This window comes from Gigantopelta aegis, chromosome 6 (genome assembly GCF_016097555.1).
Source record: "Gigantopelta aegis isolate Gae_Host chromosome 6, Gae_host_genome, whole genome shotgun sequence".
In the NCBI taxonomy this organism is placed as follows: domain Eukaryota; kingdom Metazoa; phylum Mollusca; class Gastropoda; order Neomphalida; family Peltospiridae; genus Gigantopelta; species Gigantopelta aegis.
In genome coordinates this window covers 53,521,338-53,576,337 of record NC_054704.1, presented here as the reverse complement: position 1 = coordinate 53,576,337, position 55,000 = coordinate 53,521,338, and the positions used below count along the sequence as shown (strand labels likewise).

Sequence of the window (55,000 nt, the reverse complement as noted above, 5' to 3'; positions counted from 1 at the left end):
TTCAGGTGGAATGCGATGCTGTTTCCGGCGTCCTTCCACGATACGGTGAAGGAACACCTTCCGTTGAAGCAGTCGTGGAAGCAGCTGTGTTCTTTACCACACTGTTCATCCTTCTTCAGAAAAGTATCCTGGGGACCCATCTAATATCGAACAAATTGCATGGTTACATTGGGTTGTCATGGCTTGTCGAAAGATCCATCTAATATTGTATAAATTGCATGATTACATTGGGATATCAAAGTTTGTCACGAGACCTATCTAATAGTGTATACATTACATGATTACACTGGCTTATCAAAGTTTGTCTTTCCTACATTAGTGATCCTCGTTTTATCCTGGGGACCCATCTAATATTGAATAAATTACATGATTACATTGGCGCGGTCGGTCCAGGATCGTTCTAGCCAGTGCTCCACAACTGGTGTAACAAAGGCTGTAGTATGTACTATCCTGTCTGTGGGACGGTGTATATAAAAGATCCCTTGCCGCTAGTCGAAAAGAGTAGCCCATGCAGTTTATAAACATTGTAAATACAAACGATACGTCTATCGTAATGCCAAAGGAGTGGTTTGTGTATTGTTTAAATGTATGTGTTTGTCTGTTCGTATGTCCGTTGTTTGTCTCCTTTGTAGACATTTCCTTCCTTCCTTTGTCCTAGTGACGGCAGAGCCAATGAACATAAAGAGAATGGGCGGCTGGATTTTGATCGGACACTTGATTTGTCATGGTGTTTTGTTTTATGTTTGTGTTTGTTGTGGGGTTTGGTTTTGTGGGCTTTTTTTTTTTGCGGGGGGGGGGGGGGGTGTATTTGGTTCGTTGGTTGTGGGTTTTTTGTGAGGGTTGGGTGGTGATAGGAGGGTTGTTGTATTGGATTTTTATGTTTTGGTAACTTCCAGTGTGTGGGGGGGTGGGGGGGGGGGGGTGGAAGGTTTTTTTTGTTTTGTTTGGTTTTTTTTTTTTGGGGGGGGTGGGGGTTGGGGGGTTTGCTGTTTTTTGTGTGTTTAATAGAGTTTCGTCTTCTTTGTTTCTTCTTCTTTTCTTTCTCTCTCTCTATTTCTCTCTATCTGTCTGTCTATCTATCTATCTATCTATCTATCTATCTCTATATATATATATATATATATATATATATATATATATATATATATATATATATATATATATATATATATATATATATATATATCTATCTGTCTGTCTGTCTGTCTGTCTATCTATCTATCTTTCTACCTACCTACCTACCTACCTACCTACCTATCTATCTGTCTATCTATCTATCTATCTATCTATCTATCTATCTATCTATCTATATATATATATATATCTGTCTATCTGTCTGTCTGTCTATCTATCTATCTATCTATCTTTCTACCTACCTACCTACCTACCTACCTACCTACCTATCTATCTATCTATCTACCTATCTATTTAATTTTGAGATGTCCATGAATGTTTGCCCCAAACAAACTCCATCCAAAACGTATACTGTGTACTTATAGCCCCCTACCTTCACTCATCCCGACTACCAGCTCCAGGGAGCTTCACCATTCATACTATAGGAAGATTTACGAGTATCTAATTTAATACGATTGTCAAAAGCGGACGTGTCCAATCTATCTCACTTCATCCAACAATAAATATTGTGACTTCCTCAATCAAACCTCCGGTAATTTCCGGTGTTGCAGGCTTCTATTAAAATCGACTTCACCTTGGAAGTTCATAAATATGTGCTACTGAATCTCGGGTGATACGTTTTTGTTAAAACGGATTTTATTTCTTTAAAAGAAGAAGAAGAAGCCGAATGCTACATTAGCCACTCGTCTGATTGGATTTAGACCTTAATGTTCTCTCAGTATCGTCTCCATTAGCCAAAGATCGTTCGTGTTTAGGTGACCTTTCTTTCGGGAAAATACTCATTTAGAATGCATCAAGCTGCCGGTAGATTGGTGGCAGTGGTGTTTTGATTGGTTGAAAGAAGGGTCACCTCTGATTACGGAATATCGTTGACTTTCGTCAGATCTTCTAAAAGAAAACAAAAATGATGGAGTGCGATGACAGTAAGATATGTATCATTTTCGGGAGTGAGGGCATTCACGAATGTTCGCTGTCGATTCAAATTACATTACGTTAAATCGATCGCTAGCGAACATAAACATTTACGATTTAAAAATATTGTGTTGTAGATTGCCGAAGGATTTCTAGATGATTATATACTTATACATAATCGCACGTCATTTTCGTTTAAAATACAACACGACTGGTATATCAAAGGCCGTGATATGTGCTGTCCTGTCTGTGGGATGGTGCATATAAAACATCCCTTGCTACTAATGTAAAAACATGTACCGGGTTTCCTCTCTAAGACTTATATGTCACAATTACCAAATTTCGACATCCAATAGCCGATGATTAATAAATCAATGTGTTCTAGTGGTGTCGTTAAACAAAACAAACTTTTTTTTTAAATTTCAGTGAAAACCCCCCAGCTTCAAACAGAAATATCACACACTATCTTAGGGATGGCCAAGCACCTTTAAAAGTATTCAAATTCTTTTAAACTTTTAAATGCCAAGTGACACTCGATTTTACTTGAAAGGGTATTAAATGCACTGCCTCTCTGGGTTTATTACAACACATTAAACCTTACCACCAACGGGAATCGATTTGCTGTGAGACAGCCTGGATCCGATTCGTGTTAGTGAGCGCACATCTGTTTTTCCGTGTTAATGGGACTGCGTAAAACATTAAAACTGTATCTAATCGAAGTGCTTAAAAATGAAAATACATATGTTGATAACACAGATTAAGATATTGCAGGTTCTGAGTTAGATACATGTGTGATAAAGTACTTTACGACAACCATCAAACGGTAGTCAAGGGCGTAACCAAGTTTTATCAGCAATTGCTTACTCGTAAAAGAACGTGCAAACGTAAGTTTTTCTCATATATGCTTATAGTAACAATATTATCATCGTATATTTTGGTTGGGTCGGTGGTGTTTTTGTTGGTTGGTTTGGTTGTTGGTTGGTTGGTTGGTTGGTCGATCGATATTTCGATCCATCGATTAGTCGATAGATCGATGGATCGATTTATTGATTGATTAATGTGTATTTTACTTAACAGCCTTTTATGTTTCCATATAGTGTTTGACTCCCAGTAGATTCGATTGTTTTCGTACTGAGGTGATGTTAAACATTTTATATTTACCTTTCCAGTCATCATTTCATTATCATAGAACGTAGGTGTAAAGGTATTCTGGGGCATTTTTAATCAGGAAATCTAAAATTATATACAAGTCATGGAGGTCTATAAAAGCATTTTTTGCAGGCTCGTAGGAACTGGCGAAGGGAGGGGGAAGATGAGGGCGAAAATATATTATCTCTATATAAATAAAGATAAAACATTTGTGCATCCCCCCCCCCCCCCCACCCCTGCAAGAGACTGGACACTCCTCCACTAAAGATTGTGCCCTTATTCCTAATATTGTTGGTTTGATGTGTGTCTGTGTGTGTGAGAGAGAGAGAGAGAGAGAGAGAGAGAGAGAGAGAGAGAGAGAGAGAGAGAGAGAGAGAGAGAGAGAGAGAGAGAGAGAGAGAGAGAGAGATGCAAAAAGTGTGTTTTTGTGCGTGCGCGCGTGTGTATGTGCGTATGTGCGTGCGTGTGTGTGTTGTTTGTGTGCATAGTCCAAAAACATAAAATACTAGTCTGAAGATCTAATGATCTAAGTTCAGTGACAAAGGTGATAGAGTGATTGTTTAATGATACCGCAGCATTAAAACAAAACCCCAAAATTCATAGATCACCGAATGTCAACGATCTTCATTTAAATATGAATATGCATTTATCATATTATCATATTATCAAAGAGTATCCCTTAGAAAAATGACAAGACAGTCGTCTAGCTGACAGAAGGTATTGTAACAACATGATTGCGTTTACCATGAGCACGTCCTGGGAGAACCCAACCGCGATCCAGCGTTCCCTGATGGCGACTGGCATCATCTTCAGGTGGAATGCGATGCTGTTTCCGGCGTCCTTCCACGATACGGTGAAGGAACACCTTCCGTTGAAGCAGTCGTGGAAGCAGCTGTGTTATTTACCACACTGTTCATCCTCCTTCAGAAAAGTATCCTGGGGACCCATCTAATATCGAACAAATTGCATGGTTACATTGGGTTGTCATGGCTTGTCGAAAGATCCATCTAATATTGTATAAATTGCATGATTACATTGGGATATCAAAGTTTGTCACGAGACCTATCTAATAGTGTATACATTACATGATTACACTGGCTTATCAAAGTTTGTCTTTCCTACATTAGTGATCCTCGTTTTATCCTGGGGACCCATCTAATATTGAATAAATTACATGATTACATTGGCGCGGTCGGTCCAGGATCGTTCTAGCCAGTGCTCCACAACTGGTGTAACAAAGGCTGTAGTATGTACTATCCTGTCTGTGGGATGGTGTATATAAAAGATCCCTTGCCGCTAATCGAAAAGAGTAGCCCATGCAGTGGTGACAGCGGCTTTCCTCTCTCAATATCTGTGTGGTCCTTAACCATATGTCTGACGCCATATAACCGTAAATAAAATGTGTTGAGTGCGTCGTTAAACAAAACATTTCTTTGATTACATTGAGTTGTCGAGATAATCATCTAATAGTGAATAAATTGCATGATTACACTGGGTTATCAAAGTTTGTCGAGATATTCATCTAATATGTATAAAGTGCATGATTACACTGGGTTATCAAAGTTTGTCGAGATATTCATCTAATAGTGTATAACTTGCATGATTACACTGGGTTATCAAAGTTTGTCGAGATATTCATCTAATAGTATAAAAATTGTATGATTACATTGGGATATCTAAGTTTGTAGAGAGATTCATCTAATAGTGAATAAAGTACATGATTACACTGGGATGTCAAAGTTTGTCGAGAGATTCATCTACTAGTGTATACATTGTATTATTACATTGGGTTATCAAAGTTTGTCTTTACCACATTGTTGATCCTCTTTTAGAGTAGTATCCTGGGGACCCATCTAATAAATTATATGCTTACATTGTGTTATCAAAGTTTGTTAAGAGACCCATCTAGTATTGAACAAATTGCATGATTACATAGTTTATCACAGTTTGTCAGAGGACCCATCTAATGTTGAACAAATTGAATTATTGCATTGGGCTATCAGAGAGAGAGAGAGAGAGAGAGAGAGAGAGAGAGAGAGAGAGAGAGAGAGAGAGAGAGAGAGAGAGAGAGAGAGAGAGAGAGAGAGAGAGAGAGAGAGAGAGAGAGAGAGAGAGAGAGAGAGAGAGAGATTAAACTTAGATATTAAATATATTTTCTTATTTAGAATATCAGTGTTTGCATATTCAATGTGTTTTTGATCGTCTTAATATTTGTAAGAAGCCCAAACTGGATTTTGTCTTCAAATATTTTAGGGAATAAAATGAAATTTAACCTAGCACAGATATTAGAACGATCAGAAACACGTTTAATATACAGCCACAAATGTAATTACAATCGTTAAAAAGTCTCTGTTAGTCAATAACATCTTAAAAATTGCAGCAAACTCAGGAATGTCCCTTTAACTAGCTGTTTCATAACCATAAAACATAAACAGTTAATCCAAATGTAAGATTAGTCCTTTGAACTCTACTTTTACAAGCAGACAACTGAAATCAAGGACAGATTTACTGCAAGCACAGCACACTCAAGAGTTAGTCCGAACAATTTCCACCTTCTTCTTTTTTTTAAACTGTTTTCAAATTCTTTAACTCATAACAACTATAGGCCTGTATACATCCTTTGGCTGTGCTCCACGTTTCGTGCAAAAGGCTTAAGAAAAGCTTAAACTGTGATCTAAAAAAGCGTAATGAACGTTGAAAGGTGCGGAAACGGCGTGCGAGCGGTACCAATCTGGCAGCGTCAACCAACCATCTCTGCGAAGTGAGATTCAAGAATTCACATCTGCCATTTTACCAGAATATAGTGTTCAAAATGTTAATCGCCTGGAACTGTTGGAATATCGTGACATAGTGTAAAACCATTTTTTCTGCAAGTAGTTTTTCTTTCTTAAGTATATGCTTTTATTTCTTCTTCTTCTTCTTCTTCTTCTTTTTTTTTTTTTTTCCTCTTTTTTTTTTGTGTTTTCTTCTTCTGTTTTTTTTATTGGGGCGGGACGTATAGCCCAGTGGTAAAGCGCTTGCCTGATGTGCGGTCGGTCTGAGATCGATCCCCGCCGGTGGGCTCATTGAGTTATCGTTCCAGTCAGTGTACCACGACTGGTATATCAAAGGCCGTGGTATGTGTTATCCTGTCTATGGGGTGTCTATGGGATGGTGCATGTAAAAGATCCCTTGCTGCTAATAGAAAAATGGAGCGGGTTTCATTTTTAAGACCATATGTAGAAATTACCAAATGTTTGACATCCAATAGCCGATGATTAATAAATCAGTTTGCTCTAGTGGTGCTGTTAAACAAAACAAACTTTATTTTATTTTATTATTGTTGTTATTGTTAATATTATTATTATTATTATTATTATTATTATTATTATTATTATTATTATATTATCATAGAACACTGAATACTGATATTCCTGTCATTTGTAATATATGTATCAGGACGTTTTGTCATAAAGTGGGCCAATATGTCGTGTAATTTGATTCAAACTACCAGAAGTATGACAGATATAAGCTACTCTGTGTTCGATTAAAAAGTAGTTTGGTCTTGTTTACGTCACATTCGATCTTCACATAAACACAGGGGAGATAACTCGACGAGTTTTTATGCATTCGACGTTTATCACTTTGCGAATTTTCGATACAAACGAATACATTCGAGATCTTTAAAAAAATGTCGAAAACCAAGGCATTTATCTATTTTTGTCCACAAATGTTTTTTAATTATTAGAGCATAGGCTTCGGAAGCTACCCCCTAACTCTGAAGATAATGCATTCCCGTCAGTTAAAGTCGCACGCCTTAGTTTCAGCCCGCGAAAATTAATTCTAAGTTTGGTTAATCTACAAAATTGTAACACACTTAGACCACGTTTTTATAAAATAGAGTGAAAAAGCAGGTTTTATATTGATAACTACCATGGGAATCCTCGTGACCCAATTACTTGAAATAATTTTGAAAGTTAGTATTCTGATGTCACCGGTAGATATCGCTCGAAGCACAGAAATGCCTATGTCACGACAAATTTCCCAGAGTGCACACAGATTTGGGGTGCGTTCCTTTCACCTCTCCTGGGCATGTTCCAACAGTTCTGTCCTCTCCAGATATCGTAAGACGTATTGGTTTTAAGGGTTTGTAACGTTTTGTATTGAGATACTTACTTGTCTGAACTTTATTGTTAATGAAAATGTTCACGAACTGTGAAGAAAAACCTCACAAATGAACGACAAGCAAATAACAACAAATCGATGTTGATTGCGCGAACCGTGCACGAGAAAACAAACCGAACCAAAATGATAACGGGCACGTGGTATACCAACGTCTGTGACGTTGAAACGGGAAGATCCCCTCTAAAAATAGATTAGACCTTGTCTGCTCAACGGTTTTTTCTCAGACGCGCGTGCGTTTTTAAGAAATACGAAAAATGCATTTTGTGGTATTACAAACACCAGGATTACCAGGATTACCAAAAAACATTTCAGGTGAATGGAAATGTATATTCTAAATAATAAAATGTAAGTAAAGTGCAATTTTATTTGTGAGAAAATTAGTTTAATAGCGAAAAACAACGGCGTAATGGTTAACAACTAGGGCGTGTCCCTTTAAAATCAAATTAATATATAGCTGGGGCCCATTTCACTAAACATCGTAAACTTACGTCTGCTACTAGCAGTTATACCGGTCGCGCGTTTGCACGTGTCTGGCGTCTATTTCACGTAGAAAATTACATCATCGGCTCTGATAAGCAAATCCTCAAATCTAGGCCAAAATTATAGAGATATTCGGGCAAAATGTGCTGCTAACCTGAGGACTTTTTATATTATATTTCTATCATTCTACCCGAAAACTTACTTGCAATCCATGTAAAAGTGCGCAGTGATTCGTTTGCAAACCTATATAGCTATTTGGCAGTAATGTTAATATGAATAAACGTTGTTTTCCAGATTCGGGCATTTTCGTTTAATTTGGACAAAAACCAGCCTACCCTCCTACAAAAATGTCCGACGCCTAAATTAGAGAGATACTAACGACTACCCTCGTGTAGCTTTGTGAAATGGTCAGCCGTATCACTGACCCAAGGGCAGATGCAGGAGTTAACGACACCACAACAGCACACTGATTTATTAATCATCGGCTGTTGGATGTCAAACATATGGTCATTTTGACAGTCACAGAGAGAGGAAACCCGCTACATTGTTCCATTAGTGGCACCATCTCACAAACAGAATAGCACATACCACGGCCTTTGATATACCAGTCGTGGTACGAGAAATGGCTCAATGGGCCCACCGACGGAGATCGATCCTAGACCGACCGCGTATCAGGCGTGCACTTTACCACTGAGCTACGTCTCGAACCTTCAGGGACGGGGTACAACGTTTAAAAGGGGCACCTACTGTATTTATGGAGGGATGATACGTTTAGAAAGGGCACCTACAATATTCAAAAGAACTCTATTTGATAACATACACTATATATGGCAATACTCCCCCCCCCCCCCCCCCCCCGAAAAAAAAAAAGCGGAAAAAAAAAGCGCACCAAGATGCTACATGTCCCCACTCCCAGCTAAACACAAATAAATCCCATTATATTCGTTCGTTACACACTGGATTTAGGGAGGGACTTTGAGAGAGAAGGGTGTTCTTACTCCCAGCACCCCTCACCCCGGGCATGGATCCTTAAGGCGCCACCATTTATCGTGCCGTTACTTGCTGTATCAGCTTAATATAGGCTGTTTTAGGAAATAGTTCCTCATTTAAAAAACAAAAACATACTACAACATTTATTTATGCTATTTGAAATCTTTCTTTGATGATTACACGTAGGTTGACCTCTGTAGTACTTAAATAACCCATTGGTTTGAAGTAACTTGTTATATGTAGTACTAACTCATAACTGTACAGGTGCTATGGTTCCACTTGTATAACAGCAACACGAGGCGGTGGTCGGGCAAGAGAGGCCGTTAATTGAAAACGTTCGTGGTAGACCTATGTTGATTTTTTACACGGTACTTGTCAGTTGAGAGCACTCCCTATAATTAGTAGTCACATGACCCTCTCAACAGTCTTGTATTTTTCACAGAATATATTCTGACATAGCAATTGTATTGAACTGCATGGAGTAATTAATGGTGGTGTGTAACCTTAAATGGCATTTGCGTACGGATTCGATATTACACATAGTGGCTGGGTGGGAGCCGGTACCAGACTGTGAACCTAGCCTTATGTCCGATGACTTAACCACAACACAACCGAGGCCGGTTTCCCCCTTGATCTCCCTAAAAACTTCCAGGTAACGAAAGAAAGAAAGAAATGTTTTATTTAACGACGCACTCAACACATTTTATTTACGGTTATATGGCATCAGACATATGGTTAAGGACCACACAGATTTTGAGGAAACCTGCTGTCGCCACATAGGCTACTCTTTTACGACAGGCAGCAAGGGATCTTTTATTTGCGCTTCCCACAGGCAGGATAGCACAAACCATGGCCTTTGTTGAACCAGTTATGGATCACTGGTCTGTGCAAGTGGTTTACACCTACCCATTTAGCCTTGCGGAGCACTCACTCAGGATTTGGAGTCGGTATCTGGATTAAAAACCCCATACCTCGACTGGGATCCGAACCCAGTACCTATTAGCCTGTAGACCGATGGCTAATCACGACGCCACCGAGGCCGTCCAGGTAACAAGCCTCTACTGAATGACGTCATCGGCCGGCAGGCAGGCAGCTATGGTTATCCGGGTTGTTGGAGGAAGCAATTGATTACGTGTTGGCGTTCCGACCATTGACGGTCCACTGTGAGTGATTACCAGGTGGAAAGACAATCAATTCACAGAGCCAGGAAAAAAAACAGGCGAGAAAACTCGTATTGCGTTTCCGGGATAAAGAATTTGAGACATCAATGGGATATCAATACCCGATGTAATTAATTGAAAAACAATCATGGTGTAATAAAAATGTTATATAGCGCTAGTTTTATTGTAAGTTGCTTTGAATGTAACATTGTCATCGGCATACATAACTTAATTATATTCGTTGAAGCGAATATTCTTCTAGGTTAAATTAGTTTCAAGTCCCCCCCCCCCCCCCCCCCCACCTTCAGCCCCTCAACCCGCCGACTGGTTTTGTTTATAATTCTGTCTTTCTCCCTTTACTTATGAACGGATCATCTCATGCATAAAAAAGGATAATAATAATAATAATAATGATGATGATGATGATGATGATGATGATGATTTGAACATTTTCTAATCCTACTATCTCCCAAATTTTGATGAGTTTGGGTGTTTTTGTTTTTTTTTCTTTTTCGTTTTTTTTTCGTTTTTTTTTTGTGTTTTTTTTTGGGGGGGGGGGGGTCGGGGGTGTTATTTATTTAATTTTTTTTGTTAGAGTTTTTTTGCTGGGAGGGCGGGGATTGAAGATTAGTAGATGATTTAGTATGAGGACCTTGATAAAATGGCATTATATTCAAACTGTCTTTACTGTAACCATTTATACATTCACTAATTCATACATTAGTTTCACTAGATGTTTTTAACTAAGTTTATCATCATTGTTATTCATTCGTTCGATCGTTCATTTTTTTTTTTTTTTTTTTTTTTTTTTTTTTTTTTTTTTTTTTTTTTTTTTTTTTTTTTTTTTTTTTTTGCTAACATACCGTTAACTGTATTTGACCCGTTATATTTCTCAATATTGGTTGTGGGTTTTTTCAACACTTTCATATCATAAAAATACATGTTGAAGAAGATATCCTAAAAGGGGAAACCACTCTGTTTCATTTGATACATCCGAAAACATTTCATCATTTGGGAAGTGTTTTAAAGGTGCAATCTTATGGTGCGACTTGTAGTAACAATATAGGAAACGCCAAAATTGTAATAATTTTATTTTAACATCATAGATTGTGAGAGTCGATGTTGAGTAAATGTAACATGTATTTGCTACAAGTAATCGTAAATTCACGACAAATCAAACTGCATGTTACGTGTCGTTACCAGAGACGGATCGGGGGGGGGGGGGGGGGGGGGACCGCCCTCCCCCTTACATTTTGTGACAGTTATAGTTTTATTATATATTAATTTTCTACCTTTTTTACGATCCCTCTCCTACAACCCCAAAGTTCCGATGCCGGTATCTGTGCCCATGACAGGCGTGCGCTAAAACAGTTTGCTCTGAACGTGCACGTTAAACACTATGACCTGACCTGACCTGACCCTGACCTGACCTGACCTGACCTGATGGGAAAAATACGTGTTAGATTACCAAATATTTGACATCCAAGGACCAATGATTTATAAATCAATGTGCTGTAGCGGTGTTGTTAAATACACTTTAACTTTGCTAGTGGGTATTAAAGGGAAGTTTTAAGACTGTTGCCGTTGTTAATGAGATGTTTGTGACTAACGAAGCCTTTTTAATGACTAACATTACATATGAAACAAATATAAAATATGAAGTCTGCATATAATAAAATGTGTTTTAATTATTGTCTTAAAGTGACAGACACTTATTTTTAAACACTAAGGCATATTTTTAACAATTAGAGCCGGGTTTTTTTTTTATAACCGAAATCATACTATACTTAGATTTTATTGTTTAGATTAGTAATTTCCGTACATCCAAAGTGTTTCTGGTCATCTTGGTGCTTTTAATATTATAACATACATTTTTAATATTTTAAAAACCGCACGGACGTCTGAGAAGTAACGTTTATGGAATCATGTTTTAGTCTATTTTAAATGGTATATCACCATTTCAACGTCACAGACCTTGTTTCACTTTATTGTAATTTTATTCAAATGTGTTACAGGTTTGTAGATTAATTGAACTTAGTGTCCATTTTTACCAGTTGAAACTACGGTCTACGACTTTAAATTCTTAATATTTGTAGTAGCTGAAATTAATGTACTTTGTTTTCATACGTACACAATATTTTGGAGGTAAACTCCACATTCGGTTACTATTAACATTAGGACGACCAGGAATGCATCGACTATACAGAACCCGGCATTCTAACAAGAAAATGTATTTAATATGTACTTTTAGTTATTAAAAAAGAGTTCTGTACAATGACAAGGGAAATGTTTGTTTTGTTTAACGACACCATTAGAGCACATTGATTTATTAATCATCGGCTATTGCATGTTAAACATTTGGTCATTTTGACAGTCTTAGAGAGGAAATCCGCTACATTTGTTCCATTAGTAGCAAGGGATCTTTTATAAGCGCCATTCCATAGACAGAATATCACATACAACGGCCTTTGATATACCAGTCGTGGTGCACTGGTTGGATCATGAAATATCCCAATGGACCCACTAACGGGGATGGATCCTAAACCGACCGCGCATCAGGGGAACGCTTTACCACTGGGCTACATCTCGCCCCACAATGACAGGAAGACAGTTTCCTCATGTTAGTAGCAATATATAGTCAAAACTCAAAAACCTTTGATTGAGCTGATTTTTATTATCATGTAGGTAACAACAATGATTTCAGAAATTATTTCTAACAAAAACATCATTAGAAAGCAATGTAATCGTAAAAGTAACTAACTAGTTCCATGAATGTGTAAACGTTAGATAGAAAACAAATACTTATGGAAATATATTTGAATTTAATAATGAAGTTTGTAAATAGAAAAGTTGTTTGGTGTTGGATACATAAAGTGTGAACTGTAAATGTACCAATTCATGAAATATACTCTCTTTTTTAATTTAATTTAAACAAAATTGTTTTTGGTGTGCTTTTGTATTGTTTTTATTTCTATATTTCTATGAACAACCATTTTGCCAAAGTGCTTGATATAAAAGAAAAGTTTGAAATCATGACATCAAGAAATCAAAGTGAATTCTGGATATCACGATATCAGAATGAATTCATTTCTTAATATAAATAGTGTACATATCAAGAAACAATGTAACCAGTGTTCACACGGAGAAACCACTTCAAAATCATAGAAATCTGTTTAGTCTGATAACACTATTATGACTCTAGAATCATAGAAATCTGTTTAGTCTGATAACACTATTATGACTCTAGAATCATAGAAATCTGTTTAGTCTGATAACACTATTATGACTCTAGAATCATAGAAATCTGTTTAGTCTGATAACACTATTATGACTCTAGAATCATAGAAACCTGTTTAGTCTGATAACACTATTATGACTCTAGAATCATAGAAACCTGTTTAGTCTGATAACACTATTATGACTCTAGAATCATAGAAATCTGTTTAGTCTGATAACACTATTATGACTCTAGAATCAACAGAAAAGTTAAATATTATTCCATTCGGTGTATTTTCGTTACCACTTACTCGGAAGGATCTAGCCTTTCTAGTGAATAGGGTTCAAAACAAAATAAGTAAAACGCCGTTAGATGTTATTTACTAGGATCTCACAACGAGTTGTTTTAAAATGTATCTAACGAGCGAAAGCGAGTTTGATACTTTTTTAAGCGAGTTGTAAGATAAATGGTATCTAGCGGACACGAATGTATTATTCTAGTTCTTATATATATATCCTTAAAAAAACAGGTTTTAAAGGGACATTCCTGAGTTTACTGCACTGAAAAATGTTTCCGACTAATAAAATATTTCTACGATTAAATTTACATGATAAAATATATTTTCTTGTTTAGAATATCAATGTCTGTATATTCAATGTGTTTCTGGTCGTCTTAATATTTGTAAGAAGCCCAAACTGGATTTTGTTTTCAAATATTTTCGTACGTACGAAAAAATATATTTTAGGAAATAAAATGAAATTTAACCTAATTCAAATATTAGAACGATCAGAAACACGTTTAATATACAGACACTAATATTTTATGCAGAAAATTACAATCGATAAAAAGACTCTGTTAGTCGATCACATCTTTAAAATTGCAGCAAACTCAGGAATGTCCCTTTAAGCAAATTTTAACATATTTTTCGACTAAACGTTATATACAGCCGTTGCACTTTTAGCTAACTTACGCGTCACAGACACATGATTGCCAGGTTAACTATACGTCACAGTGCAATCGATTTCAATCGCGCTGGGTTTTTTATTGGACGTATGACATTGGTGACTTGCTCATCACCTAGGAGCAGCCAGTCGTATGTCTTGAAATTGATAGCACGCGTATATGTGTTAACAAGTACGTGTAATCATAAGAAAAATACTACATTAATATCGGTAAAATGATAGTACATCAAATATATTGTAACGCACAGACTATTGGTTATACTGAGTTAGAAATGCACAATAATATATTTGCATTTCTTTACTTGTGATGTTAAACACGAGACATGAACACGTTTATATTTCTTCTCCGTTGTATATTTATATATATTTAAACACAAATAAACCATTCTTATTGCACGTCGCGTGTGATACTTGAACTAAATTTCGTATTATATACCGTAACTTATGTACATGAATAATGCATAGAAACTATATTATATACATAACAGTATGCATAGAAACTATATTATGTACAAACAATATGCATAGGACAAAATCCTTATTCTATCATTAGCTACCTGTAACAATGAACGATGTGTGTAGCTTAGACTTAATACTCCATAGCAGTAGCATAACTAGTCCGAAATGACGTAGAAAATGTGGTTCTTTCTACGTCCGAATATTGTTACATACCTTTTATACGGCTGGTATTCAAAACTTGTGGCACCATGTTTTAACCGTTTCTCAATCGAAATAGTGCAACAAATGGCCACACAAACCAAAAATGTATAACCTACCGTACTCACTGAATCCCGATTTAAGTACTTGCGTCATTATTGACAAAATAAAGCTTCCAACAACATAAAAAAATTCCCCGCCATTTTAAATTTGCTAAATAGAGGGAAGTAACTCGCCCTGCACATTAAGGAAAGTATTGACTATAGCACAACCAGCCTTCGAAAAAAAAAACCCGGTTAAAAACTATAAGCTAATTATATAAGTAACACATCTGTTATATATTTAAATTGTTTAGGGTTTTTTCAAGACTACAGTATGGTGTTTAGTAGCATCCTTTCTGATGAGATAAAATCTCGCGAGATCTTACTAAAATTAATGCAAAATGGCGTCAACCACCAATTTGGCCTCAGACCACAATTAATTTCGCTATATGTTTCTATATAGCCTTAGTGGCTATAACATTTTTATTAATATCAGCTGGCCCGTGGATTTTTGTATGTACCTTTGCCTGCCTGGGGGACACATACCCTGAAAAGGACAACCCCTGTTGTCCAGCTCTTTGTCCCAGCATATTGGTTTAAACAAACACACCCTCTAAACCAGGCCGGAGTACAGCCATTTTACAGAAAAAGCACTACTTTTGCATGGGCCGGAATTATCACAAACAAGTCTTCAATGTCAACAATGTTTACAAATTACATGCTCTCCCCTGTCACTTCAGTCAAATAGTTGCCACTTCATAGCTGTCTGCCATGAAATAATCACAGTCAAACAGCAGACTACTTGCGCGGTCAAATTTCCGGTTTTTGGACAACCAAATGGGAAGATAACTGTAATCTCAGTCCATTTACGTGTCGGATCAAAACCTAATAATGCGTAACCCATTAGATTTCACTTAACGTTTTTATTAAGGGTTATTCTTATTTCGAAGGCTGTGTAGCCAACTATTTAATGTAACAACGTCTGCATAAAGGGTAATGTTGTTAGTAATACTGTACAACATTTGGTTTTATATACATGAAACACACAGTAGTAAAGTTAAGATTTAATATCAAACTAACACACACCAAATTGCAGAAGTACCGCGAATAGATGTTCTAATCAGACAAAACTTAGGTTTGTATGACAATGTTTAAATGAAACAAGAATCGACAATTGTTAATATATAAGCCACCACCCTCAACCCTGCTGTACATACATACGCTGTGTGGTTCTTGAAAACTATTTCCACTGTTTCAAACAGACAATAATCTAAATAATAGGTTTTAATCTACATACAAGAATCTTAGTAATGTTTTCCAATTAACTCAAGCATATGAGCATCCTAATAATACGTTTCCACCAATTCAAGTGTACAGTTTTAAATACTTTAAAAAAAAAATTCAAATAAACAAGAATCTTAATAACAATTTTCCAAAGATTTCAGTACGCAAACATGTTATTACTGCTTATCCATTAACTCCAGTACACACGACTAACAACAATACGTTTCCCTTTGATAATGTACACACGGAATTTACTACACTAAAACCTGCTTAAGTTATCAAATCTTTAAGCAGCCGTCATTCTTAATTAAGTAGCTATCATGTGTATATTGTTCCATCTAGTCCATTGTAGTTTTTCATACTCATTTCGGTAGCGGTTTACCATAAGTTTCACTGTGTGTCTTTTTGCATAAAGGTTTCCTCTTGCCCGGAACATAACCTTTACAAAAAGCAAATGTCTGACGATTGATGAACTAATCTGTAATCTGGCTTCGGAATAATGACTAAATTACACAATATTTGTAACAAGCATTCTGAGAGTACTGCAACAGCAATACATGTCCCCCACCGAGTCCAACATAATTTTTGTACCTCCTAAATTCAAAGGCCATAACTCTGTGATAAATGAGTAAATCGCCATGAACGTAACAGTACATGATAAAGCTATACACAAAATTTCGGCTCAATATCTTGAGGCAATGCGAAAAAAAAATCTGATTTTTTTTTCTTTCGTATTTCCGAAGATCAATGGTCATAATTCTATCAAAATGGATAAATCGCCATATAAGTCAAACTTGATCTGTATATGATAATGCTATAACAAAATTTCAACTCAATATCTTGAGGCATTTTGAAAACAAATTATATGTGAGACAGACGGACAGACATACAGACGGACAAATAGACAGACAGAAGTACGGAGACGAAACCTTTAGTCCCTTCCAGTTGGACCGGCAGGAGACTTAGATAAAGAGAGTGTTCCATACTAAATCGCCGACTCAAGTATGCATTGTATAGGACATTTAATTAGGAGTCAAGGTATCCTGATGATGCTCTTGTCCAATCAATCGACCATTTGACTCGTGTTTACATCAACTGAAGGTTCAAGCACGACTGTCTAGAGTTCATCCTCCGAGATTCCCCGGTGGATGTGTCTGAAGCCAGGGGTTGTTTTGTCCACCGACTCCCTCTACAACTACAAGCCGTCTGCCCGAGGCTCCTCCGCGGCTCCCCACACGAGGTAGGTCAGCCAGTAGAAGGTGTTGAAGCCCATGAACGCGAAGGGAAACATGACCCGAGAGAAGTTGTCCAGACACATCGCCACCTGGATCCCCGTGATGTTCACGTGGCTGAAGCGCCGCTTCTGGTGGGCAGATAGGCGGACGTCGCCGTCCATGTTGACAATTGTCTGTAAAAGAAAAGAAAAAAAAAGAAATTATTAAAGACCTAAACATTGTTTTTTATTAAAGACCTTAAGTGGCATGTATAGACAAATGATTGGCTTGAATGCTAGTATTAAGGTATCACCTGTTGCTGTACCATTAGAGAGAGAGAGAGAGAGAGAGAGAGAGAGAGAGAGAGAGAGAGAGAGAGAGAGAGAGAGAGAGAGAGAGAGAGAGAGAGAGTTCTAGCGAGGGATTTGGGGCCTAATTCACAAAGGTCACTTAGCCTTTGCTAGACAACAAAGCATCCTCTTTGCAAGTCTTTTAGCATTGCACTGTGAGATCGCAAAGTTGCGAGAGTTTAGTGAATTAGGCCCCAGAATCATAACCCCATAAAAGTGGGTCATTGGTAGTTCACATTATTGCATTCCTTCAGAACAAATAATGATTAATCAAGAGTTTAACACAGAAAGTGAACACCAAAGTCGACAACACCGCAATAAGTTGGATTTGTTTTTAAACATGATACAAAATCAGCTAAAAGTTGCCTGTTGACCACTGGCAATGTGAAGAGTAGGGATACTAGTATGTCGAAAAGGGGAATCTACATTCGACGCTATGTAAAGTGAGTTCTTTGTGATTTAAATATTATATTTAATATTTTAATGAGAGCAATATATTTCAAACAGGTAAATGCATATCAAAACTCAATGACAGACTATTGGATGTTATACATTTGGTAATTCTGACATATAGTCTTAGAGAGAAAACCCGCTACATTTTTCCATTAGTAACAAGGGATCTTTTATATGCACTATTCCACAGACAGGATAGCACATACCACGGCCTTTGATATACCAGTCGTGGGACACTGGTTGGAACGAGAAACAGCTCAGTGGGCCCACCGACGGGGATCGATCCTAAACTGAGAGCGGATCATGCGAGCGCTTTACCACTGTCCCGTCCTGCAGCACAAGAAAGAGTCCAAAGGATGTTTTCACAAGATCGTGACTACTCCCAGGAATCAGCTGTAGAGCACTAACAGCATACAGCTACCGTATCTACCGGCCTCGATGGTTAAGTCATCAGGCTTAAGGCTGGTAGGTACTGACACTTAACGACTCGTTTGGTAGGTGTAAAGCTACTACACCTCCCCCCCCCCCCTTCTCTCTCTCTCTCCCCCCCCCCTCCCCCTCTCTCTCTCTCTCTCTCTCTCTCTCTCTCTCTCTCTCACTAACAACAAACAACTAAGACTTAACCCACTCTCTTTGACAAACAGTCAAGATAAGTTGTGTTCTCAGGACAGCGTGCTTGAACTTTAGTTAAACATAAGCACGAAAATACGAAGAAATGAAACGAAACCAGCACATCATTTCTCTTAATTTTATTACCTCTCTTATCTCCCTTGTAATAGCTACGTTTCCGTATTCGTCGTCGTCCGGAATTTGACGAGTTCCACGACGGATCATTTTCAATCTTTCGTTTCTACTTAAAACGTTAACAACAGCGAACTCTATGAGAGCAGCGAACACGAACATGAGACACGTGGACATCCAGATATCGATGGCCTTGGTGTAGGACACGCGCGGGAGCGAGGCGTTGACCCCTGAACTCTGGGTCGTCATGGTGAGCACCGTGAGGACGCCCAATGAGATTCGTCCGGCCACTGACGTCACGGTGAGCCAAAATGAAATCCACGAGACGACGACGATGAGGATGCTGGGAATGTACATCTGCACGATATAATACTGAATGTTGCGCTCCAAGTGGAATGTCGCCTGCAGACAACTATGATTGCCTGAAAGAATCGAAAGATGTATTGGTAAATGCGAACACTGCTAGTACAACTTCAATATGTGAATGTATACAATATCCATGCACGGTCACAAATCTAAAATTGTATTGAAGGGGTGGGGAAGGGCAAATCAAAGTCAACAGTCTTAAAAGGGTGGAAAGAGGAGGCCAAAGTAAAGAGGGCAAACTGTCAACACAGGGTTAGTCTTACGCTCGGGACACACCTACCGACAAGACCGTCATTTAATATGTAGGTTTATTACGTCATCTTCCATTATAACTTGCGTGACGCCGACAAGATTAATAGTTTCTGAGACGGGTGTAACATTCTCTTTGAGAATGGCCAATACAGCACAAATCCTCTTGTTTTCTTCGAGATACAATTGAAATTTTGAGTAAAAGTCAGTATCTATCTGTAATATTTGTATTTTTGCACAGTTCATTACACTGTTTTTATTTAAGTCTTGAATTTTTATATTGATGTTGATCATCACTTTATTTGTTTGCATTACCATAGTTTGACACCCAATGCCGATGTATTTTTCGTGCTGGGGTGTCGTTAAACATTCATTCATTCATTCAGTTCTTTTAACATGTTTTTTTGTTGTTGTTTTTTTTGCGGGGGGGGGGGGGGGGGGGGAGTTTTCTGAAACGAGTCTCAATAAAAAAAATCAATCCTTAGGGCGAGCTTGGAAATTTCCAAAACGATACCCATCGCAAGTGTATAGCGGCCTCGGTGGTGTAGTGGTTAAAGCCATCGGACTTATTTCTGGTAGGTATTAGGTTCGCATCCCGGTACCGGCTCCCACCCAGAGCAAGTTTTAACGACTCATTGGGTAGGTTTAAGGTACGTCTCTCTCACTAATGACTAACCTAGTGTCCTGAACATACAGCACAGATAGCTGATTTATGTGTTACCTGGGCCCGTGCTTATAAATCTTTTAGAGTCCAGACTCAATCTCTAATGACATCGCATGCATACAATTTGTATTGCGTTGTCATGACATTAGTGTCTCAGACTCTATTAGAGTCTCGAGTCTAGACTCTTAACAGTTGTATAAGCACCAGGCCAGGCCTGCCTGCCCTGAAATACTGGATATAAGCAGGAAAATAAATTGATTGAATAAATTTGCAAGTGTATTTTGTGTGTCTCCCCCGTAACCTGATTAATCCAAATCAGTGACGTAGGAAGATGCCAAAAAGTGTGTGTGTGTGTGGGGAGGGGGGGGGGGGGGGGGGGGGGTGTCACACTTTTATATTTACACACGTTTACACTATTATAAAGCAAGCAAAATATCTGAAAAGAGGGGGGGCACATGCCCCCCTTGTCTCCCCCCCCCCCCCCCCCCCCCCCCCCGCTTTCTACGCCAGTGCAAATTCATCGCACTGAGCGGCGATGTATCAACTGCGAAACGTAGTGTGGATCAGTACGCACTGTTCCGCGTTGATACGAACTGGACTGAACGGAACCGGCCTCGGTGGCGTCGTGGTTAGGCCATCGGTCTACAGGCTGTATGTACTGGGTTCGGATCCCAGTCGAGGCATGGGATTTTAATTCCAGATACCGACTCCAAACCCTGAGTGAGTGCTCCGCAAGGCTCAGTGGGTAGGTGTAAACCACTTGCACCGACCAGTGATCCATAACTGGTTCAACAAAGGCCATGGTTTGTGCTATCCTGCCTGTGGGAAGCGCAAATAAAAGATCCCTTGCTGCTAATCGGAAAGAGTAGCCCATGTAGTGGCGACAGCGGGTTTCCTCTCAAAATCTGTGTGGTCCTTAACCATATGTCTGACGCCATATAACCGTAAATAAAATGTGTTGAGTGCGCCGTTAAATAAAACATTTCTTTCTTTCTTTTTGGACTGAACGGTGGGGTTTTTGGGGGTTTTTTGGGGTTTTTTTTTTTTTTTAACGTGACGTCGTTTCTTCTCTCAGGTGATATGTATTACTATTACGTCACACCTATTGTTTGACGTAAGCAACATTTAGTAACAATATTTGGGCGACGAGACGGGTTACCATTGAACAGGAACGTGTGCTAGACGGTTTATCTACAATAACGGCTTTCTGGCACCTTTCTATCAGTTGACTGCACTAGACTATCGGCTTTAATAGGTAGGTATGTTCTGGGCCTTAGTCTGGGCCTTAGCCCGAGTACTCTGCCTTTCGAGATCGAATTATAGGCCTAACTGTCCATTTTATTTTATAATATATAGAGGATACCCCCTCGTGTCCTGTGATATCATAATTTATCACCACGAGTTGATAAAAGTATGAAATCCGAGTGCTGATAAATTATATCACAAGACACGATGGGGGGGGGGGGGGTATTCTTTTTATCATCCATTATCATTATTTTCATTTGCGACAGTTGTAAACAAAGTCGGTAATGTGGGTTGAATGTCACTATATTTGGCAGCGGTCAGTGGCGTAGCGTGGGCGGGGCCATCGGGGCGGTCGCCTCGGGCACAAAATTCTGGACTGGTGGAAGGGACTCGGGGAGTGCTAACGGTCCACTGGTTAGGGGGCGCAATACTTGCCTTGCCCCGGGCGCCTTGCCCCGGGCGCCTTGCCCCGGGCGCTGGCAACCCACGCTACACCACTGGCAGTGGTAGACTCGTTAACTAGCAGAACGATAGTAGCGTGACGTCATTAATGATAGCTTTAGTGCTGAAACATACACAGTGACGTAACAAAATATTGTTTTGTGATTACAGTTTGACCAATCAAGATTATAAGAAGCGATATTTCCTAGGAGAATATCGCAGGATATATTGCAAATTATAGTGCCAGCGATATCTCCTACAAAAGCCATTAATGGATGATACACTGTATTATTATACAGTCGTTTTATTCCTATGTATAGGTTAGAATGCATTAAGACGTTTCTTCAGAAACAAGAAGGGGTGGAGTGTCAGTGTGGTACAGCATCCATGACTGTGGAACATTTCCTGCAACATTGTCCCACCTACCAGAATCAGAGAAAAGAGCAGTCTGGCCTACAAATGAACCCCTGAAGGTCCCCGGCAGAGCGTACGACGAAGAAGAAGTGTCTCCGTCTGGCCTGAACAGTAATATTGTTATTATTATTAATTCTTGTTGTTGTATGGTTTTTGTTTTTATTTGTTTGCTGACACCAGTTTGTTTGGTATTATGCATACGAATAATAATAATAATAACAATAATAATAATAATAATAATAATGTATTTGCATAACACCCGCATATATATTATAATACAGTATATAATAAAATAAAATGGACAGTTAGGCCTATAATCAATCTCGAAATGCAGAGTACTCGGGTGCATGAATTGTCCAGATGTCCGTCTATAGTCCTTCCCACCACGGAACTTGGTTTTCTTACAACAGTATGTGCCACAAGTTATTTATATTTCTGAGCTGATTGTTTTCTAAATTGCACATTAAAAATGGTATAAGTTTGTTATTTCCAAAACACTTTTAATTTTCTTTTTAAGTAAAACCAAACTGAAATTATTTACACACTCCCCCCCCCCCCCACCTTCCCCTTTACAAACACACAAATAAAAAAACAACAAGCTTTAAATGGAGGCTGCGAAGGACTATAGCGCTCAAAAAGCAGAGTACTCGTATATTTTTTTATATAATTAGCTAAATTTTTGACAACTGAAATCAAACATTACTTATATTTTATTGTTTAGATTGCCCATTTTGATACATCCGAATGTGCTTCTGGGCATCCTTGCGTTTGTATTACAACGAAATGCAGGCTTGTCGAAGAGTTTTTTCTAAGTGTCTTTGTTGGGGGGGGGGGGGGGGGGGGGCGGGGAGGGGGGCAATGAACATAATAAGCATGGCACAAGGGTTCACAGCGCATGAGACGTTTAGGGGGACGGGCCCGTTAAGTGTGGGGGGGGGTGGTGGGGGGGGCATTATCTGGGCCGTTATTCACGCGAGCGAGACGTTTAGGGGAGGGGTCCGTGAGCGTACTCTCCTGAAAAACAAAATATGCGTTTGAACGTGATTTCTTGTCATTTGGATAAAAGAATTAGCCAAATGTTTAAACAGTAATATGTTTACTATTTGAAGGATTATTTTTGTTTGCATAGTAGGCCCTATTATAACCCAACAAAAATATTTTGCTCATTTAGGGTGTCGGGGGTGGGGGTGCGGGTGGGGACAGTATAAGGGTCGTTTTTAGCTTAACCACATAGGCGTACCAGCTTCCACTTTTGCCCGAATTAAACGAATATGTCTGAATCTGTATAACAACATTTATTCATATTAGCTTTACTGTCAAAAAGCTATAAAGGGTTGCAAACGAATCACTACACATTGTTATATTGATTACAACTAATACAATGTAAAAAGGTTTCGGACAAGCTCATTTTGCTCGAATATCTCTATCGTTTTTGGCCGAATTCGTGGATTGTCTCCAATACGGGTTGTGGGGGCAGTTCATTTTTGAGGTGTTAAAACTAGGTTCTACGACTTTAAAATCTCAGATTATTAGAGTCTTGAGTCTATAAGCACTAGGCCAGGCCTGGTGCTTATAAAGCTTTTAGAGTCGAGACTCGAGACTCTAATAGAGTCTGAGACAGTAATGTCATGACAACGCCATACAAATTGTGTGCGTGTGACGTCATTAGAGATTGAGTCTGGACTCTAAAAGTTTTATAAGCACGGGCCCAGGCTTATTGGGATTCAAACTCCGCGCTGTTAGTAGGACGTAGCTCGTCAAAAGATGGACGACTACCACACTGACTTATTTCTCAATTATGGCAGGACGTAGCCCAGTGGTAAAGCGCTCGCCTAGTGCGCGGTCGGTCTGGGATCGATCCCCGTCAGTGCCGTCAGTGGGTCCATTGGGCTATTTGTTGTTCTAGCCAGTGCACCACGACTGGTGTATCAAAGGTGGTCGTATGTGGTGTCCTGTCTGTAGGATGGTGTATATAAAAGATCCCTTGCTACTAATGGTAGCCTATGTGGCGACAGCGGGTTTCCTCTAAAAACAGTGTCAGAATGACCATATGTTTGACGTCCAATAGCCGATGATAAGATTAAAAATCAATGTGCTCTAGTGGCGTCGTTAAATAAAACAAACTTTACTTTTGCTACTAATGGAAAAAATGTAGCGAGTTTCCTGTCTAACACTGTCAAAATTACCACATGTATGATATCCAATAGCAGATTACTTAATAAATCAATATGATTTTTTTGTGGTATTAAACAAAACAAACTTTAACTTTTAAACTTTTTTTCTTTCTCATTTAAATCTCAGACCTTAGCTTCATCCTGTGAAAAAAATGAACACTAAGTAAAACTGTCTGGTTAATCTACAAACGTATAACACATCTTGATAAAGTTACTATAGAGTGAAACAAGAGCCTGTGACGTTGAAACGGGGATATACCCTCTAAAAATAGACTACAGCTCGTCTCTATAACCGTTACTTCTCGTAGGTATGTGCGTTTTAAAAATTAGTTTTAAAAACCCAAAGCATTTCATGGTATTATAAACATTAAGATGGCCTGGTCTGGTGTTTATACAAATTATATGCATGTGACGTCATTAGAGATTGAGTCTGGACTAAATGTTTTATAAGCACGGGATCAGAAACACTTTGGAAGTGTGGAAATGAATAATCTAAACAACAAAATGCAAGTAATATCTAACTGAAAAACAGTAGTAGTGTTTAAAAACTAGAGTCTGTCGCTTTAATCATTAACCTCTGTCCTATAGTCCGTCTCATCCTCTTACAAAAATATTTTGTGTAAATAATTGCAGTTTTGGTTTCACGTAAGAAAAAAAGGGAAAATGGTTTGGAAATAACAAAAAATACTGTGCGATTTAGAAAACAATCGGCTCAGAAATAAATAACGTGTAGTAAAGTTCATAGTATGAAAAAAAGGCGTTCCCTGTGGGAAGGACTAGAGACAAACATTTTAGATGTGTCCTAGTTTATATTTAGACCTGCATCACTCACCTATTCTAGGTCTGGAATGGTCGCACTCTCTGCTGTCCTTGTTGGTCACCTGGAACTGTGGCAGGACGATCTGCTCGTTGATGTCCACTGGTGTGGAAGTGTTGGCCCATTCTAAGACGACCTTCTCAGAGTCGAATCCAACTAAAACAAAACGGGGGCAAAAGATATGAAGGAATTATGTCTTTTCTAAGGATACAGACTGTGACTGAGACACAACTGAAACAATTTAATGTTTTAGTTGTTATTGTTGTTTTAGTTATTGGTTTACTTGTTGTTGTTTAGATCTTATTGTTGTTTTAGTTGCTGTTTTAGTTGCTATTGTTTTAGTTGTGTTTTAGTTGTTATTGTTGTTTTAATGGTTATTTGTTGTTTAGTTATTGTTACTGTTTTAGTTGTTGTTTTAATTGTTTCTGTTGTTGTTTTAGTTTTATTGTCGTTTCATTGTTGCCTTTGGTGTTGTTTTAATTGTTTTAGCACTTATTGTTTGAGTTTTTATTGTCGTTTTAGTTGTTGGTGTTTTAGTTGTTGTTTTAGTCGTTTTTGTTTTAGTTGCGGTTTTGGTTATTGTTGTTTTAGTTGTTATTATTGTTTTAGTTGTTGTTTTAGTTGCTATTGTTGTTGTTTTAGTTGTTTTAGTTGCTATTGTTGTTTTAGTTTTATTGTTTCATTGTTGCTTTAGGTGTTGTTTTAGTTGTTATTGTTGTTCATTATGTTGTTTTAGTACTTATTGTTTTAGTTTTTATTGTCGTTTTATTGTTGTTTAGTTGATATTGTTGTTTTAGTTATTGTTGTTCTAGTTGTTATTGTTGTTTAAATTATTGTTATTGTTTTAGTTTTAGTTTTAGTTGTTTTTGTTGTTGTTTTTGTTGTTTTAGTTGTTGTTGTTATTACTTTAGTTGTTATTATTGTTTTAGTAGTTGTTATTGTTGCTGTTGTTAGTTGGGTTTTTTATTGTTGTTTTAGTTATTAACGTTAGTTTAGTCGTTATTGTTATTGTTCTTTTAGTTGTTATTGTTGTTTATATTGTTAATGTAGTTTTAGTCGTTATTGTTGTTTTAGTTGTTGTTGTTGATGTTGTTTTAGTTGTTGTGTTTGTAGTTATTGTTGTTGTTTTTATTGTTATTGTTGTTGTTGTTAGTTTAGTTATTTTGGTCCTTTTCATTGTTGTTGTTGCTGTTGTTGGTTGTCGTTGTTCTTTTAGTCGTTATTGTTATTGTTGTTTTAGTTGTTTATTGTTGTTTTTGTAGTCTTTGTTATTGTTGTTTTATTGTTATTGTTGCTGTTATTATTTTAGTCGTTTTCATTGTTATTTCCCCTGTGCGTGCTGTAACCTCACCGTGGTGCAGGGGTGTAACATTCTCTTTGAGAATGGCCAATACAGCACAAAAATAAAATTTTGAGTAAAATTCAGTATCTGTAAAATTCTGTGATATTTGTGTTTTTGCACTGTTTTTGTTTAAATCTTGAATTTTTATATTGATGTTGATCATCACTTTATTTATTTGCATTACCATAGTTTGACACCCAATAGCCGATGTATTTTTCGTGCTGGGGTGTCGTTAAACATTCATTCATTCATTCATTGTTATTTTTGTTGTTATTGGTTGTTATTGTTTTAGTTGTTGTTTTAGTTGCTGTTGTTTTAGTTGTTATTGTTTTTTAGTTATTGGTGTTTTATTGTTATTGTTGATGTTATTATTTTACTCGTTTTCGTTGTTATTTTTGCTGTTATTGGTTGTTATTGTTTTAGTTGTTGTTTTAGTTGCTGTTGTTTTAGTTGTTACTGTTTTTTAGTTATTGGTGTTTTAGTTCTCTTTAGTAGTTGTTGTTTTAGTTTAGTTGTTGTTGTTTTAGTTGTTATTGTTGTGTTAGTTTTTGTTTTAGTTATTGTTGTTTTAGTTATTGATGTTTTAGTTCTGTTTTAGTTGTTGTTGATTTAGTTGTTATTATTGTTTTAGTTCTGTTTTAGTTGTTGTTTTAGTTGTTGCTGTTTTTTTAGTTATTGTTGTTTTATTGTTATTGTTGCTGTTATTATTTTAGTCGTTTTCATTGTTATTTTTGCTGTTATTGGTTGTTATTGTTTTAGTTGTTATTTTAGTTGGTTGTTTTAGTTGTTACCGTTTTTTAGTTATTGATGTTTTAGTTCTCTTTAATAGTTGTTGTTTTAGTTGTTGTTGTTGTTGTTTTAGTTGCTATTGTTGTATTAGTTGTTGTTTTAGTTATTGTTGTTTTAGTTATTGATGTTTTAGTTCTCTTTTTGTTGTTGTTGATTTAGTTGTTATTATTGCTTTAGTTATTGTTGTCTTAGTTTTGTTTTAGTTGTTGTTTTAGTTATTGTTGTTTTAGTTATTGATGTTTGAGTTGTTATTGATGTTTTAGTTATTGTTGTTTTAGCTGTTACTGATGTTTTAGTTGTTATTGATGTTTTAGTTGTTAAATGTTGTTTTAGTTGTTGTTTTAGTTATTGTTGTTTTAGTTGTTGTTTTAGTTATTCATGTTTTAGTTGTTATTGATGTTTTAGTTATTGCTGTTTTAGCTGTTATTGTTGTTTTAGTTGTTATTGTTGTTTTAGTTGTTTTAGTTATTGTTGTTTTAGTTGTTATTGATGTTTTAGTTGTTATTGATGTTTTAGTTATTGTTGTTTTAGTGTGTTTTGTTGTTTTTGTTGTTTTAGTTGTTATTGATGTTTTAGTGGTTATTGTTGTTTTAGTTATTGTTGTTTCAGTTGTTATTGTTGTTTTAGTTATTGTTGTTTTAGCTGTTATTGATGTTTTAGTGGTTATTGTTGTTTTAGCTGTTATTGATGTTTTAGTGGTTTTTGTTGTTTTAGTTGTTGTTGATGTTTTAGTGGTCATTGTTGTTTTAGTTATTGTTGTTTCAGTTGCTATTGTTGTTCTAGTGGTTTCAGTTTTTATTGCCGTTTTAGATATCGTTATTATTGTTGTTTTAGTTGTTATTATTGTTTTAGTTATATTTTAGTTGTTGTTTTAGTTGTTATTGTTGTTTTAGATGTTATTGTTGTTTTAGTTCTGGTTTAGTGTTGCTTTAGTCGTTATTGTTGTTTTAGTTGTTGTTTTAGTTATTGTTGTTTTACTTTTTATTGATGTTATAGTTCTGTTTTAGTCGTTATTGTTTTAGTTTTTGTTTTAGTTGTCATTGTTTTACTTGTCATTGTTGTTTTAGTTGTTGTTGTTGTTTTAGAGGTTGCTTTTGTTGTTTTAATTGTTATTGTTGTTGTTGTTATTCTTCGTTTAGTTGTGTTTTAATGTCTGTTTCTTTAGTTGTTATTGTTGTTTTTATTGTTATTGTTATTTTAGTTGCTGTGTTTGTAGTGTTTGTTTTTAATGTTGTTGTTTTGTTTATTGTTGTTGTTGTGTTTATTGTTGTTGCTTTGTTATTTTAGTTCTTTTTGTTTTAGTTGCTGTTTTAGTTGTTACTGTTGTTATATGGTATATTGTATTTCAGTGTTTGGTTTAAGAAGCCGATGATAAATATGATGAGTGGTGGCGGTGGTGACATTGATGTGAATGATCATGAATGCGTTGGTGATTAGTGAATGGTCACAACAACGATGTCGATGATACGGTGGTGACGATGAGGAAGGTGATCAGTGAATGGTCATAACGACGAGGGCGATGATGGTGATCGTTGAACGATGCTAATGGTGGTTACTGACTGGTGACTACGATGAATGTGATTGGTGGATAATGATGACGACAACGGTGATGACAGTGATTGATGAAGGATGATGATGATTATGGTGAACGGTGATTGTGAACTGTCATGTGTTAAATCATAACATTTTTAATATTTAATTTTGAATGTTTATTTTAAAGATATTTTATTTTATTCTATGATAATCTGTGATATTTTGAAGACGGATATCAACATAGGTTAAATATAGTGTAAGTGACGTCTACATGAATGTAATGTTTATATGTATTGGTTGGGGAGAGATTTGTGTGTATAAATAAATATGTTGTAAATGATTTTTGAGTTAGTGTTTTGTTTCTTTTAGACACTGGTTCGTGACGTTGTTGTCGTTCTATGTTTTTTTGTTTTGGGGGCATTGTTGTTTTGTGGCTTTGTTGGGGTGGGGTGGGGGTTTTGTTTGGGAGGTAAAACGTTGTTTTTTGTCGTTGTTGGTAGTAGTGGTTTAGTTTATGGTAGTACTGGCTTGTAACTTCACATACATTTCTATCAATTGTTTAAATAAGAAATACTGGCAGTTACAGTGCCTTAAACGTCATTATTTTCAGTCAGACTACAATATATAGTTCTTATACTTACAGCTCTCCATCTGGAGGGCGCAGACTTGTTTGTCAAATGGATAAAACCTTAGGTTCATCGGACAGCTGAATGTTAGGGACAACCTACAAACAAAGACGATTTGACTGCATCTTAAAATATTAAAATAAACAGAACTTATCTTATTTGTTAGAACACGACAGCATTTTATATAGTAAAGGCCAATATATAATGGATGCGTCGCGTGCGTGCGACTAACCAAATTGAAATGCATTAGTTTCAGTGAGAGTGTTTAGACCGGATGAGTGCGTTCAACCGCAATGAAATAATCGTTTGTGGTGTATATACCCAAAACGCACGCACTGCCGCATCCAGTTTAAAGTAGCCTTTAATGTATATAGTTGGAGAAAAATGTTTTTTGTTGCAAACTGTTGGAGAAATGTCAGTATCAGAATATATCCTAGGTGGGGCCAGCGTTTAAATATTTTATACGATGATATATCACTAATAATACCTGACATCGAGTAGGACACGACATGACGCTGTCTGCATCTTTGAAGATAATAAATTATTAAAATACGACAATGAACATTGAAAATAAATGGTACATGGCGTAATATACCAGGCAGTCGACCGTGTCTATGAAGATAATAAAATTTAATTATTAAAAGACAACATTATTCGTGCCGGTAAATGATGCCTAACTTGATCATTATGACAGGCTGCCTTCTGCATTGGCATCACCGTTCTTGGCGACATAAATAGTAGGCCCTAAATGTATAACCAACAACCAAATACAATGAACCATCCATTACCGTGTGTCACATTGTCGTACCCTCATTTAAATTTAATTAATTTGATAGTGGGTTTAGATACCAACCATGAATTTGCTCAATTATCTTTCCCCGAGGGGGAGGGCAAAAGCGAAAACGGGACAATGACAATGGATCACACTTGACAAAAGACCAAACGTACGACACGACAAAACTGAAAGTTACAACATGATTTAAGTGTTTGTTTTATTTTACTGTTATACTCGTAAATGTGTAATGATACAAAAATTATATAAACATCCAGTTATAATTGATCAGGAATTTGGGTTAGTGCTTTATCTTGGTGGGCTAGTGGTTTTCACAAACCCACTAGCCCTGTGGCTAGTGGCTTTTCAAAATATTTGTCATACTCTGCTTCTGCATCATTGAAAATGATAAATTATGAAAATACGACATTGTTTTTTGTGGACTTTTTATATTGGTTTTGTTTGCTTTGTTAGGGTTTTTAGGGGTGGGGTTTTTGAGGGGTTTTTTCAAATACAGTAGGACATACTGCCATTTTCATCTGTATAGATGATCACGTTTTTTAGCGCATTGTATATCATGGAGTTATTAAGAGGGTGGGATTTAGCTCATTCGGTAGAGGGCTCGTCTGGCTTGCTTTAACTACACGATAACTAAAAGTCTAAAATGCAGCTTTAACTACATGACAACTAAAATACGACAATGCAGCTTTACCTACACGACAACTAAAAGACGACAGTGTATCTTCAACTATACAATAACTAAGACGACAATGCACCTTTAACTACACAATAACTAAAAGACGGCAATGAACCTTTAATTAAAAGACAACAATGAACATTTAACTATACGATAACTAAAATACGACAATACTCCTTTAACTACACAATAACTAAAAGACGAAACTACACCTTTAACCGCACAATAACTAAAATACGACACTGCATCTTTACCTACACGGGGGTGGGACGTAGCCCAATGGTAAAGCGCTAGCTTGATGCGCTGTCGGTGTGGGATCGACCCCCATCGGTGGGCCCATTGGGCTATTTCTCGTTCCAGCCAGTGCACCACGACTGGTACACCAAAGGCCGTGGTATGTGCTGTCCTGTCTGTGGATAAGTGCATATAAAAGATCCCTTGCTGCATTAGGAAAGATGTAACGGGTTTCCTCTTGATGACTACGAGTCAGAATTACCATATGTTTGACATCCAATAGCCGATGATTGATTAATCAATGTGCTCTAGTGGTGTCGTTAAACAAAACAAACAAACTTTAACTACACGATAACTAAACGACAACAATGCACCTTTAACTACACAATAACTAAAAGACGACAATGAACCTTTAATTAAAAGACAACAATGCACCTTTAACTACACGATAGCTAAAATACGATAATGCACCTTTAACTACACGATAACTAAAAGACGACAATGCGCCTTTAACTACACGATACCTGGCGTAATAGGACAAGCTGCCGTCTGGGTAGATGCGCATCATCTTGTTGGGCATCATGACGTTGTGGAAGGCTGCTTTCTTTTCGTTGGGGAAGTAGAGGTCGGGGATCCAGATCTTCTCCATGTTCTTGGGGTCCACCTCGAAGTAAGGCACGTCGTAGAGATACTTAAGGCCGGGCTGATTCCATACCATGTGCAGCAGCAGACTCACCGTGTAGTCCTGGTTTTAAAGTAGTATACAGTCAAATCAGGGTGTAGTCTTAGCAGTAATGTCAGGGGCGAAACCAGGATTTTGTAAAAGATGGGGGTCACAAATTTTCCAAAAAGGGCAATTTGTCGAAGGCAATGGGTCGAGCTTCTTCTGAAGGGATAATGCTCCCCAAAATATTTTTAAATAAAAATGCTCCAAGACGTGTTTATAGGGCAATTTAGTGTTATATGTTGTGGATGCACTTTTTTAAATTCAACGGACTGTGGGGTGGGTACCTTGGATACAATAGCTCTGTGACCCCCTCTGGATCCGCCAATGATACTGTACTTTCAAACCTGCTACATTAAGGAGTCAACTTTATTATGCAATCACCTTTATTGAATAAAGTTTGTTTTGTTTAACGATATCACTAGAGAACATTGATTTATTAATCGGCTATTGGATGTCAAACATTTGGTAATTTTGACATATAAGTCTTAGAGAGGAAATTCGCTACAATTTTTCATTAGTAGCAAGGGATCTTTTGTATGCACCATCTCATAGACAGGATAGCACATACCACACCCTTTGATATACCAGTCGTGGTGCACTGGCTGGAACGAGAAAGAGCCCAATGGGCCCACCGATGGGGATCGATCCCAAACCAATCGCGCATCAAGCAAACGCTTTACCATTGGGCTACGTCCCGCCCCCTTTATTGAGGGCGTTACATACCCGTTGGTGAGATCACCATGCATTATTTTTGATAACACATGGGTTGTTAACACACGAATGTGTATTAACAATTTCATGACATACGACTGGCTGCTCCTAGGTGATGACCAGGTCACCAGTGCCAAGCAGCCAGTGAAAAGCAACACGGTGGAAATAGATTACATTGTGATGTATAGTTAACCTGACAATCATGTGTCTGTGACGTGTAAGTTCGATACAAATGCAACGGCTGTAAATAACTTTTAGTCCAAAAAGATGTTAAAACCTGGTATTTGCGGATATGTAAGAAATAGAATAATACATTCGTGTCCGTTAGATACCATTTATCTCACAACTCGTTGTGAGATAAATGGTATCTAACGGTCACTCATGTATTATTCTCTATTTATCAAATGGTAACCTTTATTAAGCAAACACCTTTATTAAGAAGCAAACATTTTTAAGTGGTTACCTGTAATAAGCAGTCATCTGCATAATATATAATAAATAAATGGATGGATTAATTTCAATGGATGGATGGATGGATGGATGGATGGATGGATGGATAAATTCGAAAATAATGTACATACCATCGATGCCTCGCTGATTGAATCAAAGCTGTCGACATATATGGCACACTCAACAAATGTCGGTAAATCTGAAAATTAAATTTACATTTTAAGTAAAATAATTTTGTTAAAAAACAATTTATTATAAATACTCAGCGTCGCTATTGAAAGGCCTCTCATATTGTTAGCAGGGCCGTAGCTAGGATTTTTTGTTTTGGGGGGCAACTGAGTAGTTAATAGTCTAAAACTCCTTTTCTTTAAGTTTATATAATGCTTTCCAAATTGTGTTTTTTGGGGGGAGTGGGGAGGGGCAACTGCCCACCTTGCCTCCATGCTAGCTACGGCCCTGGTTAGTACCACACATGTTAACGATGCCCGTCCAACACACTAATTATGAAAGAAGGAATGTATGGCCTTCGAGGATTAGGCCCAGAGTGAAGTTTTCTAAGTACATTTGGATTTCAATATGAATAATGGTACTTCCGGTTATAGACCACAACAAAATGGTAAAAGTTATGCAAACACGTGTACCTACTATCATCCCAACAAATGGGTTGTCTCAACGCACCCATGTCTGAAATTCTGTATGTTGTGCCCGTGCAATGCGTCCTCACCATGGGTATAATAATGTGCATGATTGCCATCCACATACTCACGCACACTTCAGTTGTACTAACAATATGAATGACCCTTCAATAGTGATGCTGAGTATACACGACTTAATGTGTCGTACCGGCCTCGGTGGCGTCGTGGTTAGGTCATCGGTCTACAGGCTGGTAGGTACTGGGTTCGGATCCCAGTCAAGGCATGGGATTTTGAATCCAGATATTGACTCCGAACCCTGACTGAGTGCTCCGCAAGGCTCAATGGGTAGGTGTAAACCACTTGCACTGACCAATGATCCATAACTGGTTCAACAGAGGTCATGGTTTGTGCTATCCTGACTGTGGGAAGCGCAAACAAAAGATCCCTTGCTGCTAATCGGAAAGAGTAGCCCATGTAGTGGCGACAGCGGGTTTCCTCTCAAAATCTGCGTGGTCCTTAACCATGTGTCTGACGCCATATAACCGTAAATAAAATGTGTTGAGTGCGTCGTTAAATAAAACATTTCTTTCTTTCTTTTTAATGTGTTTCTGGGATCTAACGTAAAGTTTCTATCTACTCAGTCTTAAGAGACTTTTCTTAACGAGTTGTTTTGTTTGTACATGTACCAAATTTTAATACGCTGTTTATATGTATTTATTTATATGTTGTAATTAACGCTTTTCCCTATATTTTAGTTTATTTTTGCTTCTTTTAAATAACTGTACTATTCTGGTAACACGTCTACGTCTTAGAAAGTCCATCATGTCTAGCTAGTCTATTAAAATGACAGACCCTAGCTTTTAAACACTACGACGTATTTTTTCACAATTAAAGCCGTTTTTCATAATTTAAATTAGAAGTACTTACATTTTACTATATAGAATATTTATTTTCGTACACCTGAAGTGCTTCTGTTCATCCATGTTTTTTGTAATTCCCCAAAATGCATTTTTCATAATTTTAAAAACGCACGTTCGTTTGAGAAATAATGGTTAAAAAGTCAAGCTCTAGCTTATGTTTGGACAGTTGAAATATCACAGACTTTAGCTTCTGTGTTATGACATTATCCAAATGTGTTGCAGGTTTGTAGATTAACTAAACTTAGTGTCCATTTTCACGGACTGAAACTAGGGTCTGCGGCTTTAACTATTTCGTGCTAGTTCTGTCCCAGATAAACATACTCCGCAAAATTAATTCTGGACTAGAAAATATTTTGGGTATATTTCTTTAAAGGAACTATCCCGAGTTTTCGGCGACTGTTAAGATGATGTCGACCAACAGAGACATTTTAATGACTGTTATTACATATTAAATATATTTTCTAAATGAAATATTACTGGTTGCAGTGATTCTAGAATTGTTATAAAAATCCTCAAGCCATGGGAACAGTGATTTTTAACATTTACTAGCCACGATTAAAAATTCACTAGCCTTACTTTACTTTAAGTTAATACAATTTTACTAATAGTAATTATGTCACCTAAAGAGAGAGCTAGAGCTTAAAAACACTAAAATTGGGGATGGGGTGGGGGCAGGATATTCATATTTACAAAATATACTGAAATGCAGCATTTGACAAAATTTTTTCACTAGCCATCAGGCAATGTGATAGTAGTTATTTACTAGCCGAATATTGAACATCACTAGCCATGGGAGTGCGGATATCATAATCTAGAAACCCTGAGTTGTATATTAAACTTAGTCACTGGTGAAAGAAAGAAAGAATTTTTTTATTTAACGATGCACTCAACACATTTTATTTACGGTTATATGGCGTCAGACATATGGTTAAGGACCACACATATTTTGAGAGGAATCCCGCTGTCGCCACTACATGGGCTACTCTTTCCGATTAGCAGCAAGGGATCTTTTATTTGCGTTTCCCACAGGCAGGATAGCACAAACAATGGCCTTTGTTGAACCAGTTATGGATCACTGGTCGGTGCAAGTGGTTTACACCTACCCGTTGAGCCTTGCGGAGCACTCACTCAGGGTTTGGAGTCGGTATCTGGATTAAAAATCCCATGCCTCGACTGTGATCCGAACCCAGTAGATACCAGCCTGTAGACCGATGGCCTAACCACTACGCCATCGAGGCCGGTTAGTCAGTCACTGGTGAAAGTCAGATGATAAGCCCAGGATGGGCGTGCCTGAAACCTTCGTGGTACATGGGCAGGTACAAATAGTTTCACTCACTCACTTTGATCGTCATATAGTGTTTGTACTAGATCAAACTTTATTTTATGTCCTAATATATGTGTTTTCGTATGTATGAAATTACTGGGATACCAAATCCAGTTTGGTCTACTTACAAATATTAGGACGATCAGAAACACATTGAATATACAGACACTGGTATTCTACACAAGAAAATATATTATATACATAGCTATGAGATATATAGATCTACAGATAATACATTTCCTTCCACTGGTTATCCTTGAATGTATACACGTAGTTTATATTTACAGCTATGTAATATAGGTCGCCAAGTATATTGTATGAATATAGAAGAGGGCCTCGTAAGTAGTCAAACTTGTGCCCAATTCTTTTGTTCTTTGTACAATAAAATATGCTTGCAACAAATCTACAGAAATCATAAAAGTGATACTCAGTGAAAAGTCATATTTTTACTGTATTTTAGTTTTAGTGAAAATATAGAAATCATATTTATATTTTTGTGAATAAATTCATGATTCAATTGTCTCCCTTGTAAATTATTACGTTTTAATTATTGAGGTTAGTGTCCCTTCATCTTTTTTATGATTACCAATGCATCTGATGGTATTTGAAAAAACAAAACAAATGTAATTTAAACAACTGCATCTATTTAAAATGGATATGAAGTACAATTACGATAAAATATATAAAACTGACTGAGTATGAAGCTTTAAATAATGATGACACAATGTCCTGTCGTTGAGTGTAAGTTAAAGTTTAACTTGCAGTTCGATTCATGTTTTGTTTCTGAGGCTTTTCGACAGGATCTCTTTTTCAGATATATTTGCACAGCAGTATTATTAAATAATTATTATTTTAATAACTAAATAAAGATAATTTTTATTCATATTTCTTTTTAAAAGACCATGGTGAATTAAATTTGGATAGGATAAGTGAAAGATGTTAGTAAAACGCAAAATGGTGTTTTTTTCGAATACGATTTTTATATCAACTCATGAAAATATGGTTTTTACACATCGCTCGTTGACATAAAAATCGTATTAAAAAAACCTATGAAATAGCCTCTATATGTTTAATATGTAATACCACAGAGATGGAGAAAACAACGTACATTTTTGTCGTCCAGTGTGTGATACAAGCCCTCCCCCCTCCCCTCCCCTGTATTCTATAGGCCTGGACCCTGTTTCATGAAGTGATATTTAAGCGCTTATATAATTATGCACTTAAGATGATCATAGGTGAAAACTTGCTATAATAATATGACATCAGCAGAGAATTGCCAGAACGTCTACTGGCACTTAATTAATTTTTAGAGTGTTTTTCCCGTCATAACACAACTACTAAGTAGAAAAACAAACCAACAAATTGACTCCTCATCCCCATCAACTAATATGTTTTATTACGTTTGAAAATCAATACAGGATGAACAGGTCGTACAGAAGTTTAGAAATAACAGCAGCGGGAGAGTCAGCTATATATTAAACTGATTTTTAAGTTAGCGGTGTGTGTGTGTGGGGGGGGGGGGGGTCGGAGGGGGGGGGGGGGGGGGGGGTCATCACATTTATAACATTGTAATTCAATCTTTTCGTGTATTCAAGTCCGTGTGATCGAAATGGGGGCGGGGGCCTGTGCTGGGGGTGTTTTCTACTCTATATTCAAATAAAGATTTTTTTTAATATGGCTTGTGCCACTAGACACTGTGCCCCTCCCAGATATCGGTCGTACAGTCCTGGAATTGGCATTAATTTACATGTATTTGGTCCTATTACAAATGTGTATGATATTTTTGTCTAAAACGTATTAAATTTCTTACCTGATATACTACATTTTTCACGTCTAGTCACGGACAATTTTATTTATGAGTGAATTATCACGTACAAATATTTCCGGCAGTTTACAACCCATAATTTTCAAATCAGACAACGAATAAAAGCTTATTTTTGTAATCAGTTCTATAACGAACACTATTTTATTTCGACAGCGAAGGCGAGATTACAGGATGCATTTCGTAATCAGTTCCATTACGAACACTGTTTTGTGTAGCCAGCGAAAGAGAGATTGCAAGATGCATCTCGTCAAGATATGATATAATTTTTGGAAAGTTCAACCAGGTGTTTGTTTAATTTATAGACATTTCACTGATAGCGGTTGCCTGCAGTATTATCTGGCGAATAATATTGCACCTCAATTACTTGGAATTCTTACACACCCGTTGGTGAGAACACCTTTCGTTATTTTTGACAACACATAGTTGTTTCCACACGTACGTGAGTTAACAATTTCAAGAACAGAACAGAACAGAACAGAACTTTATTATGCCTAGGCCGTTACACAACGGCATATGAGGAACATGGTATATAAACTGTAGTTACAAGATAGGAGTTACAGGAGACAATAGTGCAATGGTATTAATACAAATGCAATACAGTAATAGAGACAATAGTATAATACAAATACAACAGAATAATAAGGCAATAATAAAATACAATTAGAATAAAGTAATGTAATGTCACATTATTGTAATTACTACCAAAATGTGCTAATCAGACGCGCACATATATATATATATGTATACTTGGGTAGTGATAGACATTATACATAACTATACACCAGTGGTCTTTTAGGGTTTACTGTATTTATCAATAATTTGTTTTATTAATTTACATAATTTCTTGAGAACACCTATTTTGCTAATCGTCATTAGTTGGTTAAATGTTAACGTACTTGGTCTATTATAATAATATGGCTTAGTTAATGAGTTAGTGAAATAAGTACATGTGATAAAAAAGTGAAATTCGTCTCCAATATCATTATTGTTACATAATGTGCACGTTCGATCTTCTAATGGGGTGTTGTTCCAGCGTCCTATTTCGATTGGTAAGTAGTGGTTAGATGTTCTAAATTTGAGAAATATAGCCCAAAATGTTTGAGGTAATATAATAAGATATTTTTCTAATCTAAGGTTTTCTTTAAATATAGAGTACATTTTACCTCTTAGTGATAAAGCTATGTTACTATTCCATTTTTGTAAAAACTGGTCGTTTTGTCTTAATTTTATTTGCTTAAGAAGTATTTTTATGGATGAAAAGTTCCGTGACATCCAAACATGTGTCATGCCTAGCTGGTTAAATATATCTTCGACCATTTGTATCCATTTATAACTATATCCATTAAAGGGACATTCCTGAGTTTGCTGCAATTTTAAAGATGTTATCGAGTAAAAGAGATTTTTAACGATTGTAATTACATATCAAATATACTTTTCTGCATAAAATATTAGTGGCTGTATATTAAACGTGTTTCTGATTGTTCTAATGTTTGTACTAGGTTAAATTTCATTTTATTTCCTAAAATATATTTTTTCGTACGTACGAAATAATTTGAAGTCAAAATCTAATTTGAGCTTCTTACAAATATTATGATGACCAGAAACACATTGAATATACAGACACTGATATTCTAAACAAGAAAATATATTTAATATGTAAGTTTAATCGTAGAATATTTTATTTTTCAGAAACATCTTACAATGCAACAAACTCAGGAATGTCCCTTTAACGGAAGAGTTATGTAACATTAATTCATGCAGTAAAAACGATGATTTTGTTTGTTTACCAGATACGATACGGGCCCAAAAACTTATAATTCTTTGTTGTATAATTAATTTAAGGGGTCTTCTGCCTAGTTCTCCATATAACATGAATAGTGGGATGCCTTTTTGTAACTGGTAGGATGTGTCTTAAGAATTTTATATGAATATTTTCAATGATATCGATGTTTTCGTTTTCAAGACATACGACTGGCTGCTCCTAGGTGATGATCAGGTCACCAATGCCATACGTCCAATACAAACCAGCACGATGGAAATCGATTACACTGTGACGTATAGTTAACCTGGCAATCATGTGTCTATGACGCGTAAGTCAGCTACAAGTGCAAAGGGTTGTAAATATCTTTTAGTCGATAAAGATGTTACAATGTGCTTAAAACTTGGGTGTTTTTTAGGATATGTAAGAAATATAATAATACATTCGTGTCCGTTATATACCATTCATCTTAAAACGCGTTGTTTAAAAACGTATCAAACGTTGACAGATCGGGAAGAAATGAGATGGAATTCAAAGGAGTAAAAGAAAAGGGGGCAGTGAGATTAAAAAAACCGAAAACCAGTTTTTGGCAAATAAAGAATCGATGTTTTCCGAATTATCATACTGACGATTAAAAGAAACTGGTTACATAACGCTCTGTATAGAGCTTAGAACAACCAAGGACATACCGGATATACAGACATGAATAGTCTTAGTAAAAAAAACCTGTAAGTGTCAGCCAGATGTACTTTATATAATATTTAATTGGACAATGCGCCTTTAAAAGGACTATTTAACACGGTCTATATAACATACCTTGGTCAAAAGATGGCGGGACCTTACTGTCTTCTCCGTCAAGTTTTCGCAGAACGTTGGTAAGCATACTAGACCTGGAATACAGGAATATTAAAAAAAATATACAAAATGAATGTATTACCGACCACTCAGAACGTATTACACTGTGGGTGTTACAACCCTTGCAACTGTCCACGGCAATTGTGTTTTAATTCCTCTTGGCACTTCTTTTTTAAAAACGATTAATTTGGTTTGAATACCATGAATGTATGTGTCTGTTAAAAGCATCAATCTCTTGTGGAGAAGAGGCGTAGCCCAGTGGTACAGCGATCGCTTGATGCGCGGTCAGTGTGGGATCGATCCCCATCAGTGGGCCCATTGCGCTATTTCTCGCTCCAGCCAGTGCACTTCGACTGGTACATCAAAGGCCGTGGTATGTGCTATCCTGTCTATGGGATGGTGCATATAAAAGATCCCTTGCTGCTAATCAAAAAGAGTAGCCCATGAAGTGGTGACAGCGGGTTTCCTCCCTCAATATCTGTGTCGTCCTTAACCATATGTCCGACGCCATATAACCGTAAATAAAATGTGTTGATTGCGTCGTTAAATAAACTATTTCCTTTCCAATCTCTTGTGAACATTTTAGTCTCAATTTTGACAGGGTGTTGGGATTTTCCTTTTAGGTTCTTGTTGTTGTTGTTGTTTTGTTATCGATTTAATTATATCACCCCTGCCACCGAATTTTAAAATACTATGGAAAACATCTATATAATGCATGTCAGTGTATCTTGGAATATCGTTGGTGTCCTTTTCGGATTTCGAAAACATTCTGTAGTCGCTCATGGACTCAACTAAATGGACCCTATTGGGACATACCGGTATCTTCTTCCAACCAATTCACCGCGACTGACGTACTCCTGGTAAGCTGGGTCCGTGCTAATTAAACCTTTAGTCTAGACTCAATCTCTAATGACATCAGACACATGAAATTTGTATGGCATTAAAGTTAGAAACCTAATAACATCTTATTAGGTAATATTTTGATGAGTACATTTTTTCTAAATTGTATGGCGGATGTTCCAAGATATGTATGGGGGAGGTTCCCAGATCTTTCAGGGCAAGTGCTTATACAACATGTAGAATCTAGTCTCAAATCTCTAATGACGTCACATGCATGCAGTGTGTACATGGCGTTGCCATGACGTTAAAATCTCAGACTCCACGACAGTCGACACACATCACAGTCCCCGACGGTTTTACGATATAGTAGGGCTAAGATAGCTTCGAAATATGTAACCTGCTTATAAAAGTTAAAGTCTAGACTTTAATAAAGTCCAGACTTTAACGTAATGCTATTTGAATGGCGTTTTCATAAGCACTAGTCCTGAAAAGTGTGTTGTTTCGTCCACTGAGTTTGGTTTAACACTCATCCTCCCTGTTATTTAGGGCCCAGTACGATTTTGTTAGCAATTCAATGGGCAGTAATTTTCTTTTCTACAGATTCAACAATAAATAAAATGTCTTCATTAACAGCGCATGAAAATAACAGAAATTGATCTGACATAACGGTTGCCCTCAAATCCAAGAAACACGTACAAGTATAGCATTTTTTATTCTGCTGCTCTACAAAGCTGGAGGAATTTGTAATGCATGTTTTCTCTCAGACTGATTTTCCTTTTCGGTAATTGCATTTAAATACATGCATATTATTATTATTATTATTATTATGTAAGTGCAATTCTGTGTATTTAATAATACTCGTCATGCCGCTGAAAGCGAAACAATTGGTTAAATTGCAATCGATGAAGTACTGAGTAATTGTAACCATCAGTGGCATAATCCCATTTCTATGTGTCCTATACTTAGATCGCATTTCTTACGTCACAGAATTTCAAAAGGTTAGTTATGGTGCTTGATTTCTTCCACTTTTTCCTTGCGCACTCCAGACAGTGCCCTGTAAGAAGTTGTTTCAATTTTCTCCTTTGATTGGTCAGATTATCGATTGGTTGGGCCTGGGTTCACAATCATTTACATGGTTCACAATGCATGGCATATCTAAAATCTTTCCGAAGTGCAAGTCCAAATATATCATGATTAAAATCTCTTGTTTTGCACAGTGTTGGTTTTCGTGCCAAAGTCAGAACAAAGTGCAGCTATTGGTAGGGACAAATTATTGCTTATCTGATCATTCTTATCAATAAGCTTTATATTTAGATGAGCTTTACAATGAATTAAAAAGTTTCTGACGATGGAGTTTGTTTATCTTGGCCCTCTTCTACCGTTTAACCAATAATTCTTGATATTGATAAATGCGTTCTTGGCATTGGAAAATCTAGTTTTTGAAAGAAACAAATGCACTTTTGTTTATACTGAGAAATCAGAATAAAATCGTAACATCAAGAAATACAAATGAATACGTGATATCTAGAGTTCATTTCCTGATTTATAAAGGATATGTTTTCTTGTTACGAAGAATTCGTAGCTTATGTAGTTTCCCGTATTGGACGTAAATCACAATGCGCCTATGTAAGATTCTGGTACAATAACAATTTAAAACAGGACATACACACCTACATACATACATACATACATACATACATACATACATACATATATACATACATACATACATCGTGGTTAGTCTCGCAATTTGCGGGCGATTCGGTGCCACAGGATCGAGTCCCAGCAACGGCATGGGACAATTTGTGAGGCCAGAAAGGATTTAATTATCCCCTGTGCCAGTGCGTTAATATCTATGTATGTAACAGTCAACCTCGACATACATACAATATATAGATATTCATACATCAATACATACATACATACATACATACATACATACATACATACATACTGTCACGGGGATTCTATAATACCCGTAACTGAATGAAACACGGTTATCAAAATATCTCTCCTAACTGTATATCTATTAGATCTCTCTGTAACAGGCAGTTATACCCGCTGTGGCTCGTCTCTAGGTATGATCAGAGATAAGATCTTATACAAGTATATATTATTATAGCACGTTTAGTTCACTAGAAAACACAACAAAAACACAATACACTTTGGAATCTGTATTAACCTACGCTGACAAATGTACTGCCGCAGTAGTTAATTAATAACAACAATAATAACAACCCAGAACTGATCACTTAATTAGTTAATCTCTAGGTGTCTAGTTTACACAATATGCTAATCACTTCACCGTGACACAACACCCACACGTGTGATAATTGAGAAACGCTAACACACACACGTGCGATAATGGAGAAACGCTTCCAGGGGAACTTAATTAATAAAGGAATTACAACACTATTCCTAACTGGTTAATTTTTAATTAACCCTTACTACTCGTTCAATAACGTGTGATAATTGAGAAACGCTAACACACACACGTGTGATAATGGAGAAACGCTTCCAGGAGAACTTAATTAATAAAGGAATTTCAACTCTATTCCTAACTGGTTAATTTTTAATTAACCCTAACTACTCATTCAATAACCTTGTAACACAGAATTAATACTGGTACCTATCACAATAAAGACAATAACCTACAGTTTACCTAGGTCCTCTAGGATGACTGGCTAAGCTTTAAATAATTATTTAGGACAGTGAGCCTACAGATTACTGCGTCAGATGACCGGCAGCACCATCTAAATAATATTGGTATAATACAGTATTAACATGTTTAAAGTCACATCAATCACATCAAGGTTATACACAGAGAAGAAATATATATTTACCAAAGTCCCGTCTGAACTAATATAGATCGTTCAGTGGACGACATCCGTGATCCCCTGGAGCCTTCCTAGTTCTCCCAGATATCTCTAAACCCTAGCTATTTATTCAAAACTCTCAGAGACAGCGAATATCGCCTGGGGGTACAAGGCGGTACCTCACTTATCATGTGGATTTTCCACAACCACCATGCCGGCATATTTTTCTCTGATCGTCAGACTGACTGTCGCCATACCGCGAGCAATCCCCTGGCCATAAACAGCACTACCGGAGATATTACGTAACTACTAGCCACATGGCTCCGCAACTGGGCTGGGTGTGTATTAGAAAAGCTCGATGACCGTCGCGCAAGGTATCACGTAACAAGTTGCCCATCTGGACTTAAGTGCAATTGGAACTGCACACGGCCTTCTAAAACAATTAATATCGCCACAGGCGAAAAGAAATTAAGAGCATGTACCGTCACACACCCCCACCTCAAAAAGGATATTTCCTCTACTCTAAGAATAGGGAATTATACTACATTAAAACAAAAGGTGCGTTAACCGACGCATCCGGGCATTTATAACACATGTAATAATAAGGTGACTACCAGTAATCACACTGAGTCTCTGAGTCCCTGGCATACAAATAAAATATATATAAACAAAACAGAAATCAAGAATGTCAACACATTATCATAACGTTCAACTTCGGGACAGGGCATCAGCGATTACATTGAATGTGCCCTTGATATGTTCAATGGTAATTGGGTATTCTTGCAGAAGAAGACTCCATCTCAAAACTCTCTGGTTGGAGGCTTTCATTAGGATGGTCCAGTCCGTCTTCGTCTTCTTGGAACAGCACAGCTCCAGCACCCACGTCACTGGCATCCACAGCTAGCTTGAACGGCATTCGGTAGTCTGGTGCTGCCATCACGGGAGACGAGTAGCGCATCTGCTTGAGACGGTTGAATGACTTCTCGCATTCACCTGACCACTGAAACTTCGTTTCTTTCTTTTTCAGTGTCGCACGTTTTCCAGGTTTTTTCCGATAGGCATGCTGTCGAATCGGTGTAGCGTTGGGTTCCAAGCGCACATCCTGGCTTAAGGTATTGGTAACCGTTGGAAGGTCCTGACAAATGGAAACATTGTCTTGTTTCGACGTAGTCAACTTTGCTCGCTGGGGGCTCAAGTCTGCTAGAATCTGGCTGTTGGTTAATTTGATCTTTGCAGTTTTGACGTCATCACAGGAAATTGAGTGACTCTCAATTTGGACCGGTAACACTGGAACTATCGGCAGTCTGTCAAAATAACCTTTTAGCAAATTGATGTGACAATACCTACTTTTCCTAACCCTATCAGGAGTGTTTATCACATACCCTGTCTCATTAACCCGTTTGTGCACAACATAGGGCCCGAAATACCTGTTCTGCACAGAACCCCGTTTAATGGGAAGGTACAGCAGCACCTTATCCCCTGGTTTAAATTTCCGACTCCTAGTCTTCCTGTCAAACACTGATTTTATTTTGCTCTGAGCATGGCTCAGATGCTTCTTAGCCTTCCTATCTCTAACTCTCTTATTCATTAATACTCCCTTGTTCTCAGTTAACAATGTAGTGCGAGCTGCCAACAAATTTGGATCAGCCACCTGCTCTAGAACTAACTCTTGTCTATTACAATGTAAGTCCCCTCTATCAAACACAACTGGTTCATTTACCCTCTGCGGGAGATCAACAGGTTCCACCACATTTAATTCGTCCGTTGACTTATCTACCATTTTACTGATAACCTCATCCACTCCAATTTCATGGCTCACACACGTATCAGACAAATCACAAATATCCTCTGGGTCTCGTGTTACCCTTCTGGCCATAACGCAGGATAACTAACCTCATCAACCTCACACTCTTTTACTCGTAAAGGGCTGTCTTTAATTAACAACTTGTCACATTTCGGCTGACAACACTGACTAGTCAAATCATTTCCCAACAAAACTCCTATGTTTTCAACGGGCAAGTCCTTCATAACACCCATAACGACTGATCCCGTCACAAACTTCGAACACAAGAAAACGTTATGTAACCGGACAACCATATTTTCTCCAGTAACTGAGGTTAAAGAAAAACTACGTCCTGTATCTGAATTTTCAATACCAGCTAAACACTCTTGCGTGATCAGTCTCTGACTACACCCGGTATCTCTATAGATTGATATTGCCTTAGGACTCAATTCTTGTTTCACATCACAAACCATACCAGTGGACACATACGGGTTTACTTTTTCTGCCATGGGACTAACCATTAACTCTCTCGCTAACGGAGCTGACCTCACTAAACCGACCACGTGCGCATTATCGCGTTTCCTTTTAAAACAGTCCCCGACAAGATGGTTATCCTTTTTACAGTAACTGCAATGTGGACGAAAAGTTCGTGCATTGGCTGATAATGCAGGCTTATCCTTACTTTGCCCACCAGGTGCATTCCTTGCCTGACTAGCTGACCAACTAGATGACTCTCCCTGATAGTTACTTTCCCGGGGAAAACCTGGCTGAAATTTCTTCTTATCACCCTGTTGTAAAGAGCTACCCTGTACTGCCTGAGCTTTGTGTATTAACACGTAATCAACTGCCACTATGCCTGCCTCCTCTATCTTTTTGACATCACGATTCTCTAGATGAATACTTAAGCTAACTGGTAATCCATTTTTAATGTCCTGTAAGATCAACAACTCCCGTAACTCGGTATATGACTCTACCTGATGAGACACCACCCATTTATCAAACATCCCTGCCTTCTTAGCCACAAACTCACTATAAGACTGACCCTGCGTTTTTCTCAACTCGCTATACCGTAAACGATAATCCTCAGGTCGTAATTCATACGCCCTCAACACTGCTGTCTTAACTAGGTCGTACTGACTTGCTCGATCATCACTCATTGAATTATAAGCTACACTAGCTTTCCCCTTAAACTTAGACACGGCTAACAATGTCCACTTAGACTGCGGCCAATTTAGCTGCTTAGCGGCCCGTTCAAAAAGTTGAAAGAACATAACTACCTCCTGGTCATCAAATACAGGCACATATCTATAAGCCTCCGACATGTTAAAACCATTTCCTGCCTCACGTCTAACTTCTTCAGTATTCAACTTTAACTCATGTTCCACTTTTAATTTTGCTAACTGGAATTCTCTATCCCTGTCTCTCTCTTCTCTCTCTCTCTCTCTCTCTATCTCTCTCTCTCTCTCTCTTCTCTATCCTTCTCTCTATCTTCTCTATTCTTCTCTCTATCTTCCCTATCTCTATCTCTCTCTTCTCTATCCCTCTCTTCTTTCTCTCTCTCTCTCTCTCTCTCTCTCTCTCTCTCTCTCTCTCTCTCTCTCTCTCTCTCTCTCTCTCTCTCTCTCTCTCTCTCTCTCTATCTAATGCACGTTCTTCTCTTTCGTACTCAAGCTTTTTAAAAGCTAATTGTTGTTCCACACTTAACTCATTTATCTCTATCTCTGGAACAATCTCACTGTCTTCCATAACAGGACTATCACCAAAAACTTCCTGGATAATAATTGTCCTTATCTCTCCTAAGGTTTTAGCTGATGTTAAATCAATTTCTCGCTCACCAGCGATTTCAACTAACTCGGCCTTATGTGCTCGCTTAATCTCCACTACACTGAGCGTAGGCATATCCAGCAAATTCTTATCCATGTTTAGATATGACGCACTTATTATTAATTAATTTTCTAGTGAACAACGTTGCTACTTCTAGTTATTTGTAAAAATAATTTATAAAGCCCCCATTTACAAACAATACTTTTTTTTTAAATATGCGTGTCCCGTTCCAGATCCGGGACGAGCGCCCCAATTTTCTACTCCTGTCACGGGGATTCCATAATACCCGTACCTGTATATCTATTAGATCTCTCTGTAACAGGCAAGTTATATCCGCTGTGCCGCAGTAGTTAATTCATAACAACAATAATAACAACCCAGAACTGATCACTTAATTAGTTAATCTCTAGGTGTCTAGTTTACACAATATGCTAATCACTTTACCGTGACACAACACCCACACGTGTGATAATTGAGAAATGCTAACACACACACGTGCGATAATGGAGAAACGCTTCCAGGGGAACTTAATTAATAACGGAATTACAACACTATTCCTAACTGGTTAATTTTTAATTAACCCTTACTACTCGTTCAATAACGTGTGATAATTGAGAAACGCTAACACACATACGTGTGATAATGGAGAAACGCTTCCAGGAGAACTTAATTAATAAAGGAATTTCAACTCTATTCCTAACTGGTTAATTTTTAATTAACCCTAACTACTCATTCAATAACCTTGTAACACAGAATTAATACTGGTACCTATCACAATAAAGACAATAACCTACAGTTTACCTAGGTCCTCTAGGATGACTGGCTAAGCTTTAAATAATTATTTAGGACAGTGAGCCTACAGATTACTGCGTCAGATGACCGGCAGCACAGTCTAAATAATATTGGTATAATACAGTATTAACATGTTTAAAGTCACATCAATCACATCAAGGTTATACACAGAGAAGAAATATATATTTACCAAAGTCCCGTCTGAACTAATATAGATCGTTCAGTGGACGACGTCCGTGATCCCCTGGAGCCTTCCTAGTTCTCCCAGATATCTCTAAACCCTACCTATTTATTCAAAACTCTCAGAGACAGCGAATATCGCCTGGGGGTACAAGGCGGTACCTCACGTATCATGTGGATTTTCCACAACCACCATGCCGGCATATTTTTCTCTGATCGTCAGACTGGCTGTCGCCATACCGCGAGCAATCCCCTGGCCATAAACAGCACTACCGGAGATATTACGTAACTACTAGCCACATGGCTCCGCACCTGGGCTGGGTGTGTATTAGAAAAGCTCGATGACCGTCGCGCAAGGTATCACGTAAGAAGTTGCCCATCTGGGCTTAAGTGCAATTGGAACTGCACACGGCCTTCTAAAACAATTAATATCGCCACAGGCGAAAAGAAATTAAGAGCATGTACCGTCACACACATACATACATACATACATACATACATGGATGACTCAATAGCTCAGAACGTATCATGGTAAGTCTGCAAGTTGCTGGCGATTTGGTGCCATAGGGTCGAGTCCCAGGAACGGCATGAAACAATTTGTGAGGTCAGAAAGGATTTAATTGTCCTCTGCGCCAGTGCAATAATATTTGTGTGTGTACTAGTTCGATTTAAATACAATACAATATATAGATATTCATACATAAATACATACTAGCCAGTACTAGGTTTGCACACTGAAAAGTGTGCATGATTGCTATCCACATATTCACGCACACTTCAGTTTAAAATGCGTCATGTTTTTGCTTTGCTTAATGCTGGCCCTGGTCTTTGTGAATAGGAAACGGATCCAGTCATTTTAAGTCGTTGGTCATCCACCCAGTCACACTCTGACTGACATTAAAGTGCCTCGTGACTTCTCGTTGACTGTGTTCAATCTGTATCCGACCCACTCCATTGCCCTTCTCAACATTAGTCAAAACACGACGCATTTTCAACTGAAGTGTGCGTGAATATGTGGATGGCAAGCATTTTTATACCCCTGGTGAGAACGCATTGCACGGGCACAACATACAGAATTTCAGACATGGGTGCGTTGAGACAACCCATTTATTGGGGTGATAGTAGGTATATGTGTTTGCATAACTTTTACTATTTTGTTGTGGCCTCTAACCGGAAGTACCATTACTCATATTGAAATCCAAATGCTACTTAGAAAACTTCACTCTGGGCCTAATCCACGAAGGCCATACATTCCTTCTTTCATAATTAGTGTGTTGGACGGGCATCGTTAACGTGTAGTATTAACAAATGAGTGACCCTTCAATAGTGAAGCTGAGTATATTTTCATACTTGACAATGATTTTGTACATTCACTCCTTTGCCAGTTCTACTGAAATGTTAGTGGAAAAGGGACAGGGTTACAAAACAGGTAGCACGACAATGACATACAATGACATACCCATTGAGTCGCTCTGGGTGGGAGCCGGTACAGGGCTGCGAAACCTGTATCTACTAGGCTTATGCACGATGGCCTAACCACGCCACCACCGAGGCCGGTTAAAAAAAAAATACTTTTAAGTATTGGATGGTTCAGTTTATATAGTGATGCAATAAGAAGCTTGAAAGAAAATGTTTGATATTGGACACACAAAAAACTCCCCAAAACCGAACTCAAAACAAAACAAAAAACAAAAGAAAACCCAACGACTTCGAATTGTGTTTTTGTTACTTTTGTAACGTTAAATAAAAAGAAAACACATGTGAGAAGACACCCGAAGGGATTTCAACATCATTGTTTTAATTGAATAATTTAATAACTTCGTACCCGCTAATTCTGATACTAGATTTGTATTCCACCGTAGCCCAGTGGTAAAGCGCTCGCTTGATGCGCGGTCAGTTTGGGATCGATCCCAGTCGGTGGACCCATTGGGTTATTTCTTGTTTCAGCCAATGCACCACGACTGGTATATCAAAGGCCGTGGTATGTGCTATCCTGTCTGTGGAATGGTGCATATAAAAGATACCTTGCTACTAATGGAAAAATGTAGCGGGTTTCCTTTCTTTAACTGTCAAAACTACCATATGTTTGACTCGCCCAGTCTTGTTTCTATTCAAACCTAATCCTCATTTTCCAGTGAAGTCAGTATGGTTTTAATACAGTTCATATTATATTTCGGTGCGCGTTCGTTCAATGCTTTTTAGTTTACCTAATAAAAAGTTAAATTTCAGTGTCGCATGAGGTCAACAATCAAAGTATGAGTTTACCTTAAATAGTCTTGTCAATTCTATGAAATATTGTTTTGTTTCTGTTTTGTTTGTTTGTTTGAGGGGGTTGGTGGGGGTTGTTGAGGAGGTTGGGGGTTGAGGGGGTTGAGGGATGATTATTTGGGTTTTATAATTTGTTTTATTTTTGGTTTTAGTTTTGTGTTGTTCTTGTTTTTTTAGGTGGGATCTGTTTGTTGTTTGTTGGGTTGTTGTTGTTGTTGTTTGTTGTTGTTGTTTGTTGTTTGTTTGGTTGTTGTTGTTTTGTTTGGGGTTTTTTTGTTTGATTGATTGGTGGGGGTTTTCTTTTGTGCTTTTGTAGTCACACAGAGACTTAACTACTGTTTATACGGGAATCTGGTTGTAGGCCATAAACATGGTAACTACAGGTTACAGAAAGCTATCAATTCCACAATACAGCCGTCGACTTTCCATCTGGCTGTATGTAGGTCTTTCTGGGTGTTAACGTGGGGAATAATACATGACAAAGATTAGCTAGCACAGCCAAAGGATATTGAAGAATTGATGCATTAGTCTAAAGTTGAAATTTGTTTTTGCTACAAAACATCGATTTATTAATCATCGACTCTTGGATGTCAAATAATTGATAATTCTGACATATAGTCTTAGAGAAAATTTCTCTGTTAGCTGCAAGGGAAATAATTTTTATATAATCACTTCCCCACTGACAGGACAGCATATACCATGACCGTATATATATATAAGTCATGGGGTACTGTTTGGGACGGGAAAACAATTAGATACTAAATGGGTGGTCCACCGAGGGGATATCAGGCGAACGTTTTACCCACTGAATTAGATCCCGACCCGTCTAGTCTAAATTGCCAAATCTCAAATCTTGCCTTACCATATCATTTACTAATGCAAAATACAAATACAGTTACATTTTTAATAAAGACATGTTATCGCTATGAACGGTTATAGTCTGCGGCCTTGATATAAAATATAAACCTGCTGTCTTGCGTTTTAGTAGTGTGTAGCACAATTCAAACCTGTGATTGACATCCCGTTTCTCCTTTTTAAAACTGAGAGGTAGAGAATAATACACTAGTGGTCGTTAAATACAATTTATCTCACAACGAGCGAAAGCGAGTTTGATACGTTTTTAAACGAGTTGTGAGATAAATGGAATCTAACGGACACGAATGTATTATTCTATTTCTTACATATCGTCAAAAACCAGGTTTTAAGCAAATTGTAACATCTTTTTCGACTAAAAGTTATTTACAGCCGTTGCACTTGTAGCTGACTTGCGCGTTACAGACACATGAATGTCAGGTTAACTATACGTCACTATCTAATCGATTTCCATCGTGTAGTTTTTCATTGGATGTATAGCATTGGTGACCTGGTCATCACCTAGGAGCAGCCAGTCGTATGTCTTTAAAATGTTAACTCACGTATATGAGTATAATATGTATGTGTTATCAAAATTAACGAATGATGTTCTTACCAACGGGTGTGTAAGAAAATAGATAAATAATAATAAATTATAAATAATATATAGACATTATATATGTATGATATACTTCAGCCTTAGAGTCACCCCCGATTCTTATAACGTCCATGAAGGTTTCATAAATACAACGAACACAGACGTACTGCAGAAGTGCAAGGCAACGAGCGTGTTAAGTTGCGGGAAAACACATAAATACAGAAAATCCGAATGAAACTCATTTGCTGATGGATGTGAAATTTCTAAATTTATCTCAACCTTGGCCAAAGTTGGATAATGTCGAACATTAAGGAGAGGCAACTGAAAGATCAAATGTTCATATTTCGAAGAGAATCATCATTAAAAGGAGAATCATCTCGAAGACCAATACATTCTGTTCAGAATTCCACGCTGTAAAACCCATAGTGTGAAGCCTATACGGCTTAACTTTGTAATTCCATCATGCTCCTTGATCCGAAAGCTTCTGATATAAAAAAAAAATATTCATACATCAATTCTGCAGATAGAGAAATGGGTCTAGTGTCTACTCGACATTGTTAATAGAATTGCATGCATAAATTTCATCTCCAAACAAGATGGATGAGTTACTATTTATAGTATATATACTGGTGCTAACAGCACAGTGCCCGGAGTATTTCAATACTAAACTACGTGTATAACAGAAAATGTAACATATGACAATTACTATTCTGTCACTGACATATTTAATACACAACCTCTGTATAAGTCTGGTTCCAAAAGAAGTTATAATAGTCGTCGAGGTATGTATATATACAGAAATAGTTTGTTTTGTTTAACGACATCATTAGAGCACATTGATTTATTAATCATCGGCTATTGGATGTCAAACATTTGATAATTTCGACATATAGTCTTAGAGAGGAAACCCGCTACATGTTTTCATAAGTAGCAAGGGATCTTTTATATGCACCATCCTACAGACAGAGTACCACATACCACGGCCTTTGATATACCAGTCGTGGTACACTGGCTGGAACGAGAAATAGCCCAATGGGCCCACCGACGGGGATCGATCCTAGACCGACCGCGCATCAAGCGAACGCTTTACCACTGGCTGGAGGTATGTAGCCATGACTCACTGACGAGTACTTTGCTTACAAAGGAGATCTGGCCTTGACCTCGATATATGGCTCTCTCGCCGTCTGTAGAAGGAATGTCTGTTTATATCTCGCGCCTAAAACCTTTCTACACTTTTTTGTAAACAAAGGGACGTCTTACTTTGTTGGGTCATTAATTAGGTCAACCATCCGTGACTGAGCGCCTTTAAGGCGCACGCGGATAGCTCAAATTATTTTTTGAGGGTGAAGTGAAAAGTAAATACATTGTGTATTTTTGATTCCTGTTTTAAATCGCGTGCCTTATGTCATGGTTACGCTTGGGGTCATTTTAAAATTAGAAACACATTTAACCAATAAGATAAAATAGGTTCATAATTCACCGCCCATTCTTGTTGGCAAATAAACTCTTCATATCTAATCAGCATTTTTCAAATTTGCATGTGTGGTTTTTTTTGTGTCTTTTTAATATGTGGCAGCTCATATTTGGTGCTTTACAATGCGTCATCATAAATTTCATTTGAGCAACAGGTCGGCTACCACCGAATTAATTAGGTCAAGGTAATTTAATTTTACATGGACATTCATAGCAAGTTGTTTTGGTGCATGCCTGCCTTGGGGACAGGGTCGTAGCTAGCGGGGGGGGGGGGGGGGGCAAGAAATCCGGAAAGCATTATAAGAAACTTAAAGAAAATTCTCTTCTTAACCGTTTAAGGATTTTTAGACTCTTAACTACTCATTTGCGCCCCCCCCCCCCCCCCCCCCCCCCCCCACACACACACACACACACAACAAAAAGTCCTAGCTACGGCCCTGTGAGGGCAGGTTCTAACGTATGTCAGCCCTTTCATCCAAGACAGGAGTATGAACTGACTTTAAAATGCTATTATAGTTATTAATCTGAATTTTCAAACTTAAAGCATGTCTAACACCCTTTACTTGAGATGAAAACGTTCACACCATAATGAATCATAATTATTTACATTTACAACTGATCACATTCATCACATTTACAAACTAATTATGAGCAACCCTTATCCGATCAACAGTCCAAAGGGTCAACTTGATATCAGAACATGCACTCTCGTTGCAATACTTCACTGTCCCGGGTCAGGCCACTGGCTATACAGAGATCGGACCCGGGACAGACATGCTCGAAACTCCAGTGGTATGTGAGCATGTAAATACACATTGGCTTGGCTATTGGCAATACTTCGTCGTATATCAAACCTTAATTTGTTGGCATTTAGTAGTGATCGGAATGCCGTTACTCTTGTTGCCGAAGGGTGTAGCAGCGATTGAGACCAGAAATATATTATTGACTTTTGCTAGGTTCAGACTGTCAACTACCAGCAGAAAGTTGGCCAACTTGACGGTTGCTTTGTAATCTCCTAACTCCCGACTTACGACGGGTGCGCTCAGATTAACAACTAATGGGTTACGCGATGAGAATCGAAGTGTGAGAGCGCTCAG

General features: G+C 37.5%; 1 protein-coding gene and 1 long non-coding RNA gene across 2 annotated transcripts; one reads left to right on the top strand and one right to left on the bottom strand.

The window, feature by feature from the left end:
- Positions 1-17,200: 17,200 nt before the first annotated feature.
- On the bottom strand, positions 17,201-40,508 carry LOC121374625 (glycine receptor subunit alpha-2-like). The gene is made up of 9 exons (XM_041501731.1): positions 40,439-40,508; positions 33,291-33,358; positions 31,796-32,016; positions 29,584-29,666; positions 25,294-25,434; positions 23,298-23,301; positions 22,300-22,391; positions 18,924-19,330; positions 17,201-17,558 (listed from the first exon to the last, which is right to left on the bottom strand). Exons 1-9 carry the CDS (start codon positions 40,503-40,505, stop codon positions 17,346-17,348), a joined length of 1,296 nt encoding a protein of 431 aa, XP_041357665.1. The 5' UTR covers positions 40,506-40,508; the 3' UTR covers positions 17,201-17,345.
- On the top strand, positions 21,151-25,616 carry LOC121376131. Its single transcript, XR_005958407.1, has 3 exons — positions 21,151-21,442; positions 22,194-22,398; positions 25,303-25,616. It is a non-coding gene; the product is annotated as an uncharacterized LOC121376131 (long non-coding RNA).
- Positions 40,509-55,000: the final 14,492 nt, after the last annotated feature.

Coding starts and splice junctions, on each gene's coding strand:
- LOC121374625 (XM_041501731.1), bottom strand. CDS start 40,505: ATGCTTACCAACGTTCTGCGAAAACTTGACGGAGAAGACAGTAAGGTC. Junction 32,017..33,290: donor CAATCAGCGAGGCATCGATG/GTATGTACATTA, acceptor CTTTAAAACCAG/GACTACACGGTGAGTCTGCT. Junction 19,331..22,299: donor TGCTCTTTTCTCTGATTCTG/GTAGGTGGGACA, acceptor CGATTCTTTCAG/GCAATCATAGTTGTCTGCAG.